Here is a 72,089-nt window from a genome sequence, read left to right on the forward strand (position 1 = left end):
TCGATACATGATATTTTAATTCTGAAAATGGCAGCATTATCATGTTAAGATCTTGCCGATGGGTTATTGTTTTGGTATCTTAACCATAATCAAGGCAAGAATGGTTGGCGATTGTGCGATATTTACTGAAGTGCGTGAATCAAGATTAGATTTGATTGGATTTGATAACAAATCAAGTTTTGGCTTGGAGAATGAGTTACGGTAATCGGGCAAAGGCAAGCGTTATCTGGAGTAAATTTCGGAGCATTAGTGGTTTTATACTCCAAAATTGGGGGGCATGTGTTGACACCGTTTTTTGCACGTGTCAAAATAATCGGAGTGGACTAATTGGCAAAGGGAAAGTTATTGAATACTTTGATAACCAACGAAAGCCAGTTTGTAAAGATGGTTGCCGATAGCTGGTGATGGTCGATGGAAAGGTTGATTTGGACTCGGGCGTTGCCGATGAGGTTGGAGGTGTTATTATCGATGCCGATGAAGGGAGGCTTGAAGACTACTGCCGATGAAACATGGAGTATGCCGATGAAGGGAGGCTTGAAGACTACTGCCGATGAAACAGGGAGTATGCCGATGAAGGAAGACTTGAAGACTACTGCCGATGAAGTAGGGAGTATGCCGATGGGAAGGAGGACGGTGAGATTTCCATCGTAATTGAGGCGAACAGGGAAATAGATAGGAGTTGATTTCCTTTTCTATATTTGTTAGGGTGTGATTCATGTAAAAGTCACGTGTTTCCTTAGATATGGGATTGGTGTCCTAGTTGTGTTTGGTTGTGTCTCTTTAGATCAGGGTATAAATATGGAGGAAGGGGCAATGTAATATAATAATATCAATCAACATCAAAACCAATTTTTACTCCTATTTGCATCTACTTACTTTTCGGCGACTTCGTCAATTTGCATATTTTTCCTTTTTACGAGTTCTCATTGATTCGGCGAGCTGCATCGTTTCAGTGCGACCTTCGGCGATTCTTGAGTTCCGCATGAGCACCTCTTGGCCGTGACTTCCGGGCGTATCGCTGTTGTCAGGACCAAAGTGTTCGTATCTTCATCCTTGTCGATTAGCAGGTCAAATCGACTGGCACGCTTTGGATATCGATTCGGGTATTAGCCCTTTGTGTTTGCAGATCCACTTTTGCATCAACAGGTAGAATCAGCAAGTGGATTTTAGCATTATCAGAATTTGAACTACGTTACCAATTGACTAAGGCAGTTAAGGGGCAGGTTATGGCTGATTTTGTCACTCAGCATTGTAATACAGTGGACTCTCTGGAGGTTGCTCCTTGGACACTTTTCTTCGATGGGTCCACATGTGGTGAAGGAGCAGGTATCGACATTGTGTTGATTTCACCTCAAGGAAGGAAGTATGAGTTTTTATTGCCGATTGTTGCTACATCGACAAACAATCAGGCTGAATACGAAGCCTTGATAAAAGGGTTAGAATTGCTGAAGGAGATACATGCCGATGCTGTTGAAATCTTTGGTGATTCTATGCTAGTTATAAATCAATTGGCTGGGATTTATGAATGCCAAAGTGAAGTTTTAATTTCATATTATGAAAGATGTTTGCAATTGTTGAAAGGGTTTAGAGATTTTCGTCTTGAACATATTTCTCAACTGCATAATGAAGAGGCTAATCGACTAGCTCAGCATGCTTCAGGGTATTAGCCTATTCAGGAAGTGCTAACATCGGTAGTCGATACCAATGACTGGAGAAAGGAGATTGTCGATTATTTAAAGGATCCATATAAAAAGGTTGAAAGACGTATAAGGTTCCAAGCTACCAAGTATGTGCTCCTTGATGATGAATTATATTATCAAACTATAGATGGAGTTTTACTCAGATGTGTTAGCAGTGATGAATCGAGAAGCTTGATGGGTGAAATTCATGAAGGAGTGTATGGAGCGCATCAATCGGCTTTCAAGATGAAGTGGATGATCAAAAGGAATGGATACTATTGGCCAACTATTCTTGAAGATTGTTTTAAATATTTTAAAGGATGTCAGGGATGTCAAAAGTTTGGTAATATTCAAAGAGCGCCTGCATCGGCTATGAACCCTATAATTAAACCTTGGCCGTTCTGGGGATGGGCTATCGATCTCATCGGTCAGATTTATCCGCCATCGAGCAAAGGACATAAATTTATTCTGGTTGCTACCGATTATTTCACAAAATGGGTTGAGGCAATTCCTTTAAAAAAGGTGACATCGGCTAATATGATCGATTTTGTGAAAGAGCATATTGTTTACCGATTTGGTATTCCTCAAACTATCACTACCGATCAGGGTACTATGTTTACATCGGGAGAATTTGATGAGTTTGCTGTAGGTATGGAAATTAAAGTTTTAAATTCTTCTCCATATTATGCTCAAGCTAATGGTTAGGCTGAGGCTTCTAACAAAGGGATCATCAAACTCATTAAGCGCAAAATTAAAGAAAATCCTAAAAGGTGGCAGACAGTATTAAATGAAGCCTTGTGGTCATATCGGATGTCATGTCATGGTGCAACCAAAGTAACGCCTTATCAGTTAGTATATGGACACGACGCAGTATTGCCTTGGGAAATTAAAACTGGCTCTAGGCGAATACGTTCTCAAAATCAGCTGACAGCCGATGATTATGATACTCTTATGAAGGATGAGTTGGAAGATATGGCGGATCATCGGTTAAGGGCTTTAGTTAGCATCGAAGAAAATAAGAAAAGAGTAGCCAGATGGTATGACAAGAAGGTGAAGGTAAAGGAGTTTGCCGATGGCGATCTGGTCTGGAAATTGATTTTACCGATTGGGATAAAAAGTTCAAAGTTTGGAAAGTGGTCTCCTAATTGGGAAGGTCCATATAGGATAAATCAGTCTATTCCTGGTAACGCATATATTATAGAAACCCTCAAAGGGGTTGTGTTTCCCAGTACATTAAATGGAAAATATTTAAAGAAATATTACCCTAGTATCTGGATGGATGCATAAAAGTATAAGTGCCGATAACAGTCATATCGGCTAGAATTATACAAGGATGTCAATGTCTCATAAAGTGCCGATGCAATAGACAAGATTTACAAGTTTAACAAGGATTAGATAGCCAATATCGCACGCAGGCAAATCTGGTCGGCTTCCTTCATTTCTTTGATGTCTTCATCGGCAGCACCCTCCACAGGTTTGAGTTTTTTCTTCATGGTCAAGGCTTTGCGAGCCTGGATGTCTCTTTCTTGCTGAAGGGCCTTGATGGCATTGGGTAGCTGGCTTTCTTCTTGTTGGGCATGAGTTAAGGCTGCCTCGACTTCTTTCAATTCAGCCAATAGAGCCATCCTCTTTGCCGATAAATCTAAGATTTTCTGCTTAAGTTCAGCGCCCGAAGTCTACAAGTTGCCGATGCCCTTGTGCTTCTCATCGGCAGTCTGTTTCAGTTGTAGCATCTCTTCTTTGAGTTGAGCCTGAGCTGCTCTATCGACAATGCGTTGAGCAGCCCGTTGATATTGCAGTTGGCGGCTTTCTAAATGGGCTGCTGGAAAGAGTGCTTCTTCAACATCGGCAGGGACCTGGCCACAGATTGTTTTGAAAATTGCCTTTGCGGGGTCCGAGTCATCTACCAGTTGGGCGGTATCCTGCTATAACAAGTCCAGGAGAGCTTCCAACTTGGACTTAATTTCTGCCAATATTGATCCCAGTGCAAGGGAAGAACTTGCTTCCTCTCCATCATCATCAGAAACGTCAATGGCAAAGGAAAATAGACTGTTTGGGGAGTCTTGTTCCTGAGAAAAAGAAAAAGAGGTCAGTTAAGGATAAATATGAATATTATAAATCAACTAGGTCAATCGGCTTACCTGTTTCAAAGCAATTTCCTATACTTGGCTGGAGGAAGCAGCCTGGAGTATGCCGTGTGGAGGATCGGCTGAGCTTGCTGATGGGATATCCTCTATGGCCTCATCGGTGGTTGGCCCTTGGGGTATGATGACCGATGGTATGTCCTGTACAGGAGGATTAACTGCTTGCTCAGTTGCATCGACTGATTCTTGCCGGCTTGCAGACGTTGGGGCAGATGTGGGGATCGGCATGGACTTCTATCGTTTTGGCTGTGCCTCGGCATCTGTTAAGGCTTTGCGCTTTGCTTGGGCCTCAGCAACAGTTGGCTAGGGGGCATCGGCACTTGTTGGTTGTGGAGCTTGAACATCTAGTACGCTTACCGATGTACCCATTTGTTGCTGCAAAACAAGTATAAGGTATGATATTTAACAGATAAAATGTAAAATCAAAGGAATACCTCTGAAGGTTTGTTAAAGGTAATGGTGCTTGATGTCGGAGGAATTGCCGATGATGATCCAGCAATGGCTCTTACACCCTGATGATTAATGTTAATACAGTCTGTGATTGGCATGAGTAGAAATAAACAGGATTGTTACCTTGAATGCCTTGATTAGGGTTGTAGCAGCAGCCAATGGAGTGGCCCTAGCTGTAGCCAATTTGGACTTGGAGGTGATAGTCTTGGCACGGGTCTTCTGGTGAGTCAAAGCAGCTAAGGTGGGGGCGTTGTAGCCGATCGGTGATATCGGGGAAACAGGCCGAAGATCGAAGGGTTTCCCACTTTTGCTCATAGATGATGCTGGGTTGTTAACCTGTCACAAGAAAGTTAGTTACCGATATATGAAAGGAAAAAGCAGAAGGGAGTTAAAAGAAACTTACTGCGTCATCGGGAATGGCGTATTCAGGGTCGATCATGTGCCGATATGTGTGAGCAGATGTTGCAAACAGTTGTTCCCTCCACTCTCGCCACCATTGCTTATATGATTCTGTGATGAAAGATACTAGCGTCTAGATGGATAGATCGACATCTGTAGTATCGGCATCGGGGGAGAGTCGCACTACCCTACTCCAATCTGTTCCGCAGGTGATTGTTTCTCTGGGTTTGATCACATCGGGAAAATAAAGTTTGATTGGCAGTTGCCCAAAAGCCAATTGATGGGATACTACCGATGGATTGTAAAATTCATACATGATATTGGTGTTTTTCCCACTACCGAATGTGTTTACTGGGATTGCCCTGGGAGTAATGATGGCCATCATAAGTTCATTATCCTGATTTAGAGTGTCATCGGCAAAGTTGAAAAGAAGGGAGAATCTGTTTTCTTCATCAATATAAGGTACCCAAGCCCTATGATCACGAGAAAGACCATTGTAGAAGCTTTGGAAGAATCTGCCGATCTGGTCTTCATTGGCCTCTGTTCCAGGGAGGACAATTATGGCTTCACCAAAATTGAGGGGTGAGCGTGTTGCCGATTCCTCATCCCTAAGCATGTGGTCTTCAGCAATTTCTCATGGGAATTGTTGGGCAAAGAAGTCCCATTGCCGTTTGTGCATATGGGCATTCAGCCACATGTTGATAAACCACCATGGGCCTCCTAAGTTGCTGATGGGTTTGCCAAGCAAAAGTTTCTGAGACACTTGATGAAGAAGATGATAAGTGGAGCTCAGAAGGTATCGGCCAAGAGGGAACCTTACACCATTGGCCAAGAGTTCAGCCGCAGGAAGGAAGGCGTTGGTTGGTCCTACTGATCGACCATAGAAGATAAATTTTTCTAACCACATATTCAAGAATGTGGCATGTTCCCTCTGGTTAACTGTCCCGATCCTCTAGCATTCTTGAATATATCCCATCCAACCGCCGATGTTGTGGGTATTCACCCTATATTCAGATTTTCTGCCATAGATGGAGCCTTCATCGGTAGTTGAAATGTCCAAGCCAGTGAGCATATAGACATCGGCAAGTGTGGGAGTAGCTGGGCCATGTCCAAACATAAAAGTGTTTGTTGTGTCTGACCAGAAGTAAGCAGCTACAATCATCATTGACTCGTTCTTTTGCATATCAGCAATGGATAGCCTAATGCATTGGTCTAGCTTCCGTTCTGCCCAGTGTACTTGCATCGACCTGTTGACCCTCAAGTACCAATCTTTCCACCCTTTGGTGGTTTTGGGCCAAGAACAGAATGTATCTTTCCATAAATTCAGAGAGAAATTTTGGGCTCTAAAAGGGATTCTGTTAACCTCTGCATTAATCAGATCAGTTGGATCTGGGTTGCCCATTGGTCCTAGGCATTGGAAATGCGGATGATCGGTTAGAATAACTAATTTGTTGTGAAGTTCCTAAGTTTAGAGGATCCGAAGAACAAAGAAAAAGAGAAAAAATTACCAACTGTATGAACTCGCAAAGACCAGAGGAATCGAGGTAAAAAGTAACGGAAGTGGAACGAACCGCAGGGATGTCAAAGTTGATTGCCATTATCTTGAGGTAGATGGGGGAACGAGCTGGAGACTCGAGGTTGACACTAGAGAAAAGTTCTTGTTGGTTGAGGTCGCGCAGTTGTTCATCAGAGTCGCCGCCGGAAAGAGAGAATGCCAAAGATTGGAGTCTGAGGGTAGAAGACGAGCGTTCTAGAGAAATCTATTTATAAGCCACTCGGAGTAGGGGTATTTTGGACTTATCTCTATGCCACGCGCATGTGGGTCGAGGTGGTTCAGATGGATATGGTAACTGTTCGCATGATAATCAAGGGATTGTACAGATGATTTGATGGCAAGTAATCATGATTTGGAAGAGATCTCGGTATAGGATATTTTAATTCTGAAAATGGCGGCATTATTATGTTAGGATCTTGCCGATGGATTATTGTTTCGGTATCTTAACCATAATCAGGGCAAGAGTGGTTGGAAATTGTGCGATATTTACTGAGGTGCGTGAATTAGGACTAGATTTGATTAGATTTGATAACAGATCAAGTTTTGGCTTGGAGGATGAGTTACGGTAATTGGGCGAAGGCAAACGTTATCTGGAGTGAATTTCGGAGCATTAATGGTTTTATACTCCGAAATTGGGGGGCATGTGTTGACACAATTTTTTGCATGTGTCAAAATAATCAGAGTGGGCTAATTGGTAGGAGGAAAGTTACTGTATACGCTGACAGCCGATGAAAATCAGCTTGTAAAGATTGTTGCCGATGAATGGTGGTGATCGATGGAGAGGTTGATTTAGACTTGGGCGTTGCCGATAAGGTTGGAGATGTTATTGTCGATGCCGATGAAGGAAGGCTTGAAAACTACTGCCGATGAAACAGGAAGTATGCCGATGGAAAGGAGGTCGGTGAGAATTCCATCGTAATTGAGGCGGACAGGGAAATAGATAGGAGCTGATTTTCTTTTCTATATTTGTTAGAGTATGATTCATGTAAGAGTTACGTGTTTCCTTAGATATGGACTTGGTGTCCTAGTCATATTTGGTTATGTCTCTTTAGATCAGGGTATAAATATAGATTGAGGGGCAATGTAATATATATCAATCAATATCAAAACCAATTTTTACTCCTATTTGCATCTACTTACTTTTCGGCGACTTCGTCAATTTGCATATTTTTTTCCTTTTTACGAGTTCTCATTGATTCGGTGAGTTGCATCGCTTTAGTGCGACCTTCGGCGATTCTCGAGTTCCACGTGAGTACCTCTTGGCCATGACTTCCGGGCGTATCACTGTTATCAGGACCAAAGTGCTCGTATCTTCATCCTTGTCGATTAACAGGTCAAATCGACTAGCACGCTTTGGATATCGATTTGGGTATTAGCCCTTTGTGTTTGCAGATCCACTTTTGCATCAACAGGCTCATCCTGGGAGATTTCAATCTCATCTACTAGGCGGAACACAAAAACAACTCCAACCTAAATCGGCGCCTCATGGGGGCATTTAGAACGACGATCGATCATTTGAGGCTCAAAGAAATCAAGCTAAATGGGCACCGCTTCACTTGGAGCAATCAACAGGACAACCCGACGCTCACCTAGAATTGACAGACTACTATGTACCACCGAGTGGGACCTATTTTTTCCCACGTGTTTCTTACACTCCCTCCCATCGCTCATGTCGGACCATACCCCTCTGCTACTCTAGGGAGAGCTTGAACACCATCACAGCACGTCCTTCCGCTTCAAAAATTACTGGACTAAGATGGAAGGATTTCAAGACCTTGTCCATAATTCTTGGAATAGGCCGGTCGCCTCGGCTTTTCCTATGAAACGCTTGCATATCAAATTGGCGCGTGTGGCAAAAGCGATCAAGCGTTGGAAGAAAGACAAGATAGGGGATACGAGGATACAGCTCGCCATCGTGAAGGAAGTATTGCTACAATTAGAAGCAGCCCAAGAGCATAGGGTGCTCACTGCCATGGAGCTTCACCTATGTCGCCGCCTCAAATCCCGTAGCACTAGGCTCGCTGCTATTGAAAAATCAAGAATCAGATAGAGATCGAGGCTAACTTACATCCGATGTGGAGATGCTAACACAAAATTCTTCCATAGTAGAGCCAATGCACGGCAGAGAAAGAATTACATACATTGTCTACATACGGAAGGGGGAATCGCGGTGGCCCATCAAGATAAAGAAAAGGTCATACATGATTATTTTAGAAACCACATTGGCTCCGCGACGCCGAATGATTCCACAATCAACTGGCAAGCCCTTGGCTACAATCAACATGATCTTTCCGATCTAGAGGTGCCTTTCTCCCAGGATGAGATAAAAACCACTGTATACTCCATGCCTTCTGACAAAGCGCCGGGACCGGATGGCTTCACGGGCGCCTTCTTCAAAGCTTGTTGGGAAACCATTAAAGATGATGTTATGGCAGCCATGAACAACTTATTCACATGGAATGTCCAGGGTTTCCAATGGCTAAACTCGGCTTCCATTATCCTTCTACCCAAAAAGACGGATGCAATGAGAGTTACTGACTTTAGACCCATCAGCCTAGTCCATGGCATTGCAAAGATCTTCTCCAAAGTGTTAGCTAACAGACTTGCCCCCCCGACTCAACTCCCTTGTCTCCAGCTGCCAGAGCGCATTTATAAAAAAGAGAAGCATCTATGATAATTTTCTGTACTGTCCAGAGCGCGGTCAAAAGACTACACAAGCAAAAGGTTCTGGCTTTGTTCATGAAACTAGACATCCACAAAGCCTTTGATACGGTACATTGGGGGTACTTGCTTGAGACGATGCAGGCTCTGGGATTCAGACAGCAATGGCGTGAATGGACCTCTATCCTCCTACGTACATCCTCCTTGACACCCATGCTCAATGGGCGATAGGGGGGCACCTTTAGCCATGCCAGAGGCATCCGCCAGGGGGATCCACTTTCATCGATGCTATTCATCCTAGCTATGGACCCGCTTCAACGTCTGCTTGACCTAGCAACTCAGCAGGGGATACTCACCCCCTTACCAATCATGGCGGCTAAATGGAGAACATCAATGCATGCAGATGATGCTGCCATTTTCATCAGCCCCACAAAAGACGATGTAGAAGCGGTCAAAACCATCCTGTAGGCTTTTGGGACATTCTCGGGACTCCATATTAATCTACAGAAGAGCTCTATGCATCCAATCGGTTGTGCGAACGTCGACCTAGACCAAGTACTGTCACCTTTCACCGGTACTAGAGGGGGCTTCCCATGCAAATATTTGGGGCTCCAACTCCACATTAGATCACTATAAAGGATCCATGTGCAACCTCTCATAGACCGAATTGGGCACATGCTACCCAAATGGAAAGGAAGATGGCTAAACAAAGCAGGACACCTCACTCTTGTAACCTCTGTCCTCTCCTCCATGCCAACCTACCACCTGACAGTGTTTCCTCTTGCTGCTTGGGCAAAGAAGAAGATCGACAAAATAAGGAGATCTTTCTTGTGGAAGGGGGAGGAGAATGCAAATGGTGGGCACTGCCTAGTTAACTGGTCAGACAGTTACCAGACCAAAAGACCTTGGTGGTTTAGGCGTCCCTGGCCTAGGAGAGATTTGGGCGAGCTCTCTGGTTGCGATGGCTTTGGCAAGAATGGGTGGACGATTCCAAGCCTTGGAGTGGCTCGGAGCTCCCATGTTCTAATGATGACCGCCTCCTCTTCAACTCCTCAATCATTATACCTTTGAGGGATGGTGCAAAGACTAAGTTTTGGCACCACAGCTGGCTCGATGGACAGGCTCCTAAGTGTAACACCCTAAAATTTGCCTCTTTTGGAAAATAGGTTTAAATGATTTAATTCTATATTTTGTGCTCATGAAATGTAGAAATAAATAAATAAATAAATAAATTTCTTATGAATTTAAAATTTATCGTAAAGTAGCAATATGTATGTGCAATCATGCCGCTACATATTTATTTTTGTGATGATTGGTCTTGATTCAAAGTTCAAATGAATTCAAAATCTATTTGAAAGTGATTTTGGAAATCTATTTGGAAAAAAAGGGAAAATCCTTCTCACTCCATCCTCCTCTCTCATTTCGACCTGTTTGGCCTAGCTCCTTCAGCCGCTGACCTTCTCCTCTGCGCCAACCGCCAGCCCATGCCGCATGCCTTGGCCGCTCGGCCCAGCAAGACCCACCAGCCCAACTACGCGCCAGCAACCGCCGCGCCTTCCCCGTGCTCAGCAGCTGCCAGCCCGACCCCACCTGTCAGCGCCATCCTCCACCTCCCGCACCCCCGTGGAACTGCCGCTGCAACAACCGCCGCACCCATGTTTCGCTGCGCATCGTGGGAGCGCCCCCCTCGCGCCTCGACCGCTACAAATGGAAGCCGTGACCCCCCCCCTGCGCACCCTGCTGCTCACTGCTCTCTTCTTCATGCTCGCCCGCACCGAGGAAGCCCCTGCAACCGTCGCTCTGAGGTCACCAGAATTCATCGCCCGCCTCTGTGCGAATTGCCGACTCCAAGCCGCCGTCGACCCCGTTCTCCCCGCTGTGAGCTTCACCGTGATCTCCTCTCTCTCCCCGTGCAACTTATTTCCCATTTCATAGGCCGTAGACCTTGTTTTGTGTGTGTCCGTGAGCTTTCAGCCGCTAGCCATGGTGCCCTCTGCCTCAGCCGCACCCTCCGACCACTCTCTCGGCCCAGGCGAGTTCGCCGCACCCCCCTCTCTTCCCTGGTGTCATCGGCTGGGCAAACCGTGGACCGTAGGCCAGTAACCGAGCTCGCCGATGTGTTTCTCATCGCCAGCAATGGAGCGCCGCCGCGGCTACTACTGTGCCAGCCGGAATCCTTCTCTCTCCCTCCCTAGGTCTAATCCGAGCCCTCCATCCATGATCCGACGGCCGAGATCTTCCGATACCCCTTCACGTGGCTGATTTGCAAAAGAGACCCTAGACTTTTCTAAGTCCTAACCCACAGTCCAAGGCGTAGTTCCCCGAATGCGCATTCTCGTTTGGAAAACGTAAACTTCACGGCTTAAGTCAAAAAATACATTTTCAGTATTTACAGAAATGCCATTTGAACTGTTTCGCTTATAAAATTGTCGTTTTAGCTCCGAATTGATCCATTCAAATCACGTTAGCTTCGTAATTTCATAAGCTACATGTTGGAACTACTGTTAGTCAAGTTTGGAACTTTTTAATTTCATGATTAGATTTAATTAAATATATGGCTATAGGAAAACCCGTTTAAATCATAACTTTCACATTTTAGCTTTGTTTTTCGTGAACTTTGCGTTGACGTGATCGTAGCGAAATGTAGATTATGTTTACAAACATTTTATCTTGATTTCAATACTATTGGTGTACTGTTCTAATGATAGGAATGTTTGCTTTGCATGAATGCTTTTGGAATGTTGTATGTTGCCGTGTTGGTTGCGTTTAGATGGTGAGGAGAACGTTGGAGACTAAGAACTCTTCGACGACCAGCAGGACCAGCACGAGTTTGTGAACCAAGGCAAGTATAGCATGGGCCTACCTTGATATCCTATATCACTTTAATCAATTACTCATTTGCATATGTCTAATTTTGATACCCGTAAGGACAACCTAGTGATTGTTTATCCTGTGCCTTGTCTCCTATGGGTTAAATGCATATGGGTAGATTGCTAGTGCTCTAACTGAACTTGATATACATGATGATGAATGATACTATGGAACTAAGAGTTTAACATGATTTATAACAACTGTTCCATAGGGCAAAGGTGCAAATGACCTTTGTTCATGTTGCTCCCAGCTCTCCATAAGGACTTATCTGTCGGCAAAAGCTGGGATTGACAGTGCAACCGGAAGAGTCATATGGCTCTAACTTTAGTTCAGTAATAGGATCTTTTCTAGCTAGTTAGAGGTTACCTTTTTGGCGCAAATGGGGCTCGCCACGTTGGGTATAGGGCTGCCTCTGTTCCTATGAGTATAGCCGCGATGGATATGTACCATAGGAAAGGGGGGGTTCTACATCTGCCTGCCAAGGAAACCTAGCAGCCCTAACTTGTTAGGGAAACATATGAAATGGCTTCATAGTGTACCCTGCCCACTCACCTTGGTAGTGACATGGGAGTAATTAACCCAGGCATATGGGGATCACGACTCGCGGTGAATGTGCACCACCTCTGCAGAGGGTAACAAACTATTATAACAGTCGTACTCACGGTCACGAGCGGCCCGGAAAACTCACAGAATAATTGGATACTTGATGATGTTCATTTAAGATGTTCTATGATGATATACGATACACTTTACACTGATATTTGTTCTTATGGGATTAAATGGGAGCTTAAGCATAATTTGATAATATCTTATAATAAAAGCTTGTCATACTAAAAATGCTAACTGCAGTAAACCAGAGTCAATCCTTTTGAGCTTCATAACCTCATGTTAGCTTGTTAAGTATGGGATGTACTTACACTTGTTTATTTTCTTGATTTGGATAAAAATTCTGGATGGGTAACAGATGACAACGGGTATGAGGATTTCCTGGAGGATTTTTAGGCTTGTGGTCAACCAGTTGACCTTCCCTGTGATGGTGTTCCACGAGAGTATTATCCCTTTACTATTCCGCTGTGTTGTGTAAGACTACTTAATGTTATTATTTGTGATGTAAGAGACACCGTGATGATACTTTATATAATTTGTCGACTTGTGTGTGTGACTGATTCCTGGGCACACATGGGTATTGTGCATTCAATTTTATCCTTAAAATTGGGTGTGACACTATGTATCTAGCCCCGAACTTGTTCCGGCTAGTCTCAAGGACAAACCAAACGGTGCAAAAAGAGCTACGGAACAACAATTGGATGCATAAGCTAGGAAGGAAAATCACCTTGACTACCCACATAGACGAATTTGTATCCCTCTAGATACGAATACAGGATGTGCACCTACAGTAGGGCGTCCAGGACACCATCACCTGGCGTTGGACCAATGATGGGAATTACTCCACCCGCTCGGCCTACAGAATCCAATTCAGAGGTTCACTACTCCACTTCCGTATGGACTTGATTTGGAAAGCGTATGTGGAGAACAGATGCAAGATCTTCACCTGGATCTTAGTGCAAGATAAAATTCTAACGGCACATAACCTACAAAAGAGAGGGTGGCCGCACCAACAACAATGTGTCCTATGCAATGGTCCCTTAGAAACAAGCCTCCACTTATGCCTTTGTTGCCCTTTTGCTAAGGCGGTTTGGGGTCAAATCCTATCATGGGAAAACTTCACTCAACTGCAACAGCAGCTCCAGGTAGACCCCACCCATATTAAGTCATGGTGGGAAGACGCGGCGGCGAAAGTGCCAAGATCTTAGCGGAGGCGGCTTAACGGGGTAGTAATCTACACCTTCTGGAATATATGGAAAGAGAGAAATAGAAGAATTTTTGACAACTTGATACAAACGGTGCCGTAGGTAGCTGCAAGGATAAAGGAAGACATACAACAAAGGAAGAGAGCTCTTGAGCACGTTTAGCTCACATGTGTATGGGGGTGGGGGGATGAAACCTTAATCTCGTTTGTCTTTGCCTGTACATAAACTTTCTTTCCCTATCTTAATTAAAAGGCAGAGCTCCTGCCATTGCGTTCAAAAAAAATGGTAGAACAATCACTATAAAATCTTTGTTTTCATCTTAGGGTTCACAGCAAAAGATGGAGCATGCCTCAGTTTACACAGATCCCTCATATCTGAGGCGGATGCGAGAACAGCACCATCACAAGATGAAGAATGTAAGGATCCTAGGATTCACCTCAGCTAAGAGCTTGATAGAGCTAACATGCCATGTCGTTGAGAATGTAACGTCACTTAAGCGGCTTACATTGGAGGCCCATCAGAGTTCTTTCAAGTGTTATGTGCCTGATCACAAATCTAGCAAGTGCTCCCCACTATCCATGGGTGTTCTCAAGGAAGCGCACCGAGCACTCATGGCCATCAGGACATACATTGAGCCTCAAGTGCCCTCCACAGCTAAATTACATGTTGTGAAGCCTTGCAGTCGATGCCATGCTCTTGAATATTAGATGTCAGATTAAGCATAATTGATCAATTAATGTTTTATTATGTAAGTTTTTGGATGGATCATAGTTTCATCAAGTTTCAGAATTGTGCCTCTTTTTTTTTACTTTGTCTATGCTTCTATTATGGCATTGTTCAACGTTGAGCTATGTAATGCTATTTTACAATGTGATCATCAGCTTTTTCGGTGTCCATGTAATGGTTGTGATTGGTTCTTTTTATTGTCATGGAACGGGTGTGATCAGTACTCATACTAAGGCCTTGTATTTCTATTTCTTGGACTGCTATTGTATATTTTATTTTGTAAAACATGGGAGGCACTATCAGGTGCTCATCCCTTTGCTCCCACGGTCGAGTTGCACCATAAAGAGCTGAATATATGTGTATAAGTGGTTGACATAAGTTCCCTGTCAAAATAGGTGGTTAAGCAGGTTCTAGGTGTAAACAAAAGAATAATTGTTGACCTACGGTATTCAATTTGTGAGAGAAAAGAACGCAATTTCAATCCTTCATATTCTTAGGAGTGTACATCAGACTGATCAGAGTTGAGTTAAAAGCACTATGTTATGTTTACATTGCAAATTCAAATGAAAAATCTTGGGCATCTAAATATTTCTTAACGTTGCCTGAATGCGCAGGATATTTTCGGATGTTGCTGGGGATGTGACGGTGTCAGTGGACGGCCAATCTTTTCTACTGCACAAGGTGTTTAGCTATTTTGAATAGCTTTACTTCATACTAGCATCTTTCTTTCCCATTTCCTTTTCCCTAGATTTTTATTTGCCTTCATTGTTGGGCAATTGTTCAGTCTGGCTATAATATCATTTTTAAGAAATTGAATCCCAACTGCATCTTGGAAGAGTATATATACCACGTTTGAATATTGCACAGCAATGTCACTTTCGAGTAAATTGACATAATAACCAAGACTGAAACGAAATATTGTTATAATTTGTGGACATAATAATTGGAAACTTCAATCCTAGCAAATGCGGTTATGATATGAGCAAACAGTTCTTGTATAGTTTTTTAATAGGTCACTTGCTAAAATTTCATAAATGGACTAGAAAAATAGCGCGGCGTGTTAACTTTTTGGGTCGACTAGGAGTAGATCAGTGGGTATTTTGACTTCCATTCGGTATGAAACCTTTCTAGTACACATGGATCCAGAGAGAGTGAGAGAGGAGAAAGGGAGAGGTACAGACCGTCGGGCTTGGTGGACGAGCTCGTGGAGTCCATGGTGTCAGTGTTAGTGGCGGCGTAGAGGTGGCGGAGTCCCGGCGGCGTGGAGCTTCGGTGGTCTGGTGGTGTTTCCCGCCGCTGGCAGTGCCACCCTCTAGATCGGGTTAGGGTTAGGACAGTGGGGCTGTGGCGGCGGTGAACCTCGTACCCTAAGCCGTTTGCCCCACCTCCTCTTTATAGGCACTATGCGACGGGGGCCCACCAGTCAGTAGTTGGCTGGATGTCCCCGATCAGGACGCGGTCAAGGGGTCCGTCTTGACCGTTAGGTCAAGACGGATGAGATCAATTCTAATATTCTTCCCCTTGATCTCAACTCATACTTTAACTTTAAACTTTGACTTTAATCCCTTTCACTTTTATTTGTTCCATCATGGATTAGTGCATAGAGCATGCTTCATCGTCACGGTCAATCACCGATAGACTTAACAGCTACAATACACGTCTCTGTTCTGAAACAGATTCTTCATCTTTTGGGCCCTTTATTGTCCAGAAATCATAGGCTATACCATAAACCCATGTCGACTGTGTGTTCTCTAAACACACTAGGTGGTAAGCCTTTTGTACATGGATCCGCAAGCACTTGCTTGTTACTTTTATGTTCAATACTTTTAGTATGATTCTGGACTTTCTCCTTCACAACGTATAACTTTAACGTCAATGCGTTTGGCAGCACACTTGACCGTTGTTATAGGAGCGAACTACTTAAATGGTTATTGCTGTTGAATACCATTATCAATTCCGGGTGTAAGTTCTTTTAACCACTTCGCCTGTCCTTAAGCCTCATAACAAGCTATACCATGGGTATGCATCTTTGATGACATTAGAACTGTTTCTTTGGAGCTTTTCCACAATAAAACTCCAACTGCGAGTGTTAGCTACTATGTGGGTTTCACTAAACATCTCGCCAAAATTTAATATTTGTACCCATAACTATTTGAGAGTACTTATTCTTTCTTACTCATCATGAGGCCTATAAATCTTTGCACAATTGCAAAACATTCTCAACTCCATTCCAGTGATCTATATCTGGACTGGACTTCTGCCAAAAACATCCCGGATACATAAACTGTGTTAGGGTAAGTTCTTGCTTATAAGCATTCAGTAAGCTTCCAACAGCTGAAGCATATAGGACGTCCTTTTGATCGATCTCACATTTATTCTTGGAATACTAAAAGTTCCAAAAACTATGACCCTTGACTATAGGAACAGGCGTAGGTTTATTCACATATATACTTTATTTCTTTAGAATCTTCTCTAAGTATACACTTGAGATAGTTCTAATACCCCTTTTCCTTTTATCTTGGTAAGTTCCAATTCTTGTAATGAATGATGCTTTACCAAGACCATTCTCATTGAAGCTTGAGGACAAGAACTGCTTCTTCTCCAATAGTAGATTAACACCACTACTAGCGAGTAAGGTGCTACCCACATGCAGGATTAGGAAAATAAATTTTCCATGTTTAAACTTTGCATAAATACAATTGTCCTCTACATTCTCTTTAAAACCCAAACTTTCTTATTGTACTGTCAAACTTCAAGAACCACTGTCTTGAAACTTGCTTTAATCCATAAATGGATTTCTTTAGACAACATCCCTTTATGTTCTTTTCCTTCCATGACAAAACCTTTGAGTTATGTCATGTAAACTTTTCCATACAAATCCCCGTTGAGGAATGTGTCTTTACATCCTTCTGATGTAACTGTAAATTATAATGTGCCACTAATACCATTATGATTCTTAAAGAATCCTTGCATATTCATTATAATCTATTCCTTCTCTTTATGTAAATCATTTCACCACAAGTGGCGCTTTATAGCTTTCCATATTCCCTTTTGATATCTTTTTATATTCCCTTTGGAGTTACCTTTGTCTTGTAGACCCATTATAGCCTACTGTTTTGGCTCCATTAGGAATTTCTTCTAAGTCCCAAACATCGTTGGTATTTATCAATTTCATTTTATGTTCCTTTGCTTCTTGCCATTTAGACGAGTGAACGCCTATCATGGCTTCTTCAAATGAGGTGGAATCACTCTCTATTTGAATTTCTTTCTTAACTTTTACTTCTTAGTCACCATAAATATTTGATTTTCTTATTCTTTGAGACCTTCTAGGGCCTCGTGGCACTTCTTGCATATGGGGCTATTGTTACTCTTCATTGCCAAAAGGCAATTGTTCTATAGCCTCCTGTATCACAAGATCCTTGTTTACTTATTCATCCTCTTTAAGAGCTAACATCTGGTGTTGTATATGTCATACAACATCATCATGTATAAAGCAATTTGTTGCTCTAAAAACACTGTAGTGGATATGTAATCCCACTTCTATTCAAGCTTTAGGTATCTACATACCATGCTCCCCCAGATTACTCTATCTTCAGTAAAGATGGTGTATCTTCAAATTTCTTATTTTGGGTTTAATCTGCTAAAAAACTCATATGGCGTCATCCAGTATAAATACTAGCTGACTATGCTATCTTCCTATCGGAACTGTAAAAGGTCTAGGAATTTAGCTATTTCTTTACTTTAGGGGTATCATTATTATGACCGTCTTACTCCCTCAACGATCACATTCATCTTTTATAGATAGCTATTTCTTTACTTTAGGGGTATCATTATTATGACCGTCTTACTCCCTCAACGATCACATTCATCTTTTATAGATCACTTTTACCTTCAATGCATATTCAATGCATAGTGTGCATTGCTTATTTGAAGTATGGGGAAGTATCTTTCTTAATCTTACATTTCTCCCCCTCGAAATGTGGTATGAACTTTTCTACCACAATTTCGAAACATTCAGAACTCTTGTGAATGAGGAAACTTTAATTACTTACTTCATCCACATGATTACAGCATGCAAACAAAATTCGTATGGGAGTACATTTTCCTCATTACACTTCAAAACTCAACATAGTCTATTATTATCAATACTTCTGCAAGTCACACTTGCATATCATTCTTATCTTTTGGTTCACATGCAACTTTCTTTTGTTCTCAAACTCATTGAGTACTTATGACCATGACACAATCAGAGTGTACGGTAAATACTAGAATAGCATAAGAGCTATCCCAAACTTCTCTCCATGTGCGGGATATTTCTTTAGAGCATATGAATCATCACATCCTCCTCCCGCCATGCGGGGTAAGTACTATGCCAAACTCTCCCGCCATGTAGGATTGGTTAACATATGTACTATGCCAACTTTACCCCGTCATGCGGGTATTTTCTCAAACTTTTCCTGCCATGCGGGTACTATCACAAACTTTTTCCCGCCATGCGAGATATTCCTTTGAACGGACATAATTGCCTGGATTGGCTCGTGTTCAATTATCAAATTCAGAAATAAATCCGAATATTCTTTCAACACACATGTTTAGTACAATGTTAGTTAAATTAAACATGTATATGACTTTTACAACTCTCATAAGTGAAACTGAAAATAAATTCTTCTCCACAGAGAGTACATAAAAGACATTTCTCAATGAAGACTCTCATTGATCTATCTTTTTTCTTGGATCAATATCCTAGAATTCTTTTCTTTTGAAGCCATTCTTTAAAGAGAACACAGTCCCTTAACCAATGGCATTCCATCATCTGAGTCACAAGTACCCAGCTCATTTCTCTTTCTGCCTTCAAGAATGAAAGCATGGAGGTCTTTTGTCTAAAAAATATTCAACAATAATGCTCATTAAACTTTGAAAACTTTATGTTCTATTCTATATCACCGTTGGACAGAAATAGAATAAAACATCATTCTTCTACATTAATTCCACATCACCGTTGGGTAGAAATGGAATTAACGTATAGAAATTCAATAATCTTGAAAACATAGAACTGCTCCTCAAAATTAAATTCTCCTATTGGTTCGAATTTAATTAGAAGATAATCAACTTCATTGCAGCAAAAACATGAAAATACATTTCTCTAGTTTAAGAGCATTCCTTGATCTTTATATATTCTCTGAAAATTGGTCACTTTGATGCAAAATTCATCAGAGATTTAAACTTTAATCATAAAACTCATTATAATATTGTTATCATCAACGTTGGTCAGAAAATAACAATACCATAATTTAACTTTAAACTTAAACTCATAAATAAACTTATAATATTGTTATCATCAACGTTGGTCAGAAAATAACAATATTATAATTTATCTTAACTATCAACCGACTATTCCTCCAATTAAAATTTTCCAGCTGATTCTAATTTTAACTGGAGGATAAACTTTTCATCATTTACTGAATAACTATAACCGCTCTTCAAATTAAATTCTCCCATTGGTTCAAATTTAATAAGAAGATAACATCTTTAATTTTGCAGCGGAAACTTGACAAAATTTCTTTATATACGTTTCAGAAGCATTTTACTGTACTTTTCTACTTTCTGGAAAATCTAACACGTTGGTGCAATTTTACCAGAAATTTACATCTTCAAATTGATCAAAATTCATTCAAATATGCTTCTGAAAATAAATACACTTCAAAACGTCATTTACTATTCATTCTGGCCCGGCCTGCAGCAACAGTAATCTGGCCTGCCTAAAGCCTGCTCGGCCCGAAGGCCTGCCCGAGGGTGCGCCTGCCTGAAGCCTGCTTGGCCCGAAGGCCTGCCCACGCGTGCGGCCCAGCAGCAGCAGCAGCGCGTGGCGCTCGCGGCGCCTCTCCTCCGCGCCCAGGCCGCAACCTAGGCCTGGGCCGGGATTCCTCTTGCCTGCCTAGGCTTTATTCGGCCCGAAACAATACTGGCCGTCAATCAGGATCCGACGGCCGAGCTGCATTTTCGGGAGGCTAAAAACCCGATGCCGTGCGCCCCTGGAGAAACCCTAAGCTCATTCTCTTCGACCCTCTCTCTCTCTTCGCCTCACTCCACTCTCTTTTCGCAGCGCAGCGGAGCCAGCCACCAAGTGAGGAAAAACCCAAAACTTTGGAGCAACGGCGCCGTCGCCGGCCCCCTCGCCGGTGTGCGCGCTCCCCAGCGGGTGAGCGTGCCGCCGTCGAGTGGCCTGGCCGCGGCGCCCCTTTGGCCGGAGCCTGGCGAGGAGAGCCCCCGGCTCGGCCCTCTTTTCCCCGCGCGCTGTTCTGCACAACGGCGAGGTAGTCCTTCTAGGTTTCCTTCTTCCCCTTTTCCCCTTCTGTATTTCTTCTTTTCTACTCGGATCCGATCCAATTTGGGGACGGGGATTGGAATTAGGGTTAGGGTTTCGGCAAGTTAGGGTTAGGGCCGATTCGATTCACTGTTCTTCTTCCCCATGAGTTTTCACAGATTTAGGGTTCTTTAGGGTAATCCGAATCGAATTTGAATCCCCTTCTTTCTTTTTCTTTCTATCACCCAATTAGGGTTTAGGGTTCTATGAACCCTCTGTATTTCTTTTCTTTCGATCCGAACCGGATCTAGCTTCGTTCTTTTCTTTTCTTTGCCCAGTGCAGTGACCTACACCTTGCAAACCGGCTCTGATACCATTGTTAACTTTTTGGGTCGACTAGGAGTAGATCAGTGGATATTTTGACTTCCATTCGGTATGAAACCTTTCTAGTACACATGGATCCAGAGAGAGTGAGAGAGGAGAAAGGGAGAGGTACAAACCGTCGGGCTTGGTGGACGAGCTCGTGGAGTCCATGGCATCGGTGTCAGTGGCGGTGTAGAGGTGGCGGAGTCCCGGCGGCGTGGAGCTTCGGCGGTCCGGTGGTGCTTCCCACCGCTGGTAGTGCCACCCTCTGGATCGGGTTAGGGTTAGGATAGTGGGGCTGTGGCGGCGGTGAACCTCGTACCCTGAGCCGTTTGCCCCACCTCCTCTTTATAGGCACTGTGCGACGGGGGCCCACCAGTCAGTAGTTGGCTGGACGTCCCCGATCAGGACGCGGTTAATGGGTCCGTCTTGACCGTTGGGTCAAGACGGATGAGATCAATTCTAACACGGCGTTGCCGCGCGAGCAGCGTCTTATGACTACTGTATGTATTGGGTGTTTTTTTTGACAATAGAGGAGTGGGTGATTTGGAAATGCCATGACAATCGAATGTTTGGACTTTGGATGCAGATAGAGGTAGGTTTAGGCGTTTTGAGCCAGTTTAGTCATCCGTTTATGTTGCCATGACCTATTCGTTGCTTCTTCTTCTTTTTTATGAAAGGATGATGTATAATTTGAGGATTTGGCTACTGTAGATTTCGGTGATTGTGTATAGCCTATATGTACCACATATAGTGCAAGTATATTATTTTGTTTGTGTATTTTAATTTCAAGTATTTGTGTATGGGACATGATGTGCTCGCGTATGTCATATGTCTTATATTTTATTCTATTAACAGAAGAAGATTGTTGGCATAGTTTACAGTGTGTAGTGTGATGAAGTATAAAAGAAGGTGAAATAAGTAATCTGTGTCTGATAATTCCGTAAATTCGCATTGCACGGTCGCTTAAAAAAATTGTACTAGGTTGTCGCTACCTTAGGAATAAGGATTTGAATATATAGGGTTTTATCTTGGACTTTTTTGTGTGGAAGAATTATGGGATTTGAAGTTAGGATGGATGAGATATAAACTTCTTAAGTTTATCGGCAAAACGTGAATGAGAGGAATTTAAATATTATTTTAGATTTTTAATGATGAAGAAGGGGTGAGAAATTAGGAAAAAGGATTTTTGAATACGCACGGTTTATTTTACAAGTTTTTTGGTGGAAGAACTACGTGGTTCGGAGTTAGGATGGATGAGATATAAACTTTCTTGGTTTATCGATAAAACACGAATAAGAGGAATTTCAAAATTATTTTGGATTTTTTTATGATGAAGAAGGGGTTAGAAATATTTGTGTAGGTTTTAGAGTGGCTGTAGTTTATTTAGGAATTTTATGGAAATTTTCTAGAAAGGGAAAAAGCTTAGCTTAATCTTTTGAGTGTGTTTCTCGTGTACGCGTAGCATTTCTCCTTCTTCCTGTCGTGAACAATGAGTGAACAGTGCTACGATAGCGACCTGTGGAATGGTCGAGATCCGGCGGCCCGAGGATTTGGAGGCGACATGGCCGATCTCCCTGGCCATCTTTTGGCTGCGGTTTCAATATAGAGAGATTGACTTCTGAAGAAAAATAAATTGAGTATCAATTCATGTTTCGTTAAAAAATAAGATCAACTTGGTACTTAACAAATTACAAATTTTGACCTGACACAGATTTCTGTTCATTCAAATGTCTGAAGTGTAAGCAAACAATGGGCAAATTACGAAATTTACTTTTACATGAATTTCTTTGTCAGTTATGCTTGGAATTTATGTTTTGAGAGGATATATAAATTAAATTAAGCAAATGTTATTGATACATCCTTCTGCATTATCCATGTGCATTATATGAACTAAACAATGTTTTAAGCTTGTTATAAGTTTCATTGTAATCATCCTACCCCTGTTCTTGTTTTGCAGTTCCCTTTAATCTCTCGGTGCGGGCGAGTACGGAAAATGGTTAGCGACTCCAAGGATCCAGATCTTTCAAAGCTGGAGCTTGTAAATGTACCAGGGGGAGCTTTTGCATTTGAACTTGCCGCCAAGTTCTGTTATGGGAGTAATTTTGAAATAACCGCATCAAATGTGGCCCATCTCCGGTGTGTTGCAGAGTACTTGGAAATGACTGAAGAATATCTAGCGGAAAACCTCATTGTTCGGACAGAGACTTACTTGAGTGACATTGTGTTCAAGAATCTTGATAAATCACTTGAAGTTCTTTGTGCATGTGATGGACTCGATCCGATGGTAGAGGAAGTTGGGCTTGTAGATAGGTGCGTTGATGCTGATTGCGTTAAATGCATGTAAGGAACAGCTGGTTTCAGGCTTGGCTCACTTGGAATGTGATGGGGGCTCTGGAAAGTTGCGTATGCATTGCCCGGACTGGTGGGTCGAAGACCTTTCTGCACTCAGAATTGACTACTATCGGCGTGTGATTGCTGCAATGAGAAGAACTGGAGTGAGGCCAGAGAGTATTGGTACCTCTATTGTGCACTATGCTCAAACATCACTTAAGTGCATCGAGAGACGCGATGTATGGGACTCTGGTCCCCTTGTTGGAGACAACCAAAGAGTGATCGTGGAAACACTCATCGATCTGTTGGCAACTGAAAACATCACAACAGTTACTTTGTCATTCTTATTTGGCATGCTGAGAATGGCAATAGAAGTTGACGCAGGTCTAAAGTACAGGATCGAGGTCGAGAAAAGGATCGGTCTCCAGCTTGAGATGGCATCACTCGATGACCTTCTAATCCCGTCGGTGCAAACAAGTGACTCGATGTTCGACATGCATGTTCCTGGCGTCGCTTTCCAGGGGCATTGTAGGACGGATCACCATGCTCCAGCCGGCGGCGGCGGAGCAGAGGAGGAAGAAGTGCTCGTCGCAGGGCTCGGAAGGGAAGAGCCGGCGGCGGCAGAAGGCGTCCTTCGCGTACGACTGATCAAAAAGCTTGACATCATCAGATGAGAACTGAACAGTGACAGCGGCATGCAGTTGAGGTCAATGCATGTTAGACAAGTAGATAAGCATGGCTTAGATAAGATCAAATCTTCTGTTGTAATCTCTTCTCAACAACCTCCTGTAATCTCTCTGTATTTCCGGATTATTGCTGTGTATCCGGCACATTATGTAAAAGCAATAGAGGCGCCGCCCAAGGGTGTGCGATTCCTGGCCAAACCTTTCCACTACACAAAACTTGACATGGTAACAGAGCCATTTTGATCCTCCATGTCTTCCGCATCTACTACCTGCACCATGTCTTTCCCCAACATCACCTCGAGCTTTGGCCACTTCGTCACCATCAAACTCACGAGAGACAACTACCTTCTATGGCTGACTCAGATCAAGCCATATCTACGGAGCCAGCAGCTGCTTGGCCTCGTGGACGGCACCTTACCTGTGCCGGAGAAGACCATCACCTCTAGAGAAGGTGACAAAGCCAAGACGGTGCCCAACCCGGCATACGATCAGTGGCTGCTCCAAGATCAACTCGTCCTCAGCGCGATCAATTCGTCGCTCTCTCCGGAGGTCCTTGGCCAAGTGATGAGGGCCAGCACGGCACGTGAGGCTTAGGCCACGCTTGATGGCCTGTACTCCGCCCAGTCCAGGGCACGGCTCATGCAAATTCGCATGCAGCTGGCGACGCTGAAGAAGCAAGGCATGACGGCGTCCGAGTACTTCGACCGGGTGAAAGGCTACGCCGACACCCTTGCTGCATCAGGCTCACCACTGCAGGATGATGAGATCATCTCTTATCTCCTTAGTGGGTTGAATGAAGATTACGATTCTCTCGTCACATCGATCACCATCAGGCCAAGCCCCATGACGCTCAGCGAGGTATACAATCATTTGATCAGTTTTGAGATGCGTAGAGCTAGTCGTTCTTCGATGACTCAGCTAGACGCATCATCTGTCAACTATGCATCTAGAGGAGGTCCAGGTAATCGTGGTGGTCGTGGCGGCAATGGTGGCGGCCGTGCACCGCGCGGGCGCAACGGTGGCGGCGGCGGCGGCCGCAACAATGGTGGCACGCGTAGCAGTTCCAGTAGCAGCACCACCAAGCCTGAATGCCAGATCTGTGGCAAGGAGGGGCACTTGGCCAAGCGCTGCTGGTACCGCTATGACGAGGACGACAAGAAGACTACTGCGTACGCCTCCAACCCATCGTACTCCATGGACTCCTACTGGATCTCCGACACCGGGGCTACAGATCATGTGACCAATTATCTTGATCGCCTTGCTGTGCGTGAGAAGTACCAGGGGAAGGACCAGATTCAGATTGCTGGAGGCACAGGTATGCCCATCCTTCATGTTGGTCACTCGCAAATCTTTGCACCACATCGATCTTTGAAACTCAAAAACATCTTGCATGCTCCAGCCTCATCCAAGCATCTTTTATCTGTTCATCGATTCACTAGTGACAACAATGTTTTCTTTGAATTTCATCCTCGTTTTTTCGTTGTCAAGGATCGAGTCACCAAGATACCTTTGCTGCACGGTAGATGCAAGAATGGTCTCTATCCCCTAGCGTTGAACAGTGGCGTCAAGTCGAGTGAAGCACTGCATGTAGCCACACCTACAGCAGAAACATGGCACTATCGCCTAGGACATCCAGGATTGTCAGTAGTTCAGAGAGTTGTTAGTCAAAATAATTTGCTTGTCTCCTCTAATAATGTTGCATCTGTTTGCAATGCTTGTCAAATGGCCAAGAGCCATCAACTCCCTTTTTCAGATTCGAATAAAGTTACTGCTTCCCCTCTTGAAATTGTGCACACTGATGTATGGGGTCCTGCCGTTAGATCCTCTAGTGGTTTCCACTATTATGTTTCTTTTATCGATGACAGTAAATTCACATGGATCTACCTCATAAAGCACAAATCTGAAGTTGAAAACATTTTTCTTCAGTTTCAAAAACATGTTGAGCGCATGATGAACAAGAAAATATTGAGTGTTCAGAGTGACTGGGGTGGGGAGTAACAGCGCCTGCACCAATATTTTCAGGATGTTGGCATTCAGCATAGAATCTCTTGCCCTCATACACACCAGCAAAACGGTGTTGCAGAACGCAAACACAGGCATATAGTGGATGTAGGGCTTGCTCTCCTTGCTCACAGCTCTATGCCACTTCGTTTCTGGGATGAAGCTTTTCTCACTGCTTGCTACCTGATCAATCGAATTCCTAGCAGAGTTATTCAACATCTTTCACCATTCGAAAAATTCACTGGTAGCAAACCTGATTACTCTTCTCTTAAAATTTTTGGTAGTGCCTCCTGGCCCAACCTTGGACCCTACAACGCACATAAGCTCTCTTTTCGATCTCAGCGATGTGTGTTTTTGGGCTACAGTAGCCACCATAAGGGGTACAAGTGCTTACTTCCATCCACCGGGCGTGTTTATCTATCCAGAGATGTTATTTTTGATGAACATTGTTTCCCATATGCTGAATCATCCATAAACACAACGAAGCCAATTGTTTCTGAAACTGCTCTTCTACCACCTGTTGCATTGCCCTCTGAACCCAGCCAATCTCCTTCATCCGACTCTGCTCCTATTGCAAGTGATCACATGGATGATAGGGTTAATACTGTACCTCTGCACAATGAAACTGACCATCCTCCTGGAGATATTTCTCTTGCTATGCAGGTTACTGATGATATTGATGCTGGTGACATAGAAGATGCTGCTGCACAACTTACTACTGACACAATTGCTCCTGATGTTGTTGTGTCAGAAAATATTCAACCGGAACCTGCTGCACCTCCTGCTGTCAGTAGACCCTGCACAAGACTCCAAAACCAGATTATTAAGCCCAAAAAATTCAGTGATGGCACATTCTCTTATGATCTTCGCAAGAAGAGTTTCTTGGCTCAGCGTGATTCTCCCACTGAACCATCCTCTCATGCAGTTGCGTTGTAGATTCCACACTGGAAACAGGCTATGCAAGAAGAGTTTGATGCATTGATTCGGAACAAGACTTGGCATCTGGTTCCAGCTCGGAGGGGGATGAATATTGTAGACTGCAAATGGGTGTTCAAGGTCAAGCAAAATGCAGATGGTTCAGTGGAACGTTACAAAGCACGACTAGTGGCCAAGGGGTTTCGTCAGAGATATGGTCTCGACTATGAAGACACCTTCAGTCCAGTGATCAAGCCAACCACAGTCAGGCTTCTCCTCTCCCTAGCTGTCTCTAGAAAATGGAGTATTAGGCAGGCAGATGTTAAAAACGCTTTTCTTAATGGTGTTCTTTAGGAAGATGTTTACATGCAGCAGCCACCTGGTTTTGAGAACTCCGTTCATCCATCACATGTGTGCAAACTAGACAAAGCTATTTATGGTCTCAAACAAGCCCCCAGGGCATGGTTTTCCAAGCTCAGTTCTCATCTGTGTGCTTTGCAGTTTGTGCCTTCCAAAGCAGATTCTTCAATGTTTATTTACAACTCTCCACAGCTGACCATGTATGTTCTGGTGTATGTTGATGATCTTATCATTATTAGCTCCTCTGCTGCTGCTACTGATGCTCTTCTTCAGAAACTTAATGCTGCCTTTGCTATCAAGGACTTGGGTGCTCTCAACTACTTTCTTGGCATTGAGGTGCACACAACTCTAGGGGGGCTTATCCTATCTCAAAAGAAGTATATCACTGATTTACTTCAGAAAACCAATATGACCTTGTGTCGACCTGTTTCAACACCCATGTCAAGTTCAGAAAATGAAAAAGCAGAGTGGTCAAGCATTGTCTGCAGAAGCTACTACTCGCTATCGAAGCACTGTTGGTGCTCTGCAGTATTTGACAGTCACCAGGCCAGATATTTCTTTTGCAGTAAACAAAGTTTGTCAGTTCATGCAAGAGCCCACTGAAGATCATTGGAGTGCTGTAAAGCGAATATTGAGATATCTGAAGTTTACTGTTAATGATGGCATGAAGATTTGTCGTTCTTCCTCTAGTACAATCAGTGCATATTCAGATTCTGACTGGGCTGGGTGTTCTGACGATCGTCGTTCTACCAGTGGCTTCTTAGTTTATTTTGGTACAAATCTTGTATCATGGAGTTCTCGGAAGCAAGCTACAGTTTCATGTTCAAGCACAGAGTCAGAGTACAAGGCTCTTGGTAATGCAACCGCAGAAGTGATTGGTTGCAGTTTTTGCTTCGAGAACTCAGAATTAGGCAAACACAACCACCAGTGCTTTCAGCAAATCCAGTTTTCCATGGGAGAACCAAGCATATTGAAGTGCATTTTCATTTTGTTAGAGAGAGAGTTGCACAAGGAGCACTGAAGATTTGTTTTGTTTCTTCGGAAGATCAGCTAGCTGATGGTCTCACTAAACCTCCGTCAGCAGGCATGTTCAGAAACTTCAGGTTCAATCTCACGCTGGTAAAACCGTGACATGAGATTGAGGGGGGCTGTTAGACAAGTAGATAAGCATGGCTTAGATAAGATCAAATCTTCTGTTGTAATCTCTTCTCAACAACCTCATGTAATCTCTCTGTATTTCCGGATTATTGTTGTGTATCCGGCACATTATATAAAGCAATAGAGGCGCCGCCCAAGGGTGTGCGATTCCTGGCCAAACCTTTCCACTACACAAAACTTGACAATGCACACTTGCAAATCCAAGACAAATTTTATGTTTGAGAAACCACGTGAAGAAGTGTCATGGTTCATTGTGTGCAGTGGCGGAACTTTGCTCTCGATAGGACTGGGGCCACTAACTCCGACTCAAGGTCACTACTATCGGCCAACAATGGACACTCGCGTGTTTCTGTTGGAGAAAACACGCGATTTGTCCTCCGTCGGATGGGGCATCGACGGCGCATGCTTGTGCGGTCTGTTTTCCACCCGCTCCGTCGCTGACATGTGGGACCTACTTTACTGTTCAATTTTGGATCGTCGTGCCTGCCGAGAAGTCTTTGCTCCACTCGGTCCACTCGTGTCCATTTCGCTTCCTCTCCCTTTCTCTCCCTCCTCCTTGGCGACGCCGAAGGCGACGGCGACGACGACGGCGTAGGTCTGCTCGGTCTTCTTCCTCGCTTTTTGATTCGGAGGGTGCGTCGCGGTGGAGGTCAGCAGGTAGTACGGCTCCCTCTTCCCTTTATTTTGACCCATTTTGGTTGCGATTTGGTGGTGTGGACCTGGTGATTTCGATTCGATGGGCTCATGTTAGGGTTTGGTGGTGTGTGGATTCAGAGGGTTCATCGCACCGTTGGTGTGGATTAGGGTTTGTTGGATTAGCTGTCATTGTGCCTCTCTGTTGGTAGCTCGCTAGCGTTTGTGGTGAGTGCTGCGGTGGTTGGTGCGCATCCCCTTTGATTTTGCAGCGTAGATTTAGAGTTGGATGGGTTTTTGTTTGGATTGTTAGCAGGTGGCGTGGATTTGTTTTCTGTGTTTCTCGGTTAGATTCTGTGTACCATGTATCCAATTGAACAATGGATGGCCATTGCCTTTTGTGAATTTAACTATTACCTGATTCATTTGAGCCATCTTCTGCAGTGCTTGTTGCCACTTGTTGATCCCTTCAACTATACTGAGATCATAGTTTTCTTCTGAGGTGTCATACATATCTTCAGTCCTGTTCCTGAAAGTATAGTGAATCTATAAGATATTTGTGATATCACACACATAAACTGGGTTCTAGAATGCTGCTTGAATCTAAGTAAAGTGAGCTACCCTTTATTGGTCATGTTCTATGTTATTACCTTTGTGGTCATATTCTATTTCTTTAAGAAGCTTTTGGTAGGGAGTTGTCCGCTATTTCGATCAGTCTGATTGCAAATTAAGGTTTAGTTCTTTAGGGTTCAGAGGTTTAGATATGTCTGAACCCAGCAACCTGCTATGGTAGCCACTATTATATACTTGTGCCTTTACTCTAGACTAGTGTGGTTCAGGGTTCAGTGTTACCCTTGTATGCATTGTATGCTTGTGCTTGTGTTGTATACTTGTATCCATGTGCTTGAGATATCATTGTTCATACTTATTATGTGTGTCCTCTCTGAACTCTAGTTTGGAGTTAGTTAGTTTGCCCTAAAATGAGAAATGTCCTGCATTCAAGTTATCTGTTAGTATTATTACCTACTGCTGATGAAAATAAGGCAAATTTTAGATTGAGTTTCACAATTTGCAATTACTGATAATGTAAATTGCACTTGTAGGGCACTGCAATTATAGTTTTCAGCATATGTAGTATTGTCCCTTATATGTAGTATTGTTGCAGTTGTCTTATGTGAACCTTGTAATGTGAGGATTGGGTTGATGTTAAGTACCTGTTTGGTTTTATGTAAACCACCATTTGCAGTAGTCCTTATATGGCGTTTTGTTGTTACTGTGTCTTTATTTTGCTTGCGTATGCAAAGCTGCATTATTGAAGTTGTCACTGATTTCATAATCATAGTTTGCTGGTTGTGTAGCCATGGAGGATGAAGATCATGTTTATGATAGTAATGAGGATGAGTATGAATCGAGCTCTGATGATCTGAATGAGCTAGAGGTACTAAGTTTTTATGTGCAGTTGATGCTGATTTTGGAAGCTATATTGTGAAATATTTTGTTTGATATGGATTGTTTGGTTTTTTAAGGACTCAAATACCGAAGTTGGTGGGGGTTATGATGCAAGATCAATGGTGAAGACGTTCCAGCATCTGCAAGAGGCCTTTGCAGGGGTATTTGCGGAACTTAGTCTATTTTTCTCTGATTGTTTGATTCTCATCCTGTCTTTTTCAATTTACAAAGTTTGTTGACTCTAAAGGGAAAGCAAGTCAGTGTGGTGTCCAGACACATGCTGGAACGGTACATTATGTCTCATGTTTACTATTTGCTGTGCTTCAAGTGGACTGAATAGACTAAGTTGTTTAATGTGTGTGTTTGTTGCATTGGTTTTTAGAGTACCAGGTCTGTGAGAGGGAGGGGTAGAGGGAGCCGACTGGTACTGGAAGCACTTCTGAGAGAGCAGGGAGCAGGTTCAATAGCAAGTATTTTGGTGAAATTATAGCCCAGTTGGATGATCGTAAGAAGGACATAGTCAGGGATCGTGGATTTGGCATCTTACTGCAGTATGATGGTTGTTCGGCACCTAAGGGATTTATTCAATGGATCACTGATCAATTGGACTTGAACTGTAGTGATTTTCTTGTAGGAGGGAAAATAATCCCCTTATCTACATTGTCAGCCCATCTGTTCTTGGGCCTCCCAATGGAAGGTGAAGATATCATGGAGGCTTATTCTAAATCCACAAAGAGCCAATTCCTTTCAGCAATCAAAGCCCCGTATCAAGATGTTTGGCCAGAAGCTGCTTAGAGATACCTTATGTGATGATGATGTTTTCCGGTACTTCATGGTGGTTGCACTATCAACGTTCCTTTGTGCAAATTCCAGCACCCTTCCCAGCCCTTTTTATTTGGCCCCCTTGATTGATGTTTCTAAGGAGAGGGTCATGGGGTGGAACTGGTCCAAGCTTGTATATGATTGGATTTTTTCTTCTATTTCGAACTACAAAAAGAAGAGAAGAAGCACCATTGGGGGTTGTCGATATTTCCTTGTTGTATGTCTTTTTTTCCTTGCTGCCTTCATTTATTCTGTCATTTGTGTTTGATCTGGATTTGATTTTAGTAATGTTGTTTGAGATGTTTTATAGGGTTACTATCTTGATTTCATCAACTTTGGAGAGAGTAATCGGTTACCCCGAAGTCTGCCAAGGATCCAAGATTGGAAGGGGTCCATGATCAAGAAATTTTCTTCTTTTGATCGTGTTTGCGGTGACATTTATGGAAAGCGGCCGGTAAGTTCTTGGTAGAAGATGCTGAATATGTTGTTTCAGTTTGTGATTTGTCCAAGGTGGTGCCCTCTTTTGTCATTTATGTCCACAGTAAATTATATATGTAGAACTGATAATATGAATGGCTGCTGATGTTATTGAGATAAAGTACATATGTTTATACTTGTGTTTTGCTGTGTAGTCTTGTTAGTCTTGTATTGAGTTTATATATTTTTGAGATCACTGTCTGAGCTGGGATATGTTTCGTGCAGGTGAAATCAATTGATGACACATGCTATGCAGGAGAATACCTGCCGGAAGATGCTACCAAAGCATTGCTTAAACTTTTAGATAAGCATTGTCATTTTCTTCTAGCAGATGTGGGTTCCTTGTCATTTATTTTTTACTGACTGTTCATGTAAATTCAATTTTGACATGGTTGACATTGTACTATTATCTTGTCTATACAGGACAAATTACATGTGTGTAGGCTTTATGAAGATCATCAGGCAAAGCATGGTTACAGTAGCCCTGACCTTCTTGTTGCCAAGATGTTCACGTACATGCATCATGCATACCCTAGTGTTGGTTATGATGCACGTGCTGAGGCTCAGAATCCTGATGATGGAGTTCATCATAATGTTGCTGGTGCTCATGATGCTGCGAGGTCTAGTACCTGGGTGCCCTCTCCAGCACATGATAATGTTGACTATGGTGCCTCTGCCCCGTGTCCGCCTTCTCCAGGTCGCGGTACTGTTCCACAAGATGGTTTGGATGAAAGAGTGGCTGGTGCTCCAAGTAATGCAGCTGTCAGAGCAGTTGATCTATCTGGGGTTGTACATGAGACTAAGACTAAAGAAGCATCTATGACAGAGAAGATCGAATCAGATGGTCTGTATGATGATGCTATTGGTACTCAGTTTTGTACTTCGTAGGCAACTGAGATCATCTCCTCAAACAACTCTTCTGCTCATGGTACAATTTGTTTTTGATGAACGGTTTTTTATTATTTTAGCATTGAATTGAAATGATTCTTTATTATCTGAAAATTTTATTTTCTTTCTTTGTGATTTGTTTTTTTGTAGAATCAGGTGAAAGGAATTTGAAGAGGAAACAAAATCCATCATCTCCATCTGTTGAGATTCTTGGTTCACAGGACCCAGCAGGTCAACGTACCTGAAGTTCTTTTTTTATTTGTTGTTGCATTGAATTAAATTATGTATTTCATTTGTTTGAGCTTGGATTGAAAGACTTGTTTATCCTTGGTTTGTGGATTTATTGATTTGCAGAGTCAGTTGCAAGGAAAGGGAAGAGGAAAAGAGACACTTCATCGCCATCAGTTGGAACTGTCTATTCACAAGACTCAGCATCTCATGGTACTGTTTGGATTTAAGTAACTTGTGTACTTGCTTGTACTGTTATGCTCATTTTTTTGTGGAATTAGGTGCAAGGAAAGCGAAGAAGACAGTGAATGCATCTTCCCCTTTAACTGAAGTTCTCCATTCGAATGTGCCATCATCTCAAGGTATGTTAATTTTTTGTAAGACAGTTTCAGGATTAGAGTTCATTTCTTCATATTGTGGCAATATATATCTTTTGGGTATTTACTTTTATAATTTTTGGTGGTGTTACAGGTACAAGGACCAGCAAGAGGAACAAGAACTTATCTCCATCTCCTATTCCTACCGGTGTGGCTTCGAGGACTTGGTTTGTTGCATATAAAAAGACTTCCAAGTCCCCTATTGGTCGCAAGAAAGATGGAAAGGGAAGTACATCAAAGGATCCTGTTATTGTCGAGGAAGCTACAGCGCAGACCTCTAAATCTCCAACGAAAAAGCAGGCCTCTAAGTCTCCAAGTAAAAGGTAGCAGCAAGGCAAAGCATCTAGGCCATCTGCTTTGACCCCCTTGGCTCATATTGTTGATGAAGTGGAGATACCTAGATCAGCTGCTGCATCTGCCCCGTTGGTTGATAAGGTCGATGAGGCCCTAGGTTTGTGTCGCTTTTGATAATAAATGTTTACCAAATCTATGATATATATGAAAGTGTGTGCATTTTTATACCATTGGTTGATAAGTCTGTGCATTTTTGTACTGGTGTTGTATCTGGTGATGCTTCTGATGCAGCAAAAAAGGCACAAGATTGTTCTAGTGCTGATTTGGTTGGAAATGCTGCTGCTGCTGTGGATGTTCAGGGTTAGTTCCTATGTTTTGGAAGTTGCATTCTTTTTATTAATAAATTGCACCTTTGTATTCATGCAATTATAGTGTTTGAACTGTGCAACCTGCCTTTATGAATTATGACCTCTGTTATTTTTGTAGTGTTTTGATTTACTTGTATTTGATTATTCATGTCCCTGACTTTAATCATCCAAATTTGTAGTTTCTGCTATAAGTTCGTTTTAGCTGGATGCTATGTTGACCACATTTTTTTGTTGATTAATCAGGAAAATGGAAAGGTCCTGTTAAGAAGGCTCCGTTCTTTAATAGTCCCGGTGTTCCTCCTTTTCGAATACTTGAAGATGAGGATGATCTAGGCAATTTTGTTGAAGATCCTAGCTTGAGGCGCCCTGTTGGTTCAAATTCTTCTTCAGTCCCTCCTGAGCCAATTGAGTTGGTTCCCAGGACTGATTTACACAAGACTCCTGCATCTCAAGCAGTCTTTTCCATGGTGAGAATCTTTTATAATTTTTTTCCTTGTTGAATTTTGCAGTTTAGGTGAGGTGATTTGTCAATTGTCTTTCCATAAAAAAAGAAATTGTTACTTGTTTTCTTTCAATTGTGTCGTTCAGCCGAACTAATTTGTCGTTTGTCCTTTCTTAGAAAAAAATTATCCCTTGTCATTGTTGAATTGTGCTGTTCAGGCGATCTCCTTTGTCCTTTGTGTTTCCATAAAAATAGAAATTGTCACTTGTCTTTTTTGAATTGTATCGTTCAGCCGAGCTCATTTGTCTATTGTGATTCCATAGAGAAAAAATTGTCACTTGTCTTTTTTGAATTGTGTCGTTCAGGCGATCTGTACTACAAGTCAGGCGTGATAATTTCTCTATTGTCCTTTGATAGTAAAAAATTGTATCTTGTCCTTGTTGAATTGTTTCGTTCAGGCCACCTCATTGACTTTTTACATTGTGCTTCTTAGCTAAGAATCAGTTTTTCCCCATTGACTTGTTATATTGTGTTGATTATTTTCTGTACTCTTTACTTATTGGTGCTACAAGTAAGCTAATTAAATTTCAAATATTAGGTGCAGTTTCAACCATCATCTACTTCACAGGAGACTCAAGGTGTTCATATATTGCATGATGGATTTCATGGAAATGTAAGTTGTAGTTAATGCTATTGTTCCAGTTAACTTTGCAGCCTTGTTTTGTTTTCATAGGTTTAACTCATATTTGTTCTACTTGTTCTTTTTTTAGCTTTAATCTGAGAGCACCTTCTTCTTCAACTTTGCCTCTGGATCTCAAGGTTGGACATTTGTTAATAAGATGAGTGCGATTCCATCTTCTTCAAGTGTTAATGCGAGCAACGAGAAACCTGTTGAAGCCAAAAGAAATGAGAATGTTGGAAGTGTAAGCATCTTTGTTTGAATGGAGTTTATTGTTTTGCCTCAGCTTCAAATTTTGAATTTTTATGTCTGTCTTATCTTATGTGTTATCTTATTTCCTGGTATTTCTTGGTGACTAATACTATTTTTTTATCTAGGACTGTATTCGTATGGAATCTGTTCCTTTTACTGAATATTCTGACAGCGACGACGAGCCAGTTGGTCCTCTGCCACTAGCTGCAATCACTCCTGAGGGAAAGCAATATGATTTTTATTATTAAAACAAATAGGACTGTATATAATTTGAATGGGACTGTATATTATTTTATGTAAATGTGTGGAACACTTTTAATCTTTGTCTGATGGCGTGTACAATGGAACTATGCATACTGTTTGTATTTTGTATGTTTGACAGTGAATTTGATCAACTACTATGATATATTATATATGTTTGTATGTAATATGGTATTTTGCTGTCCTTTTTGAACAATTTGATGTGTTTGTTGTTTATTGGTTTGTAGGAACATGTTGCAACACCTGTTGCAAACCTTGCAGATGTTTCAGTTGTTGGCGGCTGTTCTGGAAAAGGTTTGAGAAGCAATGGTTTATCCAATGACTCTGATTCATTTTCAAGCCAAGTTCCTTGGTGCTCTTCTAGTGCAAAGCTTGTTGTTCACCGTACAAGGAGGGTTTTCATACCAAGCAAATATCAGTAGAGTCCTTTTGTGAAGCCTCACTCGAAGATTACTGTGTCCAAACTTGAAGCTGACTTGTATGGCGTTGTCTTGAGGATGGCAGATAGCAATGAGCACTCGAAGTAAGTTATGTTCGCTTAATTCCTCCTCTCTTTTCTGCATTGGTGATTAAATTTTGTCAATTTGCAGCTAGCAAAGATGTAATGGACGTTATTTTATTCTTGTTTCAGCCTTACAGTAATTGATTATGGGCATGTGATTGTTAAGTTAAGTGTCTTTGCAAGCTCTCTTAAACCTGAAGGAAATGTGCACTACTTCGTAGTGAATGCTCTGTGCAAGTTGTTATTTCATAAGAATCACCCCAAGAATTCTTACAAACATTTTTTCTTCTCGAATGTTGGTGTAAGTATCTTTTGTTTTCATCAATCAATTCTATGTCCGGACAATATGAAATAAATATTGACTAGTCTATTATGGTGTAGGATTATTTAATTGGGAATCATGGCCCTAATGATAGCAAGGAGAAGGAGCTACATGAAAATGCAGTCAAATGTTTTAGGGGGCATCTCGCGCAAGGCCATTGTCACAGATCCAATATGTAAGTTGGCAATCTTTGTATAATTGATTGCTTATTTAGGGCTTGATTGATACTTATATTTGTCCATTGTGTATTTTCATGTTAGATGTACTTTCCAATTCTATTCCTTGATTGGTGGTACGTGGTGGATGTTTATTTTAGTTTGAGAAAGATTGCAATCTTGGATTGTTGTACACTATGTTATGGAGGAGGCTCACCTATTGAGAAAGCTGTTCGTGATGAATTCGTAAGTAGGAGCAGCACATTGGCAAATACATTGTGATTATCCTTTGTAGTTTTTCCATGTACCCATAATTGTTACATGTGTTGCAATTGTGCCGTCTTTTTAGGTACGGAACTTGTCTACAATCTGGAAAGAATCTGGTCATCTTGACTCTAGGTTCCATGGATATCATGTTTACTTTACAGATGTGCCTCAGCAGCATGAGGAGTATGTGTAATACACTTTTTTTTAAAAACATGCATGATACCCTTTTTTGGTTCTCATTGTCTTCTGGCTTGTTTTTCTTGTATCTTTGTGTCAGCTTGATCAATGATAGTGGTATTTTTGCTATGAAAAACCTTGAGGCTTGGGCTATCAATGTTGATATGATGGACAAGTTCAATGAAGCTGATATTTGCCACCTTCGCATCAAATATGTCAATGACATGCTTTCCAGTCCATTCAATTCTGCGGATGAAGGACGATTGAAAGTCCAGGAATTTGATGAAGTGGTAATACCAGTTGCAATGTCCATTTGTCTTATTATGCCATCATGCTTTTGAAATGATTGTTATTTTGGAAATTTTTCTTTTCAGGTCTATGAAAAGTACTACAAGTCAGCATGAGCTGCATGTTTTGTCTAGACTTGTGTCATTTAGTGTGTAGGTTCATAGTATTAGTGCATGCTAATCTATAAGTGAGGAATTGCCTGATATCACTTCTGTTGGTGCTATAGTGGTTGTAAAGATAAATCTACAGTGAAGAATCTAAACTGCGGTGGTTTTATATTATTTTAGTTGGGAGCTTGATGTGAAATGTTCTTTTTTCCATATTTGTAGTTGTTATCTTCCTCTGTTTCTTGGGTTTTTTTGTCAAATCTGTTTTAGTCTACTAACCTATTATAGCAAAGACAAGTGCAAGAATTTTGCTGTAGGATATGGTGGTGCTTGTCCCAAGATCGTATGATGAAGTGTAGTGCCATATGATGAAGTTTGTATAGGTAGTGTATATGCTAGTTTATAAATTGCAAAAACGCTTACTGTAAATTGCTAGTACTTGGTACTGTAATTGTAGTTCTCATCATTTGCAATTAGAAGTCCAGGCATAATTTAAAGTAGGTTTTCATAATATCCTACTGATTACAAGAATGATATAAATAATTTTGCCAATACAATTAACATCAAGTCCTTCTATGTAATCATCATGATGAACTTAGTTCTATTGGAGCTGTTGTTGTCTCCTTTCTTCTCTTTTTCTGAGGCTTCACTAGGGATCCTGTGAACAATAATTGGTTGTAAATGCATTTAAGTTCTAGTTTTTGGTTTCAAATCATTGTGTAATTTTGTAGTGTAGGGTTACCTGCTGTACTGTCCTTGTCTTTGGGTTTCTTGTTTTTCTTTCTTTCTGCAGCCGCCATCTTTCTTTGCGCAACTGCCATCTTTCTTCTGTGGTCGCCTTCTTTCTTTCTTCAGTCGCCTTCTTCCTTTCTTCAGCTGCCTTCTTCTTTTCTTCAGCTGCCTTCTTCTTCTTCTCTTGCTCCAACCTTTTCCTCTCAAAATATTCTATTCTTGTCCTGAATCTCTTTGGGATTTCTGGCCTTCCCTTTGTCTTTATTCTTTCTAGGTCCTAAATGTCTGTCTCTAATTTATCACTTTCTTCTAGATCCACCATACTATAGCCATCTTCCATCACTTGTTCTTGTTGCCTGCTGTGTCCTTCCTCATGACCTTATTGCTGATTGTTACCATCAATTGTCTGCTGGGTGCCAAAAAGCACATCTAGTTTGACATCTAGCTTGCTGAACTTGGACAAGAGATACTCCATTGATTTCTTAGTTTTCGATCCTTTTGAATTCAGGATTGCTGACTTCCTAGACAGCACATTGAACCTCAGCAATGCACTTATTGCAAGGGTCTCCTCTTGCTCTCTTCTAACATGCACTCTTGTGCTCTTCTTTCTCCACCTGTCCTTTATGTATTTTTCTGGAATTGTGCTTATTTCCTTCTCAATGATCACTTTTAGGATATGTGAGCAAAGAATTCCATCTTTGCTGAACTTTGCACAGATGCAGCTGAATTCTTCATTTCCCTCTATCATATCAGTCTAAACTATATATCTCTTGATTCTGTGCACATTGTGGATTTGGTTGCTCTTGGGCCAGACCTCAAAAGTTTTCCCTTCCTCAGTCTCCTTGTAGCTTAACCTTGCTGTTGCCTTCAGCTGTACCTAGAACTTCCTGAATATGTTCTGGTTGTATAGCTCAGCAGCTTGCTGTTCAATTGTGTACCCAAAAATGAATTCCTTGGGTGTTTTCTGGTTGCTGTAGCTTTCTTCTAGCCTCACGTTTTTGTTGATTGTTTCAATGACACAGTCATATTCTCGTATAAAGCCCATCATGCTATATGTCGGCCCAACATTGTCCTTCATCCTTGAGTTCATGGACTCATTTCTGGATGTGGTTTGGATGAATGGGAAGAAGTCATGCTTGAAGTAGACAGGAATGAACATGTGCCTCGTTTGCCACATTTTAGTCATGTACTTGTTATTCTGCAGATTCTTGTCTTCGATCATCTTCACCCACAATGTTTCAAACTCTTCAATTGTGAGGCTATTGTTTATTATGTCCTCAAAATCCTCATATAGGCCTTCATGTTATGAGAAGACCTTTGTGTTTCTGTTGTAACACTTGCTCTTAATATGGAACAGGCAGTTTCTGTGAGTTGCATTGTTAAATACTAGCTGAATTGCAGATTTCATTGCTTTGTCCTAGTCAGTTATTACCATCACTGGGTGCTTCCCTCCCATCGCTTCCAAGAATGTTTCAAAGACCCATAGAAAAGTTTCTATGGTCTCATCATGCAGGAGGGCGTAGCCAAACAAATAACTTTGTGTGTGCCCCGTTATTCCCATGAATGGAGAGAAGGGAAGGTTGTATCTGTTTGTCATGAAGGTGGTGTTGAAGCTTATACATTCACCATACTCTTTGTAATACTCGATTGAGCAACCGTCTGCCCAAAACAGGTTTCTGACTCTCCTTTCTTCATCTAGGTCCAGCTTGTAGAAGAAGGATGGATCTTCAGTCTACCACTTTCTAAAGTAATCTAGCACCTTTATCATGTCTGAGGCCTTGCTCTCTCTATTGATTTTTGTCCTAAAGTTGCTGATGTCCTTCTTCTTCATCGGCAGGGCTGTGGGTCCTCCTCTGAGGTATGATAGTATGCTCACCATTTGTCTTGTTAGGATGTTGTCATTTAGTGTCCTGATTAGCCCCTTCTCCATATCAGTCATGTATTTGTGCCCTAAGAACAGTGTGTCCTAGTCTCCAGGTCATAGTTCATGGTTGTGATCCAAATCTTGATGCATTATGAACCATAGACCTCCTGCCCGTTCCTCCCTTAGTGTTATTGTACAAGGACACTCTAATTTTCCCTAGACACTGGTGTTCCTTTTAGCTGATGTCTTCTTTCCAATCTGCTTATCTACCTCTACTTCTTCTTCTTTAGTGGACTTTTGTTGATGTGCTTTGCCTGAATGGGTGCATTTTAGCTCTACTTTTATAATCTCGTTGTCTCTCTTCTTAGCTGTTGTCCTCATTGAATGTTTTACAACAAATTTGAAGCCAGCCAGAAAAACATAAAACCTACAGAAGTGTTTGGCAGCTGCTCTACTCTCAAACTTCTATAGTGGCTGAGGTGTGTATGCGCTGTCAATGGGCCCATTATTTCCTTCTGATGTAGCAACCTGCTCTACGATGATGAATTCATCAATCTCCTCTTCTGTTAGGAATTGGTTGTCATTGGAATTGTGTTCATCTTCTGTTGCAGTTGACGTAGCCTATGTGGTTCTTGATATTGGTGCATTGATGCTGCTAAAGCCATTTTCTAACGCTGTGAGTTCCTGTTCATATAAATATGTTATTAGCAGTGTGTAGTTTTTCAGATCATTGGAGTTTTGCATTTGCAAACATTCACTGCGCACTAAAATAGGTGTAGAAAAGAATAATTATTTTTTCTGTTTACCTCATCAATGTGCATGTTGTTGAATATGTCAATTTGCCAATGCTGATTTTTATTTTCAGGTATATCCTAGAGAAAGCTTGGTATTTCTTCATCATAGTGACCACCAAAATCCTATGTTGTACACAGATAAGTTAATTCTTCTTTGTTTGATGGCTGTAGTGCATTACTTGTATTCAAGCAATTTTGCTGATGCATGTGTGGCAAATTGTTATGTTTGTGGACATGTACCTGGTATGCCATCCTTGAGTCTGATATTGATGAATCTGGTTGGGGTGCTAAGGTTTCTTCAAGAGCATTCATGTCATTTGCAATTAGCATGTCTGTTAATGATCCTTATGTCGCTTCATGTACCTGTAATAATTATTTTAGAAATTGCACTTGTTCTAAGCTGAGATTACACAATCTAGCACTAGTAATTTTGCACATGTTTGTTTTGTAATTATGTACCTGCATGGTACCCCTTTCTGTGTGATCAATGTCTTCTTGTGAGCTCATAATTTGCTCAAGCATAAGCTCAGTCAAGCCACCCTGCATGGAAATAAATTTTTGTTCTTTTAAGAACATGTATCTGTTCAGATTCTATCAATCTGAGCAATGATTTGCTCACCTTTTTGATTGTGTATGGGTTGAAAAGGTGACTTGAACTAGTTGTGCCTCCAAATTCTGGAAAGGATCTGAGTGTGCTGTCATCATAGCTTCAGTGTTAATTGAGTTGGATAATGTTGCATAGTCATCGAATCTGCTTGTTGTCATGTACAACCTGTTCTGCTTCATTCAAAAACTAGATGTGATTAATTGTTGTTTCTGTATTTGTAGCAGATCATGGAGAAAAGTACATAATTTTGCAAATTCATATTAGGAGATGCATTTTGTGTACCATGTATCCAATTGAACAAATGGATGGCCATTGCCTTATGTGAAGAGAACTAGTACCTAGTTCATCTGAGCCATCTTCTCTAGTGCTTGTTGCCACTTGTTGATCCCTTCAACTATACTAAGATCATAGTTTTGTTGTGAGGTGTCCTCCATATTTTGAAATATGTTTTTATCAAGAGCTAAGCTGAGCTGAGCAAGCAGAGATACTGAATGGGTGCATTTTAGCTCTACTTTTATAATCTCGTTGTCTCTCTTCTTAGCTGTTGTCCTCATTGAATGTTTTACAACAAATTTGAAGCCAGCCAGAAAAACATAAAACCTATAGAAGTGTTTGGCAGCTGCTCTACTCTCAAACTTCTATAGTGGCTGAGGTGTGTATGCGCTGTCAATGGGCCCATTATTTCCTTCTGATGTAGCAACCTGCTCTACGATGATGAATTCATCAATCTCCTCTTCTGTCAGGAATTGGTTGTCATTGGAATTGTGTTCATCTTCTGTTGCAGTTGACGTAGCCTCTGTGGTTCTTGATATTGGTGCATTGATGCTGCTAAAGCCATTTTCTAACGCTGTGAGTTCCTGTTCATATAAATATGTTATTAGCAGTGTGTAGTTTTTCAGATCATTGGAGTTTTGCATTTGCAAACATTCACTGCGCACTAAAATAGGTGTAGAAAAGAATAATTATTTTTTCTGTTTACCTCATCAATGTGCATGTTGTTGAATATGTCAATTTGCCAATGCTGATTTTTATTTTCAGGTATATCCTAGAGAAAGCTTGGTATTTCTTCATCATAGTGACCACCAAAATCCTATGTTGTACACAGATAAGTCAATTCTTCTTTGTTTGATGGCTGTAGTGCATTACTTGTATTCAAGCAATTTTGCTGATGCATGTGTGGCAAATTGTTATGTTTGTGGACATGTACCTGGTATGCCATCCTTGAGTCTGATATTGATGAATCTGGTTGGGGTGCTAAGGTTTCTTCAAGAGCATTCATGTCATTTGCAATTAGCATGTCTGTTAATGATCCTTATGTCGCTTCATGTACCTGTAATAATTATTTTAGAAATTGCACTTGTTCTAAGCTGAGATTACACAATCTAGCACTAGTAATTTTGCACATGTTTGTTTTGTAATTATGTACCTGCATGGTACCCCTTTCTGTGTGATCAATGTCTTCTTGTGAGCTCATAATTTGCTCAAGCATAAGCTCAGTCAAGCCACCCTGCATGGAAATAAATTTTTGTTCTTTGAAGAACATGTATCTGTTCAGATTCTATCAATCTGAGCAATGATTTGCTCACCTTTTTGATTGTGTATGGGTTGAAAAGGTGACTTGAACTAGTTGTGCCTCCAAATTCTGGAAAGGATCTGAGTGTGCTGTCATCATAGCTTCAGTGTTAATTGAGTTGGATAATGTTGCATAGTCATCGAATCTGCTTGTTGTCATGTACAACCTGTTCTGCTTCATTCAAAAACTAGATGTGATTAATTGTTGTTTCTATATTTGTAGCAGATCATGGAGAAAAGTACATAATTTTGCAAATTCATATTAGGAGATGCATTTTGTGTACCATGTATCCAATTGAACAAATGGATGGCCATTGCCTTATGTGAAGAGAACTAGTACCTAGTTCATCTGAGCCATCTTCTCTAGTGCTTGTTGCCACTTGTTGATCCCTTCAACTATACTAAGATCATAGTTTTGTTGTGAGGTGTCCTCCATATTTTGAAATATGTTTTTATCAAGAGCTAAGCTGAGCTGAGCAAGCAGAGATACTGAATGGGTGCATTTTAGCTCTACTTTTATAATCTCGTTGTCTCTCTTATTAGCTGTTGTCCTCATTGAATGTTTTACAACAAATTTGAAGCCAGCCAGAAAAACATAAAACCTATAGAAGTGTTTGGCAGCTGCTCTACTCTCAAACTTCTATAGTGGCTGAGGTGTGTATGCGCTATCAATGGGCCCATTATTTCCTTCTGATGTAGCAACCTGCTCTACGATGATGAATTCATCAATCTCCTCTTCTATCAGGAATTGGTTGTCATTGGAATTGTGTTCATCTTCTGTTGCAGTTGACGTAGCCTCTGTGGTTCTTGATATTGGTGCATTGATGTTGCTAAAGCCATTTTCTAACGCTGTGAGTTCCTGTTCATATAAATATGTTATTAGCAGTGTGTAGTTTTTCAGATCATTGGAGTTTTGCATTTGCAAACATTCACTGCGCACTAAAATAGGTGTAGAAAAGAATAATTATTTTTTCTGTTTACCTCATCAATGTGCATGTTGTTGAATATGTCAATTTGCCAATGCTGATTTTTATTTTCAGGTATATCCTAGAGAAAGCTTGGTATTTCTTCATCATAGTGACCACCAAAATCCTATGTTGTACACAGATAAGTCAATTCTTCTTTGTTTGATGGCTGTAGTGCATTACTTGTATTCAAGCAATTTTGCTGATGCATGTGTGGCAAATTGTTATGTTTGTGGACATGTACCTGGTATGCCATCCTTGAGTCTGATATTGATGAATCTGGTTGGGGTGCTAAGGTTTCTTCAAGAGCATTCATGTCATTTGCAATTAGCATGTCTGTTAATGATCCTTATGTCGCTTCATGTACCTGTAATAATTATTTTAGAAATTGCACTTGTTCTAAGCTGAGATTACACAATCTAGCACTAGTAATTTTGCACATGTTTGTTTTGTAATTATGTACCTGCATGGTACCCCTTTCTGTGTGATCAATGTCTTCTTGTGAGCTCATAATTTGCTCAAGCATAAGCTCAGTCAAGCCACCCTGCATGGAAATAAATTTTTGTTCTTTTAAGAACATGTATCTGTTTAGATTCTATCAATCTGAGCAATGATTTGCTCACCTTTTTGATTGTGTATGGGTTGAAAAGGTGACTTGAACTAGTTGTGCCTCCAAATATCTGGAAAGGATCTGAGTGTGCTGTCATCATAGCTTCAGTGTTAATTGAGTTGGATAATGTTGCATAGTCATCGAATCTGCTTGTTGTCATGTACAACCTGTTCTGCTTCATTCAAAAACTAGATGTGATTAATTGTTGTTTCTGTATTTGTAGCAGATCATGGAGAAAAGTACATAATTTTGCAAATTCATATTAGGAGATGCATTTTGTGTACCATGTATCCAATTGAACAAATGGATGGCCATTGCCTTATGTGAAGAGAACTAGTACCTAGTTCATCTGAGCCATCTTCTCTAGTGCTTGTTGCCACTTGTTGATCCCTTCAACTGTACTAAGATCATAGTTTTGTTGTGAGGTGTCCTCCATATTTTGAAATATGTTTTTATCAAGAGCTAAGCTGAGCTGAGCAAGCAGAGATACTGACATATGTGTAATTCGATCTATTGTAGGGACAGTTTTGCAGAGCACTGATTGCAAGGATCTAAGAACTAGAAGTAGCAGAGTACACTAAAACATGTGTCCAGTCTAGGGATTATCAAAGATTGTTCAAAAAGATAATGTAACCACCATTCTACTCTTTTTATCTACTGAATTGCAATCTAAAGAAGGAAAAATTGTTTGCACAGATTGATTTCAGACCATGACTTGTTTGATGATGCCATATTGCAGGGATCTAACTCAGCAGATGGATGGATGTCTATTGTACTGACCTTGATTGATGTTGAGGTGAGTCTTGCCTCCTTGGATCTTGAGATTTCCCACGTTCCCTCATGCTTTGATCTGGTTTCTCCCCTTTTTGCCCTGCTGTGCATGAGGAGAGTAGAGCTCCTCCTCACGAACAGATCAGTCGATCTGTTTCTGTGTGTGTTTGCTTCTCCACCAAGTTGGTGGGTGTTTTAATGGACTAAGTTGTTTCCTATCGGGCTGATGGGTTTGGGCTTTTTTTTGGCAAGTTTATGGGCTACAACAGCAAACAACTACAACCAGAACAGATCTGCCCTATTTTTTGGCCTTTTTGACACAGATTTGTACTGAGATTACAACAAGTACAAGTACAATAACCCACAAAATTCGTGTGTTTTCCTGCCTTAAAACACTCGGTTTTCCAACTGGGTGTTTTCGTGTGTTTCTCAATGGAAAAACACACGGTTTCCTTCTTTCTATTGCCTTGCCTGCCTTTCTAGAATCATGTGTTTTTTTGTGTGAAACACTCGAATTTTTGCCGGGTCTTTTCCGTGTGTTTTCCACGCAGGAAACACGTGCGTGTTTTCTCCCCCTGAAACATACGAGTTTCAGGTAGACAAGCTTAAATAATAATTTAGTTTCATTCACACACTTAACAGCTTCAGCTTAGTTTTAAAAAATAAAGTGAGACAAAACAACGGTCCCCTGCCTACCTCCCTTAACATATGCTCCCCTGCCTACCTCCCTCCTCCAACCATCTCGGCAGCGACCCTTCGGTGCACTAACCTGTCGCCGTTAAGCTCTCCTGCCCCAATCCTGCCCAACCACCATCTCCCGCTGTCCACAAGGTTGCGCCCCCACTGTCTTACCCACCTCCTCAGTCGGGCCAGCCTGCCTCCCCCAAGCTCCTTCTCTATGTTCGGCAGCCGTGGAGGCCCTCCGGGATGCTAACAATCCTCCAACCCTAAAGCTCATAGTTGAACGTCGACTGAGAAAATTTGATTTTTCAGTCGATTGACCTGAAGTAAAATCGTAATTAATTAGTGAAGATGTTATATTTTGTTCCACCAATCCACCTAGCGTCTCGTCTGTTCATCTATGGAAAACATCAATTATCTAATTAAACAGATCGTACCTAAGTTAGTTTTTTTAGATAAAGGATAGAAACTATTTGGCTTCATCTACCCGTGGGTAGAATCAGACCAAATTATTACAACATCAAAAATTAAAGAAAGAAATTGACCGAAGAAAATACATCCCCAACAAGGAGCTCGAGTAGTCCTACGTGACCTCTGACTTCCACCGTGATGTCAATTCCACAGAATAAGATCACCAACGTCAAGACAAAGCTGCCAAACACGTTTGTCAGACCTAATAAAGGTACTAAAAACGTTGGACACCGACCACCATTGAAGACTGGATGCTTCTTCCTTGGCAACAGCACGAAGCACTTGGTGTAAACCACCAAACGCCGAGCTGTTACGCCAACGAATGCTGCCTCCGCCTTGAGCTGAACACCGAACAGGGTAACCACATGGGAAAACTGCCCGGCCTTGGCGATCAAGAACTTCGACGATGCGCCTGCGCCATCGCCGCCGGCCCGGAGAAACCAGGCTAGGTTTTCACCCAGTTATTGAATGCCCGTGGATGCAGCAAGGGACGGACTGACCAACGGCTTCAGTAGCGCCTTCAACTAAGCATTAGCACTAATCATTTTTTTTGCTAACGACTAGGGCCATGGCCTAGTGGCCCTCTACATAGTTTCGCCTCTGATTGTGTGATGAGTGATTGACATTGGATTTGATGGTTAAAGGGACATGAGTTTTAGTTGAAATGCGGGATTTTGAGGGTTGCATAAGCATGATTATGATTGTGTTTATGGCTAACTGAAGTTGGAGAAGGTGTTGGGAAGAATGGAGAAGATGAGAAATGTATTTGCTTGTCTCATGATGTGTAGGTCAATGGAGTTGACTTGATGGTCAACAGCGGGAGGATGGGGACCAAGCGGGGGCTTGGGGCCGGACGATCATGAGGCCATGTGAGGTTAAGGGTGATCCACACCGTACACGTGGAGAGGACAAGCGACACGACAGTTTTGCAGTTTGGCCTCAAAACCGTGGAGGAGATGAAGACGGCAGGTTGACCAAGTCAAGGCGAATGGGAGGCCGAGTCAAGTATGCCCAACGAAACTAGGATGGAGACTTGATGGCGTTCGCGGGATGAGGTGACACGCGTCGACATCGAGTGGCTTACTTAAGGAGTAAGCAAGCAGCGGAAGTCTCGCTTTGAGAAGCGTGCAAAGGCGGTTTCTCGGTTTGGCCCCTAAAACCGATGGTGGGGGATGGAGGTGCACGTGGGGCCATCACAAAGCTTGCGTTAAGAGAAGCAAGGTCATGAAGAGCCCCACGGTGTTCGGGCGGAGGAGAAAAAGTTGGATCGTTTTACCCCTAGGTGTAGGTTGAGTTGTAATGTTAAGTTAAGGGCATTCTGGACTTTGTGGTGTGCCTATAAATAGGTAGATGGCTGGTGGAAGAGGTGAGCCTTTCTCCACCCAGCCAAGTTAGGGTTTGTTGACTCAAAAATCACACACGTGACCTAGGAGATCTGCTTAACTCTAGTGCAGGATCAAATTTAGACGCGGACTCACCAAGGCGTGCCAGTCGCTTTTCCTACAAAACGACAAAGAGATAAAACCATTAAATTCTTTGGGTCACTGGCCCAAGTAGGCCGATGGATGGCCGATGTGAAACCAGCCAACGTTAGTAAATAAGTGTACCAAAAGGTGAGAACAACTCCGTCAGATGAATATAGCACTTAGAATAATAAACAGGCGAGCGCAAGTGCTATCGGCTATATACTAAACACAGCAATTAGAACAATTGAGCACATGCACTATGCTATAGGCTATCGTCTGATTGAATAAGGAAGCAAAACAAGCCGATCCGATGAGTAGTTGGTCCGATGCAAGTTTAATTAATGTAGCGACTAAGTACAAATACTTGAACATGCAAAAGAACGTGATAAGCTACCAGCTAAACACTCTGGTAGAACAGCTAAACTAACTTAATCAAAGGAAGGACATTACGTAATTTTTCCATAAGGAGATAATTCGATCCCTAAGGTCCTAAGAGATAATTCGATCTCAAGACGAACGATTCATTACGTAATTAACCTAGCTGATTAAGCAAATTCAACAGTGACTCGAGTACTTAAATTGTTGACGCAAACTAGTGCTCGCTCCAACACACCAGTGGGCTTTGGACGCCCTAGAGGTTGCAAACAACCTACAAAAATAGCAAGGAACGTAGCATGATCGATCAAACCGATCTAGAGATCGATAGGACCGATGTAGAGCTCGTCCTCAGCCGAAAAAGCTTCAGAACACCATCCAGAAAGATCCATCGGGAGGATGCACGCAAAGGTTCTCTTAGGACCAGCAAGGCCGCCTAAGATCGCTAATAAACACGTCGAGAGATTGACCAAACAGCAAGTAGAGGGGTTGAGAGGAGCAAAATTAGGGTAAAAGGAGGTATTTGGACGTTGTGCCGATTTGTTTGGTAGATCGGATCAAATCGGCCGTTAACCTCTCAATATATAGAGGGGGTGGTCTTATCCCCTTAGGAAACAACCTAGATACGTTTCCAACTCCAAAAACTACCAAAAACTCGACCTCAATCGAAATTGGGTCAGTTTCCAGTATGAACCGGCTTAGCCGGCTGTCAACCCGGCTAAGCCAGATTTTGCGGGCACCGTCGGGGGGCTGAGCCAGCCTGAGTGAGAATTGGCTTAGCTGGTTTGGGACCCAGCTAAGCTGGGTGGGGGTGCTCAGCCAGCCTAGCACTCGGCTAGGCCAGTTTGAAAGGTGAAGCCGGCTAAGCCGGTTGGCAAACTGGCTAAGTCGCCCTGCGTGGCTTGCTTTGGCTCGCCGTCTTCTTCCTCGTGATTCTTGCTCTTTTGGCGATGCCGCTTGACCTCCAACATGTCCATGACCTTCTTGTCGTGTTCAAGTTACCAAAAAATATATCCGAACATTTTTGGGTGTCAACATATGCCCCCCTGTTTTTAGGTGAAGATTGCATGAACCTAAAAACACTTAAACAAAATAAACCAAACAACAACAATACCCATCACATCGGCTGTCCAGCAACTAAGGGCGATATTAAATATCGGCCATTTTTGTTCTAAGGGCGATACATGTACCGGCCATTGTTTGGAGAGCACTTAGGCCTCTTGCCAAACACTTGGGAAATATTTTTTAAATATCTCCTGTTAATTGCCTTCGGTAGACGCTCACCTTTTACCGTTTCCAGCATATATGAGTTCCCGAAGACCACCTTTATCACTTTGCAAGGACCCTCCCAATTAGGTGACCACTTGCCGAATTGATTGCTCTTCGATCCAATTGGTAGTATGGTTTTCCACACTAGATCTCCAACTTGAAACGATTTGCTCTTGACTTTCTTATTGTAGGCTCTTGCAATATGGGCTTTGTCCCTTTCAATCTCCTTCAAAGCTTTTAATCTCCCATTGGTTACCTCGTCGATATTATCCATCATTAGATCATGATACACAACAATAGATAAATCATTTTGTTTAGCAAGCCTGTATGCATCCAAATTGACTTCAACGGGCAACACAGCTTCTTAACCATAAACTAGCTCAAAAGGAGTGACTTTAGTAGCACCATGCCTCGATATGCGATGAGCCCACAAAGCTTCAGACAAGACTTCATGCCACCTTCTTGGATTGTCCTCGATTTTCTTTTTAATAAGCTTGATCAAGGTCTTGTTAGTAGACTCAGCTTGGCCATTAGCTTTAGTATAATATGGAGATGAATTGAGCATTTTAATTTTATATGATTCGGCAAAATCCTTTACCTCTTTAGACATAAAAGATGTCCCTTGATCCATAGTCAATGTTTGAGGAATGCCGAATCTATGAATAATATGCTCTGTGATAAACTCAATTACCTCTCTGTGTGTTATACTCTTCAAGGGAACCGCTTCCGACCATTTAGTGAAGTAGTCGGTAGCAACCAAGATGAAATTATGTCCCTTTGAAGATGAGGGATGAATTTGGCCAATGAAGTCTAGCCCCCAACCACGAAAAGGCCATGGCTTGATGATCGGATGAAGCATGGCAGCAGGCACCAACTGAATATTCCCAAACCGTTGACACTCCTCGCATCCTTTGTAGTAGCGAAAACAATCAGCCATCATAGTAGGCCAATAAAAACTAGCCCATCTCAATAACCACTTCATCTTCGGGGCCGATTGATGCATACCACAAATGCCTTCATGGACTTCTCCCATAGCCACCCTAGCTTGATCAGATCCCAAACACTTCATTAACAAATCTTTGGCGGTTCTCCGATAAAGCTCACCATTATGTAACGTATACTTGAAAGCAAGTCGCCGAATGCTTTTATCAACTTTGGTGCTAGGATCCTACAAAAAAGACAACAAAGGAGTCCTCCAATCCTCTAAATTGGTACTAGCATCATCAGAAATAATATTAGACCAATTTGAATTATTTTTATTCAATTTTTCCAGGCTAGACACCCGAGAACCGGCTTGGCCGATTTGAAAAGTTGGCTTAGCCGATTCGTAACTGCCAGGCACAACAAAGCCAGCCTAGCCGCCTGATGTGGCCGGCTTAGCCTGCTGGAAGGCGGCTATATAACAAAACCGTCCAAATTATAAAAACGTAAGTACAAAAACAATCACCGAAGTGACTAATTTCTGTACTTTATGCTTTCATAATCCTAGTAGTCCATGAAATCTTGAAGGATCTCAAACTTTACAACATCTCAGCTAAGATTGTACATGGTTTAGCGGTACTGGTCATACATTACATAAAGTTCACACATAATTGAGATACATTAGAGTCTGAAATATAAAGTTATTACAATACCAAATTTAAAGTTCGATAGCGGAAGCAAATAGTTTTGAAACCACACTCACACACACTTAGTTCGATACAGTGCCAGTTCTGGTTCATGTCGCACAAAAGCATTAGATAAGACATAAGGAGTGACCATGCCCATGGTCCTAGTTGTCACCCATCACAGGGTATAGACAGTTGACACAGTACCCGTAGTAGATCTGGCCATCTGCAACAACAATGGGAACAAAGCCCTGAGTATGAGAAAGTACTCAGCTAGACTTACCCGACTTAAAATAAAACAAGTTGACACCAAGGATTATGCAAGGCTTCTTTGAGTAGGTTGGCTTGACTCATTTTGGTGGAAAGCAAAGCATAGTAATCATCATGATTTGAGTATTTCAGCATCAGGTTAATTAATCATTAACCTATCAACTAGGTTGGCACTTGTACTAGAGCAATCACTTGATTAAAGCAATCTATCATAGTTAAGCCGTCTTTTAGCACTTTCCACTTCTTCGTCATAACCATTCACATGTTCCATAATTATTACTACGATGACGTAGCTCAAGTCAAGTACTCACTATCTAGGAGCGATGGCGATTCGAATCGATTTCTAACCAGCTGGCGAATTATTCCTCACACAAACCATGCTTCCCCCGTTAGGGTCGCTTAGATCACCAATGACACTAATCCGATAAAGTCGTGGGACAAACAGGGACCGCGGTATCCGGGGATTGCCCGACTGCTAGGAATCAGACCATGTCTGCCCTTGGGCTCACTCTTCATTCCCCTGTTGTTCCATCTACTGCACCAATACACGCATCCAGCGTGTCGATCCTGGCCCAAATAGTGCTACTAGCTTCATGGCCAGAATGACTTATCTGGCCAGCTAAATGTGAGGCATGCATTCAACATGACAAGAGGGCCGTGCAACGGTCGGTCCTTAAATGACACAGACGGAAACTAATAGCTCGCAAGACCCATGTCCGGCTGCCCAATATTCTGTCTGGTCTCCATTTATTTAGTAACACTTGGTTATTTCCATGATAGCCTTCATAGCTAAAAGTATCCATGTAACCACCTATAGTTGTCGATGACTGGAAATCACCAACTTCTACCAATCTAAGCAGGGTTAAGCATTTAACTCGGTCCTAGACCTAGCAGGGTGAAAGGATATAATATATTAAGGTAGTCAATGAATAAGGATAGATATATATGCAGCAACGGTTTCAACTAACTCCTATACTTAATGCATCAAACATAAAGGATGCAATATTAAAGATTTGCAAACCGTAGGGAGAAATGCTTCGGGGCTTGCCTCTCTCGAAGGAACTAGACTGGTGGTCGGGGCACTCCAGCAACTCCTCACCTAGCTCCACGTCCAAGTGCACCTCTAGTGCCGGAACCTCTTGCTGGTTGACTCCGCTTTGCTCCTCGGGAACGATTACCGGGGTGTCCTCCTATGATCCTATATGATGCATATGTTTGTGTGACTATTAGACACATGCATATGATGGAAGTGATGCATGATGAGCATGAATGCTTGCATGAGTACGAACGTTTTCACTTTTAGTTACTGAGTACGTGCATATCTCTTCTCTAGTTAAAGTAAAACACAACTTTATCAATTACATACATACACACAATTAACAAGTGGGCCTACATACCCTATAACACATACACACTGTACGTGACTACGTTAACCACACCAGCAAGTCACAATGCTTCAAAGATACACCAAAGTATTTTATTAAATTGACTTGCTCTAAATCAATTTATATTATTTTAAAACAAAGTTAGAATAAGAACATATAATTCCTGAGTTCATAAAAAACTGATAAAATTACAATAGCATCATCATGCCTACTGGAACCTACTATAAAAATTGCAGGCCAATTGGATAATTATTTTAGCCTACACAAAAATAACAAATGCATAGCAAAATGGCACATGAAAATACTTTGCACTATGAAAAGTGTGAAACAATAGATTTAATATTTTTCTTATTTACCTAGTAACACAAGAATAGTCTAAAAAAATTTCCAAGCATTTATCACCTATATTTTATTTACTACAATTTCCACAAAATCAAGCAATTAAACCATTTAATTTCAAAGATTGTTTTAATCTATAGAACATAGACTCTATAAAATTTTCAAAGCAAGCACATTACATAACTAGCTCAATAAAATTGGAACCACATTTTTCTGATCTACACAGAATTAAATATGCATTTCCTAAGATTATAGCAGCTTAAAGAATTAAATAAAGCTCTATATAAAAGTATCACAAAAATGACATGCAATATTTTTAAACTATAGATCTACTCATAAGAAACCCAACAAAATTTGTTTCATGATTTTTGGACCAATATTCACCTAGATATGAATTTTCTAAGCAATAGAATCATTTTGTGGAAATGTTTTTCTTTAAAACAAAAAATCCATCGAAACCAGCTGGCTAGGTGCACCCGGTGCAGTGCACCTAGAGACACTGACATGCGGGACCCAACTGCCAGCCGGACCCACGTGTTAGAGAGAGAGGGAGAGCGACGACACGAGCCGGCGAGAACTCACCGCCGGTGAGGTCTCCGGCAAGGGGTCTACCCTAACGGGTTCCCCATCGCGAGGTGGGCCTAGCATAGTACTTGCGGGGCCAGCGGAGCTCTGGAGCGAGTTCACTACCGTCAATGGTGGCTTGACGGTGCGGGTTGCCGGTGGGGTGCCGTATTCGGCCACGACGTGGCGAGGGGAAGCGACTCCGAGCACCGGGAGGCGAAGGCGGTTGCGGTGCATGCTAGAACTAAGCTAAGGGGGAGCTAGAGGGGGGCGGTTCATGGAGTGGGTCTACACCGGTGAGTTCGGCCAAACTCCAGTGAGCCATTCCTAGGGCTAGAAGGCTTACCATGGTGAGGTGAAGGCGGTGGCGAGTGCGCGGTGAAGAGGTGGAGCTTCGGTGGAGATGAAGGGGGCGACGATGAGCTGGAGCGGCCAGAACATGGCTCGCCGATGAGAGTGCATGGTGGCTTGGTGCTGCTGCGCTGTTGCCGCTGTGCTGCTACCGCTGCTATGAGCGAGAGAGAGAGGGAGAGGGGGTGGCGTGTGGTGAGTGAGGAGGGGGAGGTACTCCCAATCAGGTCTTAAAGACCGCGCGCTAGTCGGGAGTGGGGCACCACCCACGGTGGCCGCTCATCGGCATCCACATGGCGTGCACGGGTAGGGAGAAGGCAGACACGCACGTGGCTCTAGGTGGGCCGGTCTGCCAGTTGGGCCGAGAAGGGGAGGAGGCGGTCCAATTTCGAGAAAAAGCTCTTTTTCTTTTATTTTGAATTCTACAGCATTTTCAAATGAAATTTTGAGCTTTCAAAAATGAATTCCAACTTATGACCCCAAAACAAAAGTTGTGCCAAATTTTATTCTCTACAACTTTGCATAAAGGATCAAGGTCAGATTCTTGCTAGATTTTTAATCACTAAAACAAAGTCAATTTAAATCAAATTTTAATGATTTGAATAAATTGCTAGGAGCATTTTTGGACACAATTGTTAATATAAAATTTGTTCCAAAATTCAACCTAAGTATTTCTAAGTGGTTTTAGTGGTCAAACATCAAACACTTGTACTACTTAACCTAGATCATAAGCAGGTGTGAATTAATTCAAGCTAAACAACATCACATGAAATGCCAATGCAAAATGATGCTTATGCATATGATATGCAGATGTTGATGAATTCTTAACACCAGGGTGTTACAGCCCTTCTCCCTAAAAAAAATCTCATCCTGAGATTTGAGTTACTAACCACTGTTTATAAAAATCCTGGTAAACCTCGCACAAGTAAGCATCCGTTTCCCAGGTTGCATCTGTCTCGTCATGATGACTCCACAAAACCTTGTAGATCTTAACCACTCGATTCCAAGTCACCCTATCCTTACTATCTAATACCCGAACTGGTTGTTCTTGGTACACCAAATCTGATCTGATCTTGAGACCCTGTGGGTCAACTCTCTCTTCCGGGATACGTAAGCACTTCTTCAATTATGACACATGGAACATAGGAAAGATCGTACTCATTTCAGCCGGTAACTGCAATTTGTAAGCGACTTCCCCTTTTCTCTCTAGGGTTTTATATGGTCCCACGTATCTTGGCGCAAGCTTTCTTTTTGCTCCAAACCTTTGCACACCCTTCATTGGTGAAACTTTAAAGTAAACATGATCACCAACTTCGAAGACTAATGGCCTTCTTCTCTTATCAGCATAACCTTTCTATCGTGACTGTGCGACTTTCATGTTTTGTTGAATAGTTCAGACTCATTCTTCAGCCTTGTCAACAAAGTCAATGCCATAGTATCTCCTTTCTCTAGGTTCGACCCAATTCAAGGGTGTCCTACACTTTTGGCCATACAAGGCTTCAAAGGGAGCCATCTTTATGCTCTCTTGATAACTGTTATTATAGGAGAACTCAGCTAATGGTAACCATGATTCCCATGAACCTCCTGAGGATATCACACAAGCCCTCAACATATCTTCTAGAACTTGATTGAGCCTTTCTATTTGACCTGAGGTTTGTGGATGCTAAGTTGTACTACGCACCAAACTGGTACCATATGCATTTATGTAAACGCTCCCAGAAATGAGCTGTGGACTAAGGCCCTCTATCCGACATAATGGTTTTTGGTACACCATGTAACCGAACTATCTCTACAAAGTATTGATTTGCATATTGAGGTGGTCGATATGTCATTTTGACGGGTAAGAAATGAGCTAACTTGGTAAGACAGTCAACAATCACCCAGATTGAATCATTTCCTTTTTGGGTGGTGGGAAGACCTATGATGAAATCCATACTTATATCATCCCACTTCCACTCTGGTACTAACAAAGGTTGCAACAAACCTGCGGGTCTCATATGAATAGCCTTAACTCTATAACAAGTGTCACACCTTGCGACATAAGCTGCAATTTCTTTCTTCATCTTTGTCCACCAAAAATGAGGTCTCAAGTCATGATACATCTTGTTACTTCCTAGATGGATGGATAGCTTAGAAAGATGAGCTTCATCTAGGAGCTAATTTCTGAGTTCCCTATCTTTTGGTACAACAAGACAATCATTAAACCATAACACACCCCATTCATCTTTGTTAAAATGCTTAACTAACTCCTTTTTCCATTTTCTCCTTGATGTGAAAATTCCCTTATCCGTTGCCTGGCCTTTTATGATCTTACTTTCCAGGGTGCAACTAATCTGAATATTGAGTAGCACCTCAGAATGCATTAGGTTAAACCCATCTTCAAACAAAGGTTGCAAGATTTGGCAATGCAACTTCTGACTCAAGGCATCTGCTACTACATTTGCCTTGCCCGGGTGATAATGCACATTCAAGTTGTAGTCCTTGATCAGCTCTAGCCATCTTCTTTGTCTCATATTCAACTCAGGTTGTGTGAAGATGTATTTGAGACTTTTGTGGTCTGTATAGATGTTGCACACGTTTCCAAGCAAATAGTGCCTCCAAATCTTCAAGGCATGCACTACTGCAGCAAGCTCTAGATCATGGGTGGGTAGTTAACTTCATGCTTTCTGAGTTGGCATGAGGCATAAGCAATGACTCATCCATCTTGCATAAGTACACAACCCATACCATTTTTAGATGCATCACAAAACACATCGAAAGGTTTCTCTATATCTGTTGCGCTAGAACGGGAGCGGTGGTTAGCAATTTCCGCAAGGTACGAAAAGCTGTTGTGCACCTCCTCCGTCCAGATGAACTTATGATCCTTTTGTAGCAAACTTGGTCATAGGCTTGGCAATCTTAGAGAAATCTAGTATAAAACGATGATAGTACCCCGGCCAACACCAAGAAAAACTCCAAACTTCATGAACCGTAGTCGGTGCCTTCTAATCCATAACCTCTTGGCACCTTGCTAGGATCTACCGAAATTCCATCTTCTGATAGAATATGGCCAAGAAAAGTGAACCTTCTTCATCCAAAACTGCCACACTTGTCCTAAATGTAGCATATAAACTTATATCTCATAGTTTGGTCCAACATAATTCTCAAGTGCTCCTCATGATCTTCCTTATTCTTAGAATATACCAGCATGTCATCAATGAACACAATTACAAACTTGTCCAGTTCTAGCATAAAGACCAAGTTCATAAGATACATAAAGTATGCAGGAGCATTCATCAAACCGAAAGACATGACAAGATACTCGTACAACCTGTATCTAGTAGAAAAAGCGGTCTTAGGTATATCCTACGGTCTAATCTTGATCTGGTGGTATCCGGACCTCAAATCGATCTTAGAAAACACTCAGGCTCTTGATAATTGATCAAACATGATATCTATCCGGGGTAGAGGATACTTGTTTTTGACTGTCATAGCATTAAGGGGTCTATAGTCCACGCACATCCATAAGGACTGATCCTTCTTCTTCTTCATGAATAGTGTGGGGCATCCCCATTCTGACTTACTTGGTCGGATAAGACCCTTGTCTAGTAGTCCCTTCAATTGTGCCTTTAATTCGGCCAACTCATTGGGCGGCATCCGATAAGGCTTCCTTGAGATCGGTGGTGTTCTAGGGATTAGGTCGATAGCAAACTTAACATCCCTATCTAGAGGAAGACCGGGTAGTTCATCGAGAAACACATCCGAAACTCGCACACTACTAGAATCTCAGTCAGAGGAGAGACTTGGATTGTGCATGTGGTACATGCAAGGCCTATCCTCCTAGGCAATGGCACTTGAAAAGTATCCTTGCCTTGGGGATCTTTGAGGGAAAGGGTTCTACTTCTAGTATCAAGAACTACACCCCAATCCTTCATCCCATCCAGTTCATCCCCATGATCACATCCAAAACTAAACCAGGCATGACTATCAAATTTACTTTAAACTTCCTATCTGCTATACTTAGGGTTGCCCCCTGAACCATTTGATTAGTCAACAGGTTAGCCCTGGCTGAACTTATCTGATACCCATATTCCAATTCTTTAATCTTTTGGTCATGCGTCCTCGCAAAAGCTTGACTTATGAATGAATGCGATGATCCAGAATCAAACAAAACAACTGCAGGGTGTTGGTTGATAGAAAACATACTGGTGGTCATAGGTTCTCCTTCTAAGATCTCATCCATGGTGGTTTACTGTTAATTGCAGGAAGATTTGTCGTTCTTCCTCTAGTACAATCAGTGCATATTCAGATTCTGACTGGGCTGGGTGTTCTGACGATCGTCGTTCTACCAGTGGCTTCTTAGTTTATTTTGGTACAAATCTTGTATCATGGAGTTCTCGGAAGCAAGCTACAGTTTCATGTTCAAGCACAGAGTCAGAGTACAAGGCTCTTGGTAATGCAACCGCAGAAGTGATTTGCAGTTTTTTGCTTCGAGAACTCAGAATTAGGCAAACACAACCACCAGTGCTTTCAGCAAATCCAGTTTTCCATGGGAGAACCAAGCATATTGAAGTGCATTTTCATTTTGTTAGAGAGAGAGTTGCACAAGGAGCACTGAAGATTTGTTTTGTTTCTTCGGAAGATCAGCTAGCTGATGGTCTCACTAAACCTCCGTCAGCAGGCATGTTCAGAAACTTCAGGTTCAATCTCACGCTGGTAAAACCGTGACATGAGATTGAGGGGGGCTGTTAGACAAGTAGATAAGCATGGCTTAGATAAGATCAAATCTTCTGTTGTAATCTCTTCTCAACAACCTCATGTAATCTCTCTGTATTTCCGGATTATTGTTGTGTATCCGGCACATTATATAAAGCAATAGAGGCGCCGCCCAAGGGTGTGCGATTCCTGGCCAAACCTTTCCACTACACAAAACTTGACAATGCACACTTGCAAATCCAAGACAAATTTTATGTTTGAGAAACCACGTGAAGAAGTGTCATGGTTCATTGTGTGCAGTGGCGGAACTTTGCTCTCGATAGGACTGGGGCCACTAACTCCGACTCAAGGTCACTACTATCGGCCAACAATGGACACTCGCGTGTTTCTGTTGGAGAAAACACGCGATTTGTCCTCCGTCGGATGGGGCATCGACGGCGCATGCTTGTGCGGTCTGTTTTCCACCCGCTCCGTCGCTGACATGTGGGACCCACTTTACTGTTCAATTTTGGATCGTCGTGCCTGCCGAGAAGTCTCCGCTCCACTCGGTCCACTCCTGTCCATTTCGCTTCCTCTCCCTTTCTCTCCCTCCTTGGCGACGCCGAAGGCGACGGCGACGACGACGGCGTAGGTCTGCTCGGTCTTCTTCCTCGCTTTTTGATTCGGAGGGTGCGTCGCGGTGGAGGTCAGCAGGTAGTACGGCTCCCTCTTCCCTTTATTTTGACCCATTTTGGTTGCGATTTGGTGGTGTGGATCTGGTGATTTCGATTCGATGGGCTCATGTTAGGGTTTGGTGGTGTGTGGATTCAGAGGGTTCATCGCACCGTTGGTGTGGATTAGGGTTTGTTGGATTAGCTGTCATTGTGCCTCTCTGTTGGTAGCTCGCTGCGTTTGTGGTGAGTGCTGCGGTGGTTGGTGCGCATCCCCTTTGATTTTGCAGCGTAGATTTGAGTTGGATGGGTTTTTGTTTGGATTGTTAGCAGGTGGCGTGGATTTGTTTTCTGTGTTTCTCGGTTAGATTCTGTGTACCATGTATCCAATTGAACAATGGATGGCCATTGCCTTTGTGAATTTAACTATTACCTGGTTCATTTGAGCCATCTTCTGCAGTGCTTGTTGCCACTTGTTGATCCCTTCAACTGTACTGAGATCATAGTTTTCTTCTGAGGTGTCATACATATCTTCAGTCCTGTTCCTGGAAGTATAGTGAATCTATAAGATATTTGTGATATCACACACATAAACTGGGTTCTAGAATGCTGCTTGAATCTAAGTAAAGTGAGCTACCCTTTATTGGTCATGTTCTATGTATTACCTTTGTGGTCATAATTCTATTTCTTTAAGAAGCTTTTGGTAGGGAGTTGTCCGCTATTTCGATCAGTCTGATTGCAAATTAAGGTTTAGTTCTTTAGGGTTCAGAGGTTAGATATGTCCTGAACCCAGCAACCTGCTATGGTAGCCACATTATATACTTGTGCCTTTACTCTAGACTAGTGTGGTTCAGGGTTCAGTGTTACCCTTGTATGCATTGTATGCTTGTGCTTGTGTTGTATACTTGTATCCATGTGCTTGAGATATCATTGTTCATACTTATTATGTGTGTCCCTCTCTGAACTCTAGTTTGGAGTTAGTTAGTTTGCCCTAAAATGAGAAATGTCCTGCATTCAAGTTATCTGTTAGTATTATTACCTACTGCTGATGAAAATAAGGCAAATTTTAGATTGAGTTTCACAATTTGCAATTACTGATAATGTAAATTGCACTTGTAGGGCACTGCAAGTATAGTTTTCAGCATATGTAGTATTGTCCCTTATATGTAGTATTGTTGCAGTTGTCTTATGTGAACCTTGTAATGTGAGGATTGGGTTGATTGTTAAGTACCTGTTTGGTTTTATGTAAACCACCATTTGCAGTAGTCCTTATATGGCGTTTTGTTGTACTGTGTCTTTATTTTGCTTGCGTATGCAAAGCTGCATTATTGAAGTTGTCACTGATTTCATAATCATAGTTTTGCTGGTTGTGTAGCCATGGAGGATGAAGATCATGTTTATGATAGTAATGAGGATGAGTATGAATCGAGCTCTGATGATCTGAATGAGCTAGAGGTACTAAGTTTTTATGTGCAGTTGATGCTGATTTTGGAAGCTATATTGTGAAATATTTTGTTTGATATGGATTGTTTGGTTTTTTAAGGACTCAAATACCGAAGTTGGTGGGGGTTATGATGCAAGATCAATGGTGAAGACGTTCCAGCATCTGCAAGAGGCCTTTGCAGGGGTATTGCGGAACTTAGTCTATTTTTCTCTGATTGTTTGATTCTCATCCTGTCTTTTCAATTTACAAAGTTTGTTGACTCTAAAGGGAAAGCAAGTCAGTGTGGTGTCCAGACACATGCTAGAACGGTACATTCTGTCTCATGTTTACTATTTGCTGTGCTTCAAGTGGACTGAATAGACTAAGTTGTTTAATGTGTGATGTTTGTTGCATTGGTTTTTAGAGTACCAGGTCTGTGAGAGGGAGGGGTAGAGGGAAGACGACTGGTACTGGAAGCACTTCTGAGAGAGCAGGGAGCAGGTTCAATAGCAAGTATTTTGGTGAAATTATAGCCCAGTTGGATGATCGTAAGAAGGACATAGTCAGGGATCGTGGATTTGGCAATCTTACTGCAGTATGATGGTTGTTCGGCACCTAAGGGATTTATTCAATGGATCACTGATCAATTGGACTTGAACTGTAGTGATTTTCTTGTAGGAGGGAAAATAATCCCCTTATCTACATTGTCAGCCCATCTGTTCTTGGGCCTCCCAATGGAAGGTGAAGATATCATGGAGGCTTATTCTAAATCCACAAAGAGCCAATTCCTTTCAGCAATCAAAGCCCCGTATCAAGATGTTTGGCCAGAAGCTGCTTAGAGATACCTTATGTGATGATGATGTTTTCCGGTACTTCATGGTGGTTGCACTATCAACGTTCCTTTGTGCAAATTCCAGCACCCTTCCCAGCCCTTTTTATTTGGCCCCCTTGATTGATGTTTCTAAGGAGAGGGTCATGGGGTGGAACTGGTCCAAGCTTGTATATGATTGGATTTTTCTTCTATTTCGAACTACAAAAAGAAGAGAAGAAGCACCATTGGGGGTTGTCGATATTTCCTTGTTGTATGTCTTTTTTTCCTTGCTGCCTTCATTTATTCTGTCATTTGTGTTTGATCTGGATTTGATTTTAGTAATGTTGTTTGAGATGTTTTGTAGGGTTACTATCTTGATTTCATCAACTTTGGAGAGAGTAATCGGTTACCCCAAAGTCTGCCAAGGATCCAAGATTGGAAGGGGTCCATGATCAAGAAATTTTCTTCTTTTGATCGTGTTTGCGGTGACATTTATGGAAAGCGGCCGGTAAGTTCTTGGTAGAAGATGCTGAATATGTTGTTTCAGTTTGTGATTTGTCCAAGGTGGTGCCCTCTTTTGTCATTTATGTCCACAGTAAATTATATATGTAGAACTAATAATATGAATGGCTGCTGATGTTATTAAGATAAAGTACATATGTTTATACTTGTGTTTTGCTGTGTAGTCTTGTTAGTCTTGTATTGAGTTTATATATTTTTGAGATCACTGTCTGAGCTGGGATATGTTTCGTGCAGGTGAAATCAATTGATGACACATGCTATGCAGGAGAATACCTGCCGGAAGATGCTACCAAAGCATTGCTTAAACTTTTAGATAAGCATTGTCATTTTCTTCCAGCAGATGTGGGTTCCTTGTCATTTATTTTTTGCTGACTGTTCATGTAAATTCAATTTTGACATGGTTGACATTGTACTATTATCTTGTCTATACAGGACAAATTACATGTGTGTAGGCTTTACGAAGATCATCAGGCAAAGCATGGTTACAGTAGCCCTGACCTTCTTGTTGCCAAGATGTTCACGTACATGCATCATGCATACCCTGGTGTTGGTTATGATGCACGTGCTGAGGCTCAGAATCCTGATGATGGAGTTCATCATAATGTTGCTGGTGCTCATGATGCTGTGAGGTCTAGTACCAGGGTGCCCTCTCCAGCACATGATAATGTTGACTATGGTGCCTCTGCCCCGTGTCCGCCTTCTCCAGGTCGCGGTACTATTCCACAAGATGGTTTGGATGAAAGAGTGGCTGGTGCTCCAAGTAATGCAGCTGTTAGAGCAGTTGATCTATCTGGGGTTGTACATGAGACTAAGACTAAAGAAGCATCTATGACAGAGAAGATCGAATCAGATGGTCTGTATGATGATGCTATTGGTACTCAGTTTTGTACTTCGTAGGCAACTGAGATCATCTCCTCAAACAACTCTTCTGCTCATGGTACAATTTGTTTTTGATGAACGGTTTTTTATTATTTTAGCATTGAATTGAAATGATTCTTTATTATCTGAAAATTTTATTTTCTTTCTTTGTGATTTGTTTTTTTGTAGAATCAGGTGAAAGGAATTTGAAGAGGAAACAAAATCCGTCATCTCCATCTGTTGAGATTCTTGGTTCACAGGACCCAGCAGGTCAACGTACCTGAAGTTCTTTTTTTATTTGTTGTTGCATTGAATTAAATTATGTATTTCATTTGTTTGAGCTTGGATTGAAAGACTTGTTTATCCTTGGTTTGTGGATTTATTGATTTGCAGAGTCAGTTGCAAGGAAAGGGAAGAGGAAAAGAGACACTTCATCGCCATCAGTTGGAACTGTCTATTCACAAGACTCAGCATCTCATGGTACTGTTTGGATTTAAGTAACTTGTGTACTTGCTTGTACTATTATGCTCATTTTTTTGTGGAATTAGGTGCAAGGAAAGCGAAGAAGACAGTGAATGCATCTTCCCCTTTAACTGAAGTTCTCCATTCGAATGTGCCATCATCTCAAGGTATGTTAATTTTTTGTAAGACAGTTTCAGGATTAGAGTTCATTTCTTCATATTGTGGCAATATATATCTTTTGGGTATTTACTTTTATAATTTTTGGTGGTGTTACAGGTACAAGGACCAGCAAGAGGAACAAGAACTTATCTCCATCTCCTATTCCTACCGGTGTGGCTTCGAGGACTTGGTTTGTTGCATATAAAAAGACTTCCAAGTCCCCTATTGGTCGCAAGAAAGATGGAAAGGGAAGTACATCAAAGGATCCTGTTATTGTCGAGGAAGCTACAGCGCAGACCTCTAAATCTCCAACGAAAAAGCAGGCCTCTAAGTCTCCAAGTAAAAGGTAGCAGCAAGGCAAAGCATCTAGGCCATCTGCTTCGACCCCCTTGGCTTATATTGTTGATGAAGTGGAGATACCTAGATCAGCTGCTGCATCTGCCCCGTTGGTTGATAAGGTCGATGAGGCCCTAGGTTTGTGTCGCTTTTGATAATAAATGTTTACCAAATCTATGATATATATGAAAGTGTGTGCATTTTTATACCGTTGGTTGATAAGTCTGTGCATTTTTGTACTGGTGTTGTATCTGGTGATGCTTCTGATGCAGCAAAAAAGGCACAAGATTGTTCTAGTGCTGATTTGGTTGGAAATGCTGCTGCTGCTGTGGATGTTCAGGGTTAGTTCCTATGTTTTGGAAGTTGCATTCTTTTATTAATAAATTGCACCTTTGTATTCATGCAATTATAGTGTTTGAACTGTGCAACCTGCCTTTATGAATTATGACCTCTGTTATTTTTGTAGTGTTTTGATTTACTTGTATTTGATTATTCATGTCCCTGACTTTAATCATCCAAATTTGTAGTTTCTGCTATAAGTTCGTTTTAGCTGGATGCTATGTTGACCACATTTTTTTGTTGATTAATCAGGAAAATGGAAAGGTCCTGTTAAGAAGGCTCCGTTCTTTAATAGTCCTGGTGTTCCTCCTTTTCGAATACTTGAAGATGAGGATGATCTAGGCAATTTTGTTGAAGATCCTAGCTTGAGGCGCCCTGTTGGTTCAAATTCTTCTTCAGTCCCTCCTGAGCCAATTGAGTTGGTTCCCAGGACTGATTTACACAAGACTCCTGCATCTCAAGCAGTCTTTTCCATGGTGAGAATCTTTTATAATTTTTTTCCTTGTTGAATTTTGCAGTTCAGGTGAGGTGATTTGTCAATTGTCTTTCCATAAAAAAAGAAATTGTTACTTGTTTTCTTTCAATTGTGTCGTTCAGCCGAACTAATTTGTCGTTTGTCCTTTCTTAGAAAAAAATTATCCCTTGTCATTGTTGAATTGTGCTGTTCAGGCGATCTCCTTTGTCCTTTGTGTTTCCATAAAAATAGAAATTGTCACTTGTCTTTTTTGAATTGTATCGTTCAGCCGAGCTCATTTGTCTATTGTGATTCCATAGAGAAAAAATTGTCACTTGTCTTTTTTGAATTGTGTCGTTCAGGCGATCTGTACTACAAGTCAGGCATGATAATTTCTCTATTGTCCTTTGATAGTAAAAAATTGTATCTTGTCCTTGTTGAATTGTTTTGTTCAGGCCACCTCATTGACTTTTTACATTGTGCTTCTTAGCTAAGAATCAGTTTTTCCCCATTGACTTGTTATATTGTGTTGATTATTTTCTGTACTCTTTACTTATTGGTGCTACAAGTAAGCTAATTAAATTTCAAATATTAGGTGCAGTTTCAACCATCATCTACTTCACAGGAGACTCAAGGTGTTCATATATTGCATGATGGATTTCATGGAAATGTAAGTTGTAGTTAATGCTATTGTTCCAGTTAACTTTGCAGCCTTGTTTTGTTTTCATAGGTTTAACTCATATTTGTTCTACTTGTTCTTTTTTTAGCTTTAATCTGAGAGCACCTTCTTCTTCAACTTTGCCTCTGGATCTCAAGGTTGGACATTTGTTAATAAGATGAGTGCGATTCCATCTTCTTCAAGTGTTAATGCGAGCAACGAGAAACCTGTTGAAGCCGAAAGAAATGAGAATGTTGGAAGTGTAAGCATCTTTGTTTGAATGGAGTTTATTGTTTTGCCTCAGCTTCAAATTTTGAATTTTTATGTCTGTCTTATCTTATGTGTTATCTTATTTCCTGGTATTTCTTGGTGACTAATACTATTTTTTTATCTAGGACTGTATTCGTATGGAATCTGTTCCTTTTACTGAATATTCTGACAGCGACGACGAGCCAGTTGGTCCTCTGCCACTAGCTGCAATCACTCCTGAGGGAAAGCAATATGATTTTTATTATTAAAACAAATAGGACTGTATATAATTTGAATGGGACTGTATATTATTTTATGTAAATGTGTGGAACACTTTTAATCTTTGTCTGATGGCGTGTACAATGGAACTATGCATACTGTTTGTATTTTGTATGTTTGACAGTGAATTTGATCAACTACTATGATATATTATATATGTTTGTATGTAATATGGTATTTTGCTGTCCTTTTTGAACAATTTGATGTGTTTGTTGTTTATTGGTTTGTAGGAACATGTTGCAACACCTGTTGCAAACCTTGCAGATGTTTCAGTTGTTGGCGGCTGTTCTGGAAAAGGTTTGAGAAGCAATGGTTTATCCAATGACTCTGATTCATTTTCAAGCCAAGTTCCTTGGTGCTCTTCTAGTGCAAAGCTTGTTGTTCACCGTACAAGGAGGGTTTTCATACCAAGCAAATATCAGTAGAGTCCTTTTGTGAAGCCTCACTCGAAGATTACTGTGTCCAAACTTGAAGCTGACTTGTATGGCGTTGTCTTGAGGATGGCAGATAGCAATGAGCACTCGAAGTAAGTTATGTTCGCTTAATTCCTCCTCTCTTTTCTGCATTGGTGATTAAATTTTGTCAATTTGCAGCTAGCAAAGATGTAATGGACGTTATTTTATTCTTGTTTCAGCCTTACAGTAATTGATTATGGGCATGTGATTGTTAAGTTAAGTGTCTTTGCAAGCTCTCTTAAACCTGAAGGAAATGTGCACTACTTCGTAGTGAATGCTCTGTGCAAGTTGTTATTTCATAAGAATCACCCCAAGAATTCTTACAAACATTTTTTCTTCTCGAATGTTGGTGTAAGTATCTTTTGTTTTCATCAATCAATTCTATGTCCGGACAATATGAAATAAATATTGACTAGTCTATTATGGTGTAGGATTATTTAATTGGGAATCATGGCCCTAATGATAGCAAGGAGAAGGAGCTACATGAAAATGCAGTCAAATGTTTTAGGGGGCATCTCGCGCAAGGCCATTGTCACAGATCCAATATGTAAGTTGGCAATCTTTGTATAATTGATTGCTTATTTAGGGCTTGATTGATACTTATATTTGTCCATTGTGTATTTTCATGTTAGATGTACTTTCCAATTCTATTCCTTGATCGGTGGTACGTGGTGGATGTTTATTTTAGTTTGAGAAAGATTGCAATCTTGGATTGTTGTACACTATGTTATGGAGGAGGCTCACCTATTGAGAAAGCTGTTCGTGATGAATTCGTAAGTAGGAGCAGCACATTGGCAAATACATTGTGATTATCCTTTGTAGTTTTTCCATGTACCCATAATTGTTACATGTGTTGCAATTGTGCCGTCTTTTTAGGTACGGAACTTGTCTACAATCTGGAAAGAATCTGGTCATCTTGACTCTAGGTTCCATGGATATCATGTTTACTTTACAGATGTGCCTCAGCAGCATGAGGAGTATGTGTAATACACTTTTTTTTAAAAAACATGCACGATACCCTTTTTGGTTCTCATTGTCTTCTGGCTTGTTTTTCTTGTATCTTTGTGTCAGCTTGATCAATGATAGTGGTATTTTTGCTATGAAAAACCTTGAGGCTTGGGCTATCAATGTTGATATGATGGACAAGTTCAATGAAGCTGATATTTGCCACCTTCGCATCAAATATGTCAATGACATGCTTTCCAGTCCATTCAATTCTGCGGATGAAGGACGATTGAAAGTCCAGGAATTTGATGAAGTGGTAATACCAGTTGCAATGTCCATTTGTCTTATTATGCCATCATGCTTTTGAAATGATTGTTATTTTGGAAATTTTTCTTTTCAGGTCTATGAAAAGTACTACAAGTCAGCATGAGCTGCATGTTTTGTCTAGACTTGTGTCATTTAGTGTGTAGGTTCATAGTATTAGTGCATGCTAATCTATAAGTGAGGAATTGCCTGATATCACTTCTGTTGGTGCTATAGTGGTTGTAAAGATAAATCTACAGTGAAGAATCTAAACTACGGTGGTTTTATATTATTTTAGTTGGGAGCTTGATGTGAAATGTTCTTTTTTCCATATTTGTAGTTGTTATCTTCCTCTGTTTCTTGGGTTTTTTTGTCAAATCTGTTTTAGTCTACTAACCTATTATAGCAAAGACAAGTGCAAGAATTTTGCTATAGGATATGGTGGTGCTTGTCCCAAGATCGTATGATGAAGTGTAGTGCCATATGATGAAGTTTGTATAGGTAGTGTATATGCTAGTTTATAAATTGCAAAAACGCTTACTGTAAATTGCTAGTACTTGGTACTGTAATTGTAGTTCTCATCATTTGCAATTAGAAGTCCAGGCATAATTTAAAGTAGGTTTTCATAATATCCTACTGATTACAAGAATGACATAAATAATTTTGCCAATACAATTAACATCAAGTCCTTCTATGTAATCATCATGATGAACTTAGTTCTATTGGAGCTGCTGTTGTCTCCTTTCTTCTCTTTTTCTGAGGCTTCACTAGGGATCCTGTGAACAATAATTGGTTGTAAATGCATTTAAGTTCTAGTTTTTGGTTTCAAATCATTGTGTAATTTTGTAGTGTAGGGTTACCTGCTGTACTGTCCTTGTCTTTGGGTTTCTTGTTTTTCTTTCTTTCTGCAGCCGCCATCTTTCTTTGCGCAACTGCCATCTTTCTCTCTGTGGTCGCCTTCTTTCTTTCTTCAGTCGCCTTCTTCCTTTCTTCAGCTGCCTTCTTCTTTTCTTCAGCTGCCTTCTTCTTCTTCTCTTGCTCCAACCTTTTCCTCTCAAAATATTCTATTCTTGTCCTGAATCTCTTTGGGATTTTTGGCCTTCCCTTTGTCTTTATTCTTTCTAGGTCCTAAATGTCTGTCTCTAATTTATCACTTTCTTCTAGATCCACCATACTATAGCCATCTTCCATCACTTGTTCTTGTTGCCTGCTGTGTCCTTCCTCATGACCTTATTGCTGATTGTTACCATCAATTGTCTGCTGGGTGCCAAAAAGCACATCTAGTTTGACATCTAGCTTGCTGAACTTGGACAAGAGATACTCCATTGATTTCTTAGTTTTCGATCCTTTTGAATTCAGGATTGCTGACTTCCTAGACAGCACATTGAACCTCAGCAATGCACTTATTGCAAGGGTCTCCTCTTGCTCTCTTCTAACATGCACTCTTGTGCTCTTCTTTCTCCACCTGTCCTTTATGTATTTTTCTGGAATTGTGCTTATTTCCTTCTCAATGATCACTTTTAGGATATGTGAGCAAAGAATTCCATCTTTGCTGAACTTTGCACAGATGCAGCTGAATTCTTCATTTCCCTCTATCATATCAGTCTAAACTATATATCTCTTGATTCTGTGCACATTGTGGATTTGGTTGCTCTTGGGCTAGACCTCAAAAGTTTTCCCTTCCTTAGTCTCCTTGTAGCTTAACCTTGCTGTTGCCTTCAGCTGTACCTAGAACTTCCTGAATATGTTCTGGTTGTACAGCTCAGCAGCTTGCTGTTCAATTGTGTACCCAAAAATGAATTCCTTGGGTGTTTTCTGGTTGCTGTAGCTTTCTTCTAGCCTCTCGTTTTTGTTGATTGTTTCAATGACACGGTCATATTCTCGTATAAAGCCCATCATGCTATATGTCGGCCCAACATTGTCCTTCATCCTCGAGTTCATGGACTCATTTCTGGATGTGGTTTGGATGAATGGGAAGAAGTCATGCTTGAAGTAGACAGGAATGAACATGTGCCTCGTTTGCCACATTTTAGTCATGTACTTGTTATTCTGCAGATTCTTGTCTTCGATCATCTTCACCCACAATGTTTCAAACTCTTCAATTGTGAGGCTATTGTTTATTATATCCTCAAAATCCTCATATAGGCCTTCATGTTATGAGAAGACCTTTGTGTTTCTGTTGTAACACTTGCTCTTAATATGGAACAGGCAGTTTCTGTGAGTTGCATTATTAAATACTAGCTGAATTGCAGATTTCATTGCTTTGTCCTGGTCAGTTATTACCATCACTGGGTGCTTCCCTCCCATCGCTTCCAAGAATGTTTCAAAGACCCATAGAAAAGTTTCTATGGTCTCATCATGCAGGAGGGCGTAGCCAAACAAATAACTTTGTGTGTGCCCCGTTATGCCCATGAATGGAGAGAAGGGAAGGTTGTATCTGTTTGTCATGAAGGTGGTGTCGAAGCTTATACATTCACCATACTCTTTGTAATACTCGATTGAGCAACCGTCTGCCCAAAACAGGTTTCTGACTCTCCTTTCTTCATCTAGGTCCAGCTTGTAGAAGAAGGATGGATCTTCAGTCTACCTCTTTCTAAAGTAATCCAGCACCTTTATCATGTCTGAGGCCTTGCTCTCTCTATTGATTTTTGTCCTAAAGTTGCTGATGTCCTTCTTCTTCATCGGTAGGGCTGTGGGTCCTCCTCTGAGGTATGACAGTATGCTCACCATTTGTCTTGTTAGGATGTTGTCATTTAGTGTCCTGATTAGCCCCTTCTCCATATCAGTCATGTATTTGTGCCCTAAGAACAGTGTGTCCTAGTCTTCAGGTCATAGTTCATGGTTGTGATCCAAATCTTGATGCATTATGAACCATAGACCTCCTGCCCGTTCCTCCCTTAGTGTTATTGTACAAGGACACTCTAATTTTCCCTAGACACTGGTGTTCCTTTTAGCTGATGTCTTCTTTCCAATCTGCTTATCTACCTCTACTTCTTCTTCTTTAGTGGACTTTTGTTGATGTGCTTTGCCTGAATGGGTGCATTTTAGCTCTACTTTTATAATCTCGTTGTCTCTCTTCTTAGCTGTTGTCCTCATTGAATGTTTTACAACAAATTTGAAGCCAGCCAGAAAAACATAAAACCTACAGAAGTGTTTGGCAGCTGCTCTACTCTCAAACTTCTATAGTGGCTGAGGTGTGTATGCGCTGTCAATGGGCCCATTATTTCCTTCTGATGTAGCAACCTGCTCTACGATGATGAATTCATCAATCTCCTCTTTTGTCAGGAATTGGTTGTCATTGGAATTGTGTTCATCTTCTGTTGCAGTTGACGTAGCCTCTGTGGTTCTTGATATTGGTGCATTGATGCTGCTGAAGCCATTTTCTAACGCTGTGAGTTCCTGTTCATATAAATATGTTATTAGCAGTGTGTAGTTTTTCAGATCATTGGAGTTTTGCATTTGCAAACATTCACTATGCACTACAATAGGTGTAGAAAAGAATAATTATTTTTTCTGTTTACCTCATCAATGTGCATGTTGTTGAATATGTCAATTTGCCAATGATGATTTTTATTTTTAGGTATATCCTAGAGAAAGCTTGGTATTTCTTCATCATAGTGACCACCAAAATCCTATGTTGTACACAGATAAGTCAATTCTTCTTTGTTTGATGGCTGTAGTGCATTACTTGTATTCAAGCAATTTTGCTAATGCATGTGTGGCAAATTGTTATGTTTGTGGACATGTACCTGGTATGCCATCCTTGAGTCTGATATTGATGAATCTGGTTAGGGTGCTAAGGTTTCTTCAAGAGCATTCATGTCATTTGCAATTAGCATGTCTGTTAATGATCCTTGTGTCGCTTCATGTACCTGTAATAATTATTTTAGAAATTGCACTTGTTCTAAGCTGAGATTACACAATCTAGCACTAGTAATTTTGCACATGTTTGTTTTGTAATTATGTACCTGCATGGTACCCCTTTCTGTGTGATCAATGTCTTCTTGTGAGCTCATAATTTGCTCAAGCATAAGCTCAGTCAAGCCACCCTGCATGGAAATAAATTTTTGTTCTTTTAAGAACATGTATCTGTTCAGATTCTATCAATCTGAGCAATGATTTGCTCACCTTTTTGATTGTGTATGGGTTGAAAAGGTGACTTGAACTAGTTGTGCCTCCAAATTCTAGAAAGGATCTGAGTGTGCTGTCATCATAGCTTCAGTGTTAATTGAGTTGGATAATGTTGCATAGTCATCGAATCTGCTTGTTGTCATGTACAACCTGTTCTGCTTCATTCAAAAACTAGATGTGATTAATTGTTGTTTCTGTATTTGTAGCAGATCATGGAGAAAAGTACATAATTTTGCAAATTCATATTAGGAGATGCATTTTG

At 41.4% G+C, this 72,089-nt stretch overlaps 1 protein-coding gene, 1 non-coding gene and 1 pseudogene across 2 annotated transcripts; 2 read left to right on the plus strand and 1 right to left on the minus strand.

The window, feature by feature from the left end:
• Nucleotides 1-14,910: 14,910 nt before the first annotated feature.
• On the plus strand, nt 14,911-23,971 carry LOC136457317 (BTB/POZ domain-containing protein At3g08570-like; annotated as a pseudogene).
• Nucleotides 23,972-24,730: 759 nt separating this feature from the next.
• Nucleotides 24,731-24,869, plus strand: LOC136462102 (small nucleolar RNA Z247). The gene has a single exon (XR_010760622.1). It is a non-coding gene; the product is annotated as a small nucleolar RNA Z247 (small nucleolar RNA).
• A 44,057-nt stretch (nt 24,870-68,926) lies between these two features.
• LOC136457318 (putative protein FAR1-RELATED SEQUENCE 10) lies at nt 68,927-69,295 on the minus strand. Its single transcript, XM_066457359.1, has one exon. It carries the CDS (start codon nt 69,293-69,295, stop codon nt 68,927-68,929), a length of 369 nt encoding a protein of 122 aa, XP_066313456.1.
• Nucleotides 69,296-72,089: the final 2,794 nt, after the last annotated feature.

This window comes from Miscanthus floridulus, chromosome 6 (genome assembly GCF_019320115.1).
Source record: "Miscanthus floridulus cultivar M001 chromosome 6, ASM1932011v1, whole genome shotgun sequence".
NCBI classification, from domain to species: domain Eukaryota; kingdom Viridiplantae; phylum Streptophyta; class Magnoliopsida; order Poales; family Poaceae; genus Miscanthus; species Miscanthus floridulus.

Coding starts and splice junctions, on each gene's coding strand:
- LOC136457318 (XM_066457359.1), bottom strand. CDS start 69,295: ATGATAGAGGGAAATGAAGAATTCAGCTGCATCTGTGCAAAGTTCAGC.